General features: G+C 32.7%; 4 protein-coding genes and 1 pseudogene across 19 annotated transcripts; 1 reads left to right on the top strand and 4 right to left on the bottom strand.

The window, feature by feature from the left end:
* Positions 1-15104: 15104 nt before the first annotated feature.
* On the bottom strand, positions 15105-16566 carry LOC112769506 (two-pore potassium channel 1-like; annotated as a pseudogene).
* Positions 16567-18593: 2027 nt separating this feature from the next.
* LOC112769505 (uncharacterized) lies at positions 18594-19796 on the bottom strand. The gene has a single exon (XM_025814014.2). The coding sequence runs from the start codon at positions 19767-19769 to the stop codon at positions 18594-18596; it is 1176 nt and encodes a 391-aa protein (XP_025669799.1). The 5' UTR covers positions 19770-19796.
* Positions 19797-24816: 5020 nt separating this feature from the next.
* Positions 24817-28150, top strand: LOC112769504 (uncharacterized). The gene is made up of 4 exons (XM_025814013.1): positions 24817-25325; positions 25406-25419; positions 26218-27234; positions 27330-28150. The coding sequence occupies exons 1-4, from the start codon at positions 24817-24819 to the stop codon at positions 28148-28150; spliced, it is 2361 nt and encodes a 786-aa protein (XP_025669798.1).
* Positions 28151-35830: 7680 nt separating this feature from the next.
* LOC112771896 (protein-tyrosine sulfotransferase) lies at positions 35831-40192 on the bottom strand. 4 transcript variants are annotated; one of them, XM_072225358.1, is made up of 13 exons: positions 39721-40192; positions 39489-39554; positions 39162-39324; positions 38997-39068; positions 38534-38822; positions 38040-38180; positions 37653-37757; positions 37407-37548; positions 37069-37115; positions 36882-36950; positions 36665-36784; positions 36351-36495; positions 35831-36178 (listed from the first exon to the last, which is right to left on the bottom strand). In XM_072225358.1, exons 2-13 carry the CDS (start codon positions 39535-39537, stop codon positions 36144-36146), a joined length of 1377 nt encoding a protein of 458 aa, XP_072081459.1. In that variant the 5' UTR covers positions 39538-39554; positions 39721-40192; the 3' UTR covers positions 35831-36143. The 4 variants fall into 4 exon arrangements, with proteins under 4 accessions (XP_072081459.1, XP_072081460.1, XP_072081457.1 ...); XM_072225359.1 differs by having other exon boundaries at positions 35831-36175; XM_072225356.1 differs by having other exon boundaries at positions 36364-36495.
* Positions 40193-42003: 1811 nt separating this feature from the next.
* On the bottom strand, positions 42004-45821 carry LOC112771818 (protein ENHANCED DISEASE RESISTANCE 2). 13 transcript variants are annotated; one of them, XM_072225467.1, is made up of 10 exons: positions 45202-45821; positions 44623-45102; positions 44440-44504; positions 43887-44054; positions 43563-43664; positions 43402-43452; positions 43224-43307; positions 42930-43025; positions 42589-42690; positions 42004-42366 (listed from the first exon to the last, which is right to left on the bottom strand). In XM_072225467.1, the coding sequence occupies exons 3-7, from the start codon at positions 44467-44469 to the stop codon at positions 43287-43289; spliced, it is 372 nt and encodes a 123-aa protein (XP_072081568.1). In that variant the 5' UTR covers positions 44470-44504; positions 44623-45102; positions 45202-45821; the 3' UTR covers positions 42004-42366; positions 42589-42690; positions 42930-43025; positions 43224-43286. The 13 variants fall into 13 exon arrangements, with proteins under 13 accessions (XP_072081568.1, XP_072081562.1, XP_072081565.1 ...); XM_072225461.1 differs by lacking the exon at positions 45202-45821 and adding an exon at positions 42800-42825 and having other exon boundaries at positions 44627-44901; XM_072225464.1 differs by lacking the exon at positions 45202-45821 and adding an exon at positions 42800-42825 and having other exon boundaries at positions 43402-43442; positions 44627-44901.
* Between the last annotated feature and the right edge of the window lie 26268 nt (positions 45822-72089).

Genomic DNA, 72089 nt, shown 5'->3' with positions numbered 1-72089 from the left:
AACAATCCATGGCCCGCAGAAAGACGAAGACTGAGTAACAAGATAATCCCATAGCAAAACTCTGGTATTAAATTGAGGACTACCATAGATACCACTGCACCTCCAAATCACATTATTTACCTGAACCTCAACTGTAACACACTGATCGAAAGCATCAACCCATTTGCAGTGAACACCCTGTATTGCAGAAAGGAACCAAATACCCCCCTTGTGTCCTGACGCCTCCACTATACCAATAGGGTGATAACCAAGTCTTTCCCAGAACATTTTCAAGTGTTGAAAAGGACAATGAGTTTCAACCACAATAAAAATTACAGGTTTAAATTTTCTAACCAGCTCTTTACAATTCACCCGGGCTAACTTATTAGAAGCACCCCTAATATTCCAAGCTATTATATTTAAACTATCCATAATATAAAATATAAAAATATAAAACAAGGAAATCAAAGTGCTTCACCAACCTCAAACCGAGGCTTGCCCAGCGGAAGTGACTCCCGTGACCTTCAGGTTTGCCGGATCTCCCTGGAATATCTCCTTAATCCCGCCTACCGACGCAGTAACAGCCGGCAATGCGCCTTCCTTCTCCAATGGAACCGCCACGGTAACACCCTCCTTCACGGTTGCAGGAAGACATGACGATGCTTCCACCACCGTGCCTCCATTCTTCTCAATTGGCGAGCTCTGTAGGGACCCCGGCCTTGGTCGTTTCCGGAGAGAGGACCCGCAAGGCACTGGGGTGTGTCGGGTTGAGGAGATCGACGTCTCACCAACACGGGAAGCGCTGTGTCCGACCTTGACTCATGACCCGACCCTAGCACGATAGGAGCTTGATCCATTCGTGTGAGAGAAGTGAATGGTGGGCCTGATTACTCTACCCGAATCGATTCTGGATTGAATGCCTTTTTGGACCTTGTTAGATTGCTTCTGACCCAGCTTGGTTTTACCTTTCCTCACAACTTGCTCCCAGCCTGGTTCATCATGCATGCAAGCCTCCTCAACATTATTTCTTTCCAAATTATTAGCCTCCAAATCTTCTTGCAAATTCGATGCAGGATTCTCGCCAGTAACGCCACCTACCACATTAGGTTCTACTTCATTTGAATTGTGACTTTTGGTCTCAGGATGTGGCACTCCCTTTGTACCGTCCCGTGGCTTGGTGGCATCGGAATCAACACTCTTTCCTTCCCTAGAGTCTCTACCCAAGCACTGTGCCATATCGTGACCATAACGTGCACAAGAGTTACAAATTAAATTTAAACTTTCATACTCCACTACATGAGTTACGCCTTCCACAATGATATGCTTGATCACTGGCAGTCCTAAATTTATTTGAACACATACTCGGGCATATCGTCCTCTCTCAGCCAATTTAGTGGCTAAGTCCACTTTGATGGGAACTCCTATTACAGAAGCAATACGCATCATGGCCTGTTCCTGATAGCACCAGATTGGGAGTCCCGAAATCCGAACCCATACAAGCGTAGACCCGAAGGATTGCTCACATGGCCGAAAATCTATATCCCACGGTTTTACAGCAACATAGTGCCCCTCAATCAACCATGGACCACCAAGCATGACCTTCTCACGATCTTCACATGCATCGAATTTTACCATGAAGTACCCAAACCCCACATCAAGTAGATCAAAGCCACCTTTGATGCGCCAAACCATCCGAAGCTTGTGTGAAAGAGCTGTGTAACTATAATTTTTATCAAGAACCTTAATCACTAAAGCTTCTCGATAAGGCTCTGCCAAACAAAGCTTGGCTTCTTCAGTGAAGTTTACACATGGAGGTTGGGAATCGCCCTGCTTGCCCACCACCGTGGCTATACTATCCCCAGATAGAGATCCTGCAAGTGCAAACGCCTTCGATTTCTCTGGACCAATGACTTTATCTCTAAAGGAGATCTTTGTAGGATTTGAAAAACCCCCTCGTGAAAAACCCTCCTTGACACCGGATGCACCCCCACCCACACTCTCCCCCTTATCTCTTCCGACGGCATGGCCGCCATGCTCACTGTGTTTCGCCCTCAAACACTCGTTCCCGCTCTCTCCTTCTCTCATTCTCTCTGAGTACGGAGTACGTACTCTTTCTCTGCTAGGGTTTCGTTTTATGTAAGACTGAACGTTTAAGCTAGTATCCCATCTATGATAAATTAATTATGAGTATGATACTTACATTATGCTATTTCTTATCTCCTTAGAAAATAAGTTTGGTATTGATAAAAATTTAGGTATCAATAACTTATTATAATATTATTTTAATATTTTCTTATATCTATATCAATATATAAAGTCAATACCAGAGTTTGGTATTCAAATTTATAGACACCATTTGTCTTCGAATAATTCATTTTATGAATCAAATTTATGGACAAAATAGTAATAATACAATTTTATTTTTTTATAAAAAAAAGCTATTAATCCATGAATGAGTTAAATAACTACTGCAATCGTGAGATAATTAAATAACTGCTTCACTTACAAACATCCATCACTGTTGTCATTCTTTTTATACACGTCTTTCTACCATTTATTAAGAAATAGAGAATTCAATAAATTAATAATCACGATGATGTCACCGAAAGAACAAATGTAACATCACCTAGCTAGAAGGCGTGCAAATTATCAGGAGATGATTCGACAAGGGAGCTGGTACAATTCCTATGCCAATTTCATTACCAAACACAAGCACTCCTATGCCAACCCCATTGTCAAGAACAAGTATCTATATTTTTGAAATAGAAACACACCATAATGACATTGGTCCAAATAACAGATGTCATGGTAATATAAGTGGTTGGTACTTTATATACATGGTTTATTTTATTTTTGAGTACTAATTTTTTATGTTTAAAGACCATTCAAAAGACAATGTACTCCTTATTTTATTCTATTTTTATATCTAAAGTTTGTATTTTTTTTATATCTGTAGATCGAATACCACTGCTCAATATCTCAACAAGTTTCTTATATTAACGGCTTCAAACAATATATAAAGTCAATACTATAATTTGACATCCAACTTTCAAAGAAATCATTTGCCTTCAAATAATTCATTTTATAAAATAAATTTAATGGATAAAATAGTAACCATAATTCTTTTAATATTTTATCTTCATAATATAATATATAATATTTATTCAAAGTATTTTTTTGTAAGAGTTATGCTACACATACATGTTTTTTTGGCTTACAAGTCTTACAAGTTGGGCCAAATCTAACAAAAACTACATTCACCCACTGGAGCGTGATAACACGCGTCACTCAACCATTTCTAAAGCGCGTTCTCACTCACCATTATGAAAAACACTTCTTCTTCATGTTCCTCCTTCTCCTTCTCCTCCTCCTCTTCCTTCTTCTTCTCCTTTTTCTTTGTATTTCTCTTCCTTTTTCTTCACGTGTTTCATCTTCATCGTTGTTTTTTATTACCGTTGTTGTTGCTGCATTTTTTTCCTTCTCCTCTTTCTATTGATTTTGCAATATTATATTTTTTTTCTCTTTGTTTGATTTTTTCTCCCAAAAAAATTATAAGAAAACGAAATAAGAAGATGAGAAAGAAGAAGCAGTAGAAGATGAAGAGGCAATAGAAGATGAAGAGGAGGAAGAGGAAGAGTTTTGAATTATGCAAAATTTATCAGAATAAAAATACACCCAAATATCTTCGTATTACACCCAAATATCTTCGTGTTACACTCAAATTTGCTGCAAATACAGAAAAATATTTTCTCTAATGCTGCGTTTTTTTTTTCTTCTTCTTTTTTCCCTTATTTCTTTCTTTCTTTTAGTTAAATGAATGTAAGTTCATCCTCTTTCAAGTAATTTTGCAGCATTATGTGTTTCTTCTTCTTTGTTTGATTTTTTTGTTTTTATTCTTGTTAAGAGAGTAAAACAAGAAGAAACTTGAGAAGGTAAAATAAAAAAAATATGAATTAGAAAAAAAAAGAAGAAAAAGATTGTGATGATGATAAAAAAAGAAGAAGAAATAGTAGAAGATGAGAAGGAGGAAGAGGAAGAGTGTTGAATTATGCAGAACTTATCAGAATAAAAATACACCAAAAATTCTTAAAATACACTTAAATATCTTCGTATTACACCCAAATATCTTCGTACTGCACCCAAATTTGCTACAAATACAGAAAAATATTTTCTCTAATGCTGCGTTTTTTTCGTCTTTTTTTTCTTATTTCTTTCTTTCTTTTAGTTAAATGAATGTAAGTTCATCATCTTTCAAGTAATTTTACAGCATTATGTGTTTTTTCTTCTTCTTTGTTTGATTTTTTTATTTTTATTCTTGTTAAGAGAGTAAAATAAGAAGAAACTTGAGAATATAAAATAAAAAAGAAAAGATGAATTAGAAAAAAAAAAGAAGAAAAAGATTGTGATGATGATAAAAAAAAGAAAAAACAGTAGAAGATGAGAAGGAGGAAGAGGAAGAGTGTTGAATTATGGAACTTATCAGAATAAAAATACACCCAAAAATTCTTAAAATAAACTCAAATATCTTCATATTACACCCAAATATCTTCGTGCTACACCCAAATTTGCTGCAAATACAGAAAAATATTTTCTCTAATGCTGCATTTTTTTCTTCTTCTTTTTTTCCTTATTTCTTTCTTTCTTTTAGTTAAATAAATGTAAGTTCATCATTTTTCAAGTAATTTTGCAGCATTATGTGTTTCTTCTTCTTCTTTGTTTGATTTTTTTGTTTTTATTCTTGTTAAGAGAATAAAACAAGAAGAAACTTGAGAAGGTAATATAAAAAAAAGATGAATAAGAAAAAAAAAAGAAGATGGTGATGATGATAAAAAAAAAAAAAGAAATTGTAGAAGATGAGAAGGAGGAAGAGGAAGAATTTTGAACTATCTAGAACTTATCAGAATAAAAATACACCCAAAAATTCTTAAGATACACCCAAATATCTTCGTACTACATCCAAATTTGTGGCAGAAAAATCTTTCCTCTAATGCTATATTTTTTCTTTTAAATTGAACCACACCTTAGCCTTGGATTCAAAATAATAATAAATTTCGTTATGGTTCAATTGACAATCTGAACCTAAATTATTTATTATTTTCAACAAACGAGATAACTGATGATGAAGGAGAAAGAGAAAACTAAAAGAGGAGAAAAAATTTCAATGAAAAATGAAAGAGGAAGAGAAGGAGGAGGAAGAGGTGGTGTTGATGACGACGATAACGAGAGAGAAAAATTACGAAGAAGAAGAAGAAGAGGAGGCACAGAGAAAAACGTAAAAAACGCGTGAATATAAATGACTTGTATGACTTGTATGGAAAAACGCTTGTATGTGGAGAATAACTCTTTTTGTAATGAATAAATTTAAAGATATGTTATTGTACACTACTATATAAAACGCCTACTATCGAATTTGCAAGAAGATTTGGAGGCTAATAATTTGGAAGGAAATAATGTTGAGGAGGCTTGCATGCATGATGAACCAGGTTGGGAGCAAGTTGTGAGGAAAGGTAAAACCAAGCTGGGTCAGAAGCAATCTAACAAGGTCCAAAGAGGCATTCAATCCAGAATCGATTCGGGTAGAGTAATCAGGCCCACCATTCACTTCTCTCACACGAATGGATCGAGCTCCTATCGTGCTAGGGTCGGGTCACGAGTCAAGGTCGGACACAGCGCTTCCCGTGTTGGTGAGACATCGATCTCCTCAACCCGACACACCCCAGTGCCTTGCGGGTCCTCTCTCCGAAAACGACCAAGGCCGGGGTCCCTACAGAGCTCGCCAATTGAGAAGAATGGAGGCACGGTGGTGGAAGCATCGTCATGTCTTCCTGCAACCGTGAAGGAGGGTGTTACCGTGGCGGTTCCATTGGAGAAGGAAGGCGCATTGCCGGCTGTTACTGCGTCGGTAGGCAGGATTAAGGAGATATTCCAGGGAGATCCGGCAAACCTGAAGGTCACGGGAGTCACTTCCGCTGGGCAAGCCTCGGTTTGAGGTTGGTGAAGCACTTTGATTTCCTTGTTTTATATTTTTATATTTTATATTATGGATAGTTTAAATATAATAGCTTGGAATATTAGGGGTGCTTCTAATAAGTTAGCCCGGGTGAATTGTAAAGAGCTGGTTAGGAAATTTAAACCTGTAATTTTTATTGTGGTTGAAACTCACTGTCCTTTTCAACACTTGAAAATGTTCTGGGAAAGACTTGGTTATCACCCTATTGGTATAGTGGAGGCGTCAGGACACAAGGGGGTATTTGGTTCCTTTCTGCAATACAGGGTGTTCACTGCAAATGGGTTGATGCTTTCGATCAGTGTGTTACAGTTGAGGTTCAGGTAAATAATGTGATTTGGAGGTGCAGTGGTATCTATGGTAGTCCTCAATTTAATACCAGAGTTTTGCTATGGGATTATCTTGTTACTCAGTCTTCGTCTTTCTGCGGGCCATGGATTGTTCTTGGTGATTTTAATGAAGTACTATTCTCTCATGAATCTAAGGGTTGCCTCTTCTCGAGTCATCATGCAGATCGGCTTGCTGCCTCTCTAGGGGATAGTAATCTGTTTGACTTGAAGACTATTGGAAGACAATTTTCTTGGTACAGAAGGGTTAAAAATGGTGTTGAGGTGGCGAAAAAACTTGACCGGGTTTGTATCAATAGTGGCTGGCTATCTCTATTTCCAGAGGCTTACGCAGAAATTTTAAATAGGCTTCAATCTGATCATTGTCCTATCCTAGTACGCTGTACAAGTCGTCCCCAACCGAAAAAGAATAGACCTTTTCGGTTTATTGCAGCTTGGGCAACTCATCCGGGGTACAGAAATATTGTGAACCAGTCATGGCAGGCTGGCTACAGAGAGATGCACGGCAAGCTTTCAGAAGTGCAGAAGAACTCTTTGGAGTTTAATTCTAAAGTGTTCGGCAATATTTGCGTTAGGAAATGCAAATTGGAGAGACAGATTAATTTCCTTCAGAAGCGACTTGAAGTAATGGAAGATTTGTCTATGCGGCAAAAAGAAAAACAGCTGATTGAGGAATTTAATAACACGCTTGTGCAGGAGGAACTTCTATGGTTTCAAAAATCCAGAGAGCAGTGGGTAAAATTTGGGGATAGAAATACCAAGTTCTTTCATGTCCAGACTCTTGTGCGGAGAAAGCATAATAAGATTCATGGTCTCTTTCTTCAAGATGGGGTGTGGGAAACGGACCCGGATGTCCTTAGAAGGGAAGCTGAATCCTTCTATAAACGCCTATTCTACCAGTCGGAGGATGTAGACTTAGGTTGTCTTGGTGATGTGCCACTGCCTTCCCTGAATGATGAAGCCTGTTGTAGCCTCACAGCGCCAGTTACTCTGGAAGAAGTTAAGTCGGCTGTTTTCAGTATGCATTCTTTTAAGGCGCCGGGCCCTGATGGGTTTCAGGCTTTCTTCTTTAAAGAATACTGGAAGATTGTTGGTTTTGATGTTTGGACTATGGTTCGTCATGCGTTCTCTGGTTTGGATATGGATCCAAAGATGATGGAAACTCTTGTGGTTCTTATTCCGAAGGTAGAAAACCCGGTTTCCATGAAGGATTTCCGACCAATTAGTCTCTGTAATGTGGTTTACAAAGTTATAACGAAGGTCCTGGTCAATAGACTTCGTCCCCATCTCAAAGAGATTATTGGGCCCCTTCAAGGAGGGTTTATCCCGGGGAGAGGAACCCCTGACAACATCATTGTAGCACAAGAGGTTCTCCATTTCATGAAGAAGACAAAGTCAAAGAAAGGCACCCTGGCCTTTAAGATTGATTTGGAGAAAGCGTACGATAGAGTGGATTGGGGATTTCTGAAACAAACCCTGGTGAGTTTTGGCTTTCCTCCTCCGACAGTCAATCTGATTATGCGTTGTGTCACTGCTTCCTCACTGTCTATCCTCTGGAATGGGGATAGATTAAATAGCTTTACTCCGAGCAGGGGTCTTAGGCAAGGAGATCCTATATCACCGTATCTGTTTGTGTTGTGTATGGAGAGATTGTCCTGTTCTATTAATCAGCAAGTTGATAAGGGCGTGTGGAAGCCAGTTGCGGTTTCTAGAGGGGGTCCAAGAATTTCTCATTTGATGTTTGCCGATGATTTGCTTCTTTTCTGTAAAGCTGAAAAACAGCAAGTTCAAACTGTAATGGTAGCTTTGGAAAATTTCTGCAGAGCCTCTGGGATGAAGGTTAATGTGGAAAAATCTAAAGCGCTATGCTCCAAGAATGTTTCAGCGACAAGAAAAGAGATTTTCACTGGAGTCTCCTCCATCAGATTCGTTCAGAACTTGGGCAAGTATTTAGGGGTGAACCTTAATCACTCTCGGGTGACACGCGCAACTTTCAACGATGTTTTGGACAAGATTCGGGGAAGGCTAGCCAGCTGGAAAGGAAGATTGCTTAATAAGGCAGGCAGACTCTGTTTGCTCAACTCGGTAGTGACTGCGATTCCTACTTATCGCATGCAAGTATCTCTCTTCCCTAAAGGGGTAACTAATAAGATAGAATCCATGATGCGAAACTTTCTATGGAAGGGTCAAGCTGATGGTAGAGGCCTGAATCTAGTTAACTGGAAAGTGTTGGTCACTCCTAAGAAGTTTGGAGGTCTGGGAATTAGAGATCCCTTTTGTGCCAATATTGCTCTTCTTGGAAAACTAGTTTGGCAACTTTTTCACCACCCCAACAAGCTATGGGTTCAACTGTTGACGGAGAAATACCATTCTTCTAAGGATGATTGTTTTAGTCGGTCTCGAGGAAGTGGATCTTATGTTTGGAAGAGTATATGTCGAGCTTAGGATATCCTAAAGGAAGGTTTTAGTTGGTGCATTGGGGATTTGGAACAGAACTTTTGGTTTTCTAAATGGAGAAGAGAGGGGCGACTGTGTCAAGAGATGGATTATGTTCACATTTCTGATTCGGATCTCAGGATCTTGGACCTTTGGTCATCTGGACAGTGGAACCTTGAGAATATCTATTCTCCTTTGAATCAGTCTCTGCAGAGCAACATTAATTCTTACAACCCAGATGTTCAAACTGGTTCAGAGGTCGGTTGGTGTTGGACTGGTGCGGCCTCAAAGGTTTATGATGCTCATAGTGGTTATTTATGGCTCAGTAAGAAGATGTTTAGTTGGGAGGATAGGGGTAATTGGCTTTGGCTTTGGCGTCAACATGTTCCGGAAAAGCACAAATTTTTGGCCTGGCTATGTCTTCGGGAGGCTCTTCCTACTGCTGCATTTCGTTTTAGAAGGGGCATTTCGCACACGGATAGCTGTCCACGATGTTTCTCAAGTCAGGAGTCGGTTTTACATTGTATTCGGGATTGTCCAAAAGCCCAACTTGTTTGGCAAGCATTAGGGATCTCCGATCAACCAGTGGATTTGATGAGTTGGTTCTTACATAATAGCAAACAGCGCCCCTTTAGATTCTTTTCTGGTCTCTGGTGGATTTGGTGTTCGAGAAACAACGAGATCTTTCATCCTCACGAGCATTGGACCACAGACAAGGTGATTGGTATGGCTTTGTCCTTAGAAAAGGAGCTCCGAAATATTTTTGAGTTGCAACGACTATCTATCCCCTCAACCATTAGTGGCTCTTGGATTCCCTCCTCAGTGGGTACCTTTAAGATTAATTGTGATGCTAGCTATCCTGGCAGTGGTGCTCGAGTTGGTTTTGCTTGTGTTAGCAGAGATTGGAAGGGAAGGTGGCAACGAGGCTGTCTGGGAACAATTGAGAGTCGTAGCATTTTGCAAGGAGAGTTGTTTGTTATTTGGAGAGGCTTTCTTTTAGCATGGGACTCGGGACAAAGAGACATTATATGTGAGACAGACTGTGTGGAGGCTTTTACTATTGTCAATAATTTACAAGATTGCTCTGGGTTTACTGATCCTTTTGTGTTAAAAATCCGAGATATCATGTCTTAGAAATGGCGTGCTGATCTTCGGTTGATCTTGAGAGATGCAAATACAGTAGCAGACATCATGGCAAAGACTGCAACGAGGACTATTTCTCCCCAAGTGGAGCTTTCATTGCCTTGGAAGGAGTTTGAGAGTAGTATTCAGCGGGACTGTCTTTCTTAAGCAGTTTCTTGTTTTTTTTTTTCTTTCTTAGTTTTTGTTTATTTTTCTTTTAAGTCACCAAAAATATAAAACGCCTACTAACAAACAAGATTATGAATTTTATTTTAACAACTAAAAAAATTAAAATAGATAATATATTCATACGAGATAAGATTAATAATAATAACTTTGTAATAAAATTAATTCTTTTATATTTTATATTTTTAATTAAAAATAACATTTTAATATAAAATTTTTCTAATATTGTAAAAAATTAATGACATAATAATTGATAATAAATAAAAAATATTTATATTTTTTATACTGTTATACAAGTTATATTTATTTATTTAAAAATAAAAGAGATTATATTTGTCCTTCTAAGTTATATATAAAATAATTATTTATTTATTTATTTATAAATATATTCTATATTTATTAAAATCTATCCATATCTTTTTATTATATTGTTTAATATGTATTATTAAAGTCTATGTTTATTAAAGTCGATTAATATTTTTATTCAGATATTAATACATATTAATCTAGAAAGACTTTAAAAAACACAGCACACAAGAATGATTGGTATGGAACAATAATAATTGTTGAAAACAATGAGATTGGCAAAAACTAATGAAAAAATAAAATGTTAGACCACAGTTTATAATGGACGAGCAAGTAATAAATAATATGGGACATATATAAAAGGTTTAGCCACAAAAATTGTATAAATAGGTAGATACATTTGGTGACATGAAATCAACGTACCAACAAATACTAACATGAAACTAATATTATCCTCATAAAAGAAGTACTAATTTATTATGCAATGGTGTTTTGAATGAAAATAAATTTATTGCTGTAAATTATAAAAGAAGTACGGAGTACTCTTAAACTAAAATTTTTATTATAAATTTATTACAAAAAATATATTTATGTTTTAAATTTACGTAAATATTTGGGACAAAATATTAAAAATCAAAGAATATGTCTTTGCATTCTTATATTAAAAAATAAATGAAGTCATTTTATATACAAAAATACTATTTTATAAGATAATTACAAAAATTTGTTAAACACTCCTAATTCAATGGATTGATCTAACATAACACACAATACTTGATAAAATATTAAATAGTATTCCTATATTAAAGTTTATCATAATAATTTTATTATTAAAATAGTATTTATATATTGTGTTAAATTAATGCAATATAGTGATTTTTAATATATTTTAATTTATTTTTTTTTTGTAAAATTAATGCAACATAATGATTTTTAATATATTTTAATTTAATTTATATTTTCATATTTTAAAATTTTGGTAATAGTATATATTTTTTATAATTTTAAAATAAAATTAGGAGAAATTTGACTTAAATACAAACACAATGATAGAAGAATAGTATAAAAATATTGATATTTCATCTCATGTATTTAAAATATATGGCTTAAATAAAAATTAATTCTTTCTATTATAAAATTATTGTCTAATTAAAAATTTAACAAATGTCAAAATTTGATAACGATAAAATGTGTCATAATTTTTTAAAAAGTCTAAATACTATATTAAATGTTATAAATAGTGAATGGATAAATAATTTGAAAAATTTAGAATTAAAAACATAGATAATGTTTTATGTATTTATATGAGTTAATGAATAAATTTTTATTGAATAGCTCTTTTAAATACCAATTATAAAAAAACTAGCGGCTCAATAGGCACTATCGTGCCTATTCAGCCACTTTTCTATTGTTTTAAAGAGATTAATTTTTATAATTTTATTTTTTATTTATAAATTGTTAAATAATTAAAAAGTTAAAAATTTAAAAATTTAAAAAAAAAAGAAAACTTTATACGTTATTTAACTTTTAAAATGTATAAAATTTATAAATTTAAATTAAATAAAATGTTAAATTTATTACGTTGTTATTATATATAACAAAATCAAGATAAATATTTACAAACATTATTTATAATTTTATTATTTATAAACTTTATTAAATTTATTTATTTATTTTTTCAACAATATTTAATTTTAAGTAGAAATAAATTTTTTTATGCAATGTTGTCTTTATCTTTATATATATTTTTAATAAATAAAAAATATATATTTTAATTTTATATTCAATTTCCTAAATTATATTTAGTTTTATTATTTTTTTAATTATTAATTTACATTTTTATTATATTCTCTCACGGTGCTACATACTGTTCTTTTCTCTTACTATTATTCTTTATACACATATTTAGTATTGTCTTATCGCCACTGTTATATTACCTTATTCTCTTCTTATTTTTTATTTTCTTCTTCTTCTCTTTTCATTTTCTCGACCTTCACTCTATCATAATTAATTATCACCCAATACTATTATTATAACTCTCAATCTTATCTATCATTTTGATCTATAATCACCTATTGTGATAGCTTTTATGTGTTGTTGAAATTTTGATAAAATAATTTTTTTTGTCTCTCTTAAATATCTAGATGTATAAAAATTATAGTTATTTTCTTAATTTGCCTGATAAGTTATCTTATTAATTTATTAAAAGAAATTTATGACATAAATTATTCAAAATTTTTGTTTAAATGATCAAATTTTGTTGTCAATAATCCTAAAAATTAATATAAAAATATTTATTTTTAATTAATGTAATAAATAACAGTACATCATTATAAGTTTTGTAACTAATAATTATAAATTTTAGTTGCATTTTAATATAATACATCATTGCTTTTCATATTGGATTACCGCTATATATGTTTTATATTTATTTTATTATGCACAATAATTAAATTATACTTTATTATTTTATTTCATAAGTTTTAAAATAATATGATTATACTATAATAAGAATGACATTAGTTTTCATAATCTAATATGAATCTTCTTACTATTTTGTTTGTCATATGAATACTATTTATAAAAAATAGTTATTTAAGGTAAAACACTACTTTAATTAAGAGAAATAAAAAATTTTTAGACTCATCGTCTTGTTTTGATTCTTAATCCTCACTTGATATTACTCAAATTTAATAAGTTAATAGTAGTAATTCCTTGTGATTAGTTAAAAAAATTCAATTTTTTTCTCATTTCTTTTTTTTTTTTTACAATTTTAAACAAACTCAACTTTGTTATTAAATAGTTTTTGTGGGTGATAATATTTTTAACTTTTTCTATAATTGTATTTTTTTTACAATAAATACTTTTAAATTATCTAATGCTTAAAAATTCATATTTTTTATTTTTTCAAAAGGTGAAAATTAAAATTAAATGATATTAGTTATTTTTTAACAAAATTATATATTTATTTTTTGTTACTTATTTTACTTTTTTATAGTCTAAATTAGTCTATATATTATCTAATTATTTCTATTATTTATGCAATATTTTTTCTTCTGGTAATTATTTATTAATAAATATTGAATTAACGGTTCTTTTTATTGTATTTTAATAAGTTTATTTTTGTTACATTCAATAAATTGCTCAAATTCAAACTTATTTTCTCGATCCACTTTTTGATCATCTGATTAAAATTATTTAAATTGAGATCTTTAGACCCTAAAGTTTTTAAAGTAAAAGAAAAATACAATAAAATAAATTAGAAAAACTAATAAAATAAAATAATTTTATTTTATTGGGTTGTCAAATTAGTTAAAAAATCAATTCAACAAATATTCTTATCTTATCATATCTTTAATATTATCTTAATCTAATAATCAGGAAAAAATAATATTATCCAATGTAAAATTGATTAAAAAAAAAAAAGAAGTTAATAAAATATGCGTGAGACTTTTTACTCTATCATTAGTATGTACAGACTTTCTTGAGTTCTTTATAAGCTAATCAAATAATTTGCGCCATATGTTAAACAAATAATATTAAATTAATTAATTTTTTTTTAAATATAATTTATTTATTTAATTTAAGTATAAATAAATTTTCATGTATTTAGATGTCATGTGCAATACTCAACAGAATTAATAGTTTAGAAAATTAATCTATTAATGTGCTAACAAATTATTGATAAGTGTAGACTGCATCATTCACATGTCAATCAAATAACCAGTATTGTATGCTAGATAAATGATATTATAGAAGATAAAACTAATAATTTTTTGCAAAAAGTTATGCGTGAACTTTCTTGCAAAAATTCTTGTGTCTAAACCTTTTATATATGTTCCATGGTATCTATTACTTGCTCTCCATGCATCCAAAGTCCATTATAAACTGTTGTTTAATATTCTATTATTTTTTCATTCATTCTTGCCACTCTCATTATTTTCAACAACTACTCTTGTTTCGTTCATACCAACCATTCTCATGTTGAGTCCTATAAAATCATTCTAGATTAATACTTATTTATTGTTAATATTTTTTGTGAATTTTTTTGTCAACAATATAAATTTTCGAATACCATTTTAGTAGTTTATTCTAGATAGTTATAAAACTCGACCTAATTAATGAAATTTAAAAGTTATAATAAGAAGGATTATTTGTTGTTAAAATTTATTGTGAATTTTTTTTGTCAATGATATAAACTTTGGGGTACCATTTTACTAATTTATTCTAGATAGTTATAAAATTTGACTTAATTAATGAATTTTAAAAGTTATAAGGATTAAATTGATTAGCTATAAATTTTTAGTGTAAATTTAATTTTTATTTGATTTTAAAATTTTGTTTTTGAAAAAAATATAAAAAAAGATTATTTAATGGTTGTGCAAAAGAAAATATATGAATGAAGATTTTTTTTTTAATTGTTGTTAATAAAATTCAATTGTAATAAAAAAAATATGAAAGGCCCACTAGGCCATGTGGGTTGAGAGTGTGACCTGTTATCCCTTTCTATTGTCATGAGTCGAGCATGGTAGAATTCCACCTATACTTAGAGCGAGCGGGTCAACATTTTTGACCCTCATTCAAGCCCAATTTCAACACAATAATGCTCTAGTGTTGCCAAGCTCAACAAATATTATTACTTCTCATTAACCATATAAACTCGTATTTTTCAACATATATCACCTAGGTAAGACTTACAAACTTAAGAATTTTGCAAAATGGTAAACACACACAGCAGTCCTCTCAGCTTCCAGAAGTGCTGCTTCTTTAGATTTGTTAAATCTATCATGTAATATATAACAAATGTTGATATTTTGTGTTCTCTCTTTCTCCTCTCTCTATACAGTCTTGATCACAGAACATTTAGAGGGACCTGATTTAAAAATGTTTATGTGTCATCATTAGGACTTAATAAGCTGGCAAAAACAAGGCTTTGAAAGAATGCAGAAATAACCCAACAGTGCCGACATCATCAATATCTGCTGCCTCCAAGTCCAAATTGGTCATCTTCGAAAGAACCCACTTCACAATTTTCTTTTGTCGGCTTTCAGTGTTAAGCTCAACAATGTAGAGGAACACCTGAGCCAAAGAAATTGTACCTGTCAATATCCAAAACACAGCAAATATTCTTCCTGCTTCAGTCGAGAAACTCTTATCACCATATCCCAGGGTTGTAAGAATAGAACAAACGCAGTAAAACGGATCGACGAATTTCAATTTCTCAACCATGATCAAGAAAACTGTCCCTGCTATGATCATAATCAAGAGAAGGAAAAAGGCCAAAAGGAATTTGTATCTTGTTTTTTTACCTCAACCTCCTTTAGAATTTCTCTTTGACCAACATTTTGGTTCATGTGCAAAGCTTTAACTAGCAAGAATTCTTGCTTCTCAACCAAGTAATCTGCTGGTTTGCCTAGGATTAGTCCAACCAATGCCATTCCGGTGAAAACAAAAGCGCATGCAAGTAGCTTTGTAAGGTTGCTATTCGGAACAATATCTCCATAACCAACTTGGTCATTGTTACAATTGTGAAGTATACAGGTGATGATAACCCTCTTTTATTTATTTATTTATTGTTTTGAAGAATTTATTTACTTTTTCAATTTTTCTTCTTAGAACAAAGGTCAAGTGTTGATGTAACACTGTGGCATCATCTGATTCAACTAGTGTTATGTTAAGTAATTCAATTGATTGTTGAGTTGGTTTTTCATTATTTTTTCCCCCTATAGTATTCACCTTGCTTTGAACTAACTTTTTTAGAAAGAATTAGTTTGATATTAAATATTGACTATTGGGTATGGACCATAGTATAATATTATTGATTATGGTCCTTTTTGGAATAAACCTAAAACATTGATGATTGTTATATTGACCTTGCTTTGAACTAATTTATGCTTCATAGATTGAGGCATAAGGATAAAGGACCTTGTTCTGGTTCCAGTTATTCTTGAGCTTTGTGAGTAGTGTTATTTTTTCTGATGGAGTTTTCAATGAACTTGAAGGTGGATATGGTGTTTGCCACAACTTTTTTTTTCCAACTTGGAACTTCATATTTTGAAATGGTTGTGTTTTACAGGTGGTTGTGGAGCTTGTGTGGTTTTGATCTCCAAGTATGATCCTATACTTGATAGAATTGAAGACTTAATGGCGAGTTCTTGCCTTACACTACTTTGCAGCATACATGGCTGTTCAATTACAACAAGTGAAGGCATTGGAAACAGTAAAGATGGACTCCACCCAATTCACAAAAGAGTTGCAGGATTCCATGCTTCACAATGTGGCTTTTGCACTCCCGGAATGTGTGTGTCGCTCTTCGGTACTCTTGTCAATGCTGAAAAGACCAATCGTTTGGAGTCACTATTATTTGTAAAATTTTTAAGTTTGCAAGTTTCACATCGGTAATATATGTTGGAAAATAGGTGTTTATATTGTTAATGAGAAGTAATGATGTTTGCCACTATGGCATTATAGTGTTGAAATTGGGTTTGAATGAGAGTTAAAATGTTGACCTGTCCGCTCTAAGTATAGAATTGGGCCTCGGTGCTTGGGCGAGGGCCCAAATATCTAAGATTCTAGACATAAAGGGCAACGCGTGAGATTGAATTCACATAGCACCGGGCATGCTCGATTCATGACAATAGAGAGAGATAAGGTCACACTCTCAACCCACCCGGCCTAGTGGGCCTTCCAAAATTTTTTTAATTATACTTGAATTTTTTTTTAACAACAATTAAAAAAAAAAAACTCAGTTCCTATATTTTTCTTTTGTACAACCATTAAATAATCTTTTTTATTCATATTTTTTTGGAAAACAATTTTAAAATCAAATAAAAATTAAATTTCACAATAATAAAATTTATACCTAATCAATTTAATCCTTATAAGCTTTAAAATTCATTAATTAAGTCAAATTTTATAACTATTTAGAATAAACTAGTAAAATAGTTCCCAAAGTTTATATTGTTGACAAAAAAATTCACAAAAAATTTTAACAACAAATAATCCTTCTTATAACTTTTAAATTTCATTAATTAGGTCGAGTTTTATAACTATCTAAAATAAACTACTAAAATAATACTCAAAAATTTATATTGTTTTAGCAACCAAAATAGAAATAATGTCTTTGTAACTGTTGGTCACAAAAACGGTTGCTATTTTTTATTGTCGGACCAATTTTTTTAAAAAAGAAGAGTGATTAATATTATGTAAATATATACAAAATTTAATAATTATATAATTTATTAAATTTTTAATATATTTATTTTACTTTTTTAAATATATTTTAAAAAATAGAAATAGAATAAATATTTTTTATATTATCTATATGAATCATATTCAAAAAATTAATGTGATTACTAATTTGACCACTACGTAAATATTTTACATTCAAAATTCGGTTGCTTTTTTTATATGAAAATTATTATTATATTATTTTTTGTTATAAAAAAGTGATATATTTTAATTTAGTACGAAGGTAATAATAAATTGGAAGATTTAAGTTGCACATTTAAAAATTTTTTAATACTAAAATATAAATCAGATGATAGGTTTTGCGTTTTAAAAATTTTTAAAAATTGAAATTTACAATTTGAAAGTAGTTCACAAGTGTAGATTTTGTATGAATTCACAAATTCGAAAATAAGTTTTGACATTTTGTATCATTCCACAAATCGAAAGATAGATTTTATGTTTCAAAAAAAAATAAACTTTACAAATAAGATTAGATTTGTGATCTCTATATGAAAAAACACACCAAATCTTATACATTATTAAAAAATACTACTATATACTCAATATTAAAATTAAAAAGGTTTAATTACTCTGTTGGTCCTTATAGTTTTGCGAAATTTTCAATTAGGTCCCTATACTTTTTTTCCTTTTAATTGGGTCCCTGCACCAATTTTTTTTTTTTCAATTAGGTCCTTACCGTAACAAAACCGTTTGATTTAATGGAATATTCCATTCCTAAATTGAATATTCCCTCAATTTTTCTAAATTCATAAATTGTGTCTCCTTTTTTATTTTGAGAAAGACAAAATTAACCCTTTATCTTCTTCCACCTTTCCGTCTTCCTCCTCTGCTCCTGCTTCTCTCTCTCACCTTCATTTCTCCCACCTCCACCGCATCCCCTCCTTCCACTCCAATTCCACCTCTGACCACCTTTCCTTCTACCTCCCAAACTCGATTCAACACCGTCACATTCAGCTTCTTTACCTTCCCAGATCTGTTGCGTTGATCGAACAGGAGCATCGTTGAATCCTTGTTCCACCACCCTTCACCTGCAGCTCATACTTGATCACATACTTCTCCAAGAAACTGTCCTCATCAGGCAACAGCAAAGTGGACAAGCTCAACTTCCTCTTAATCAATCCCTTCATCAACAAAACCTTAGCAACAGAACACCTAGGTTTAATCCTCTTCTCCAAGCTGAAAAACAACACAACTGGGCACCTAACAATCATCCCTGAAGGCCAACTCATCTTATTCACCAAGTAATCCATTGTCTTCATTATCTTATCCTCTGAAAGTATCATACAAAGTGGGTGCTTCTTGAATGCCATAAGGATGTCATCATCTGACCAACCCCACCTCTTATAAACCTCGCAACAGCGGTTATATATGGATTTGTTACCCTCACCTGAGAGCACATGAATGGCCAACACAAATGTTGTCTTTTTTGGATTAAACCCCATTTCTTTAATCTCCTTAGAAAGCTTTGCAAAGTTTTCCTTTTTCTGCATCAATGCCTCCGGGAAATGAGTAAGCAACAGCATAACACATGATTCAGGAACATCCATCTCTTTTAGGAGATTGAGGTTTGGTACGAGGTTCTTCTTGTGATCCTCGAGGAAGACCCAAGATGTGCGCTTCAATGAAGCTGCAACCTTTTCATCAGAAATCAACACACTCTTGAGGAAATTGTAAGAGGGTATGATCTGTTTCTCCAAGCTCCAGGTCAAAAGGGTTGGGTCAGCGGTTAGGGTTCTTGCGAGGTTGGTATTGGAAATCCCAATGGAGAGGAAAAATTGAAACTTTGGCAAGAGGATATCTGGGTTTACTAAGAGGAGCAATGGACATTTTCTGATGAGGTTTGAAATCTGGGTATCTGTGAAACCATGCTCCCTGAGAAGGGTGAGAATTGAGTTTGGTCTTTCAGCAGAAGGAAGGTGAAGCTTTTGGGAAGTAAGAGCAGCAGTGTCTGGAGAGAGACCACATGAGTCAATCAGGTATGAGATTGTGAAATTGGGGTGGTGAGATTGGACTATGCTGCAGCGGGAGATCATTGGTTTAGGGAGTGATAATGATGATGATGGTATCTGGAAGTGGATTGTGGGATGAAATGCGTCATAGTACAACCTAGGCACACGGAATTGGATTGCTTTCATGATATTCACTAGTCAGTGGATAAGAGTCTTAGAATGGAAGTGGAAAGTGTGAAGTGATAGCAAATTATGTTGTATGACCATTTCTGCCATGAAAGAAGAGAGCTTGTTGGTAGAAGAAGGGTGGAGACAGAAAAAGAGGGCGAGAAGATGATGGAGGTGAGGGTGAAAGAAAGAAGAGAAGGGGTGAGGGTAAATTAGTAAATTTATATTTTATAAACGTTTTTTTAACTTTTACCGTTAATAAGGACTTAATTAAAAAATTTAATATGGTATAGGGACTCAATTAAAAGGAAAAAAAGTATAGGGACCTAATTGAAAATTTCGCAAAACTATAGGGACCAACAGAGTAATTAAACTAATTAAACAAAATTCATCGGTAAAAACATATTCTTAATCTATAAAAGTAAATGAATAAGTTTACCCACGTTACTTTTAAGAAATCTTTCTACTCCTACTCATATCAGCAATTATATGGCTCCTGTTACTAAGTCATCAAGCCAAGCAGAGTTTCTTGTCATATCTACAAACATACTCAGAGCTTGCTCTGCATTCCCATTTCTGGTATACCCTGCAAGCATAGAAGTCTAAGAAAACCCTAAAAAATCCTAAAAAATCCTAGAAAACCTTAGAAAACCCTAGATAACCCTAGAAAACCCTAAACACCCTAGAAAATCCTAAAAACCCTAAAAAACCTTAGAAAATCATAAAATTCCAAGAAAACCCTAAAAAAATTCTAAAAAATAAGTTTGGTATTGATAAAAATTTAGGTATCAATAACTTATTATAATATTATTTTAATATTTTCTTATATCTATACCAATATATAAAGCCAATACCAGAGTTTGGTGTTTAAATTTTATAGACACCATTTGTCCTCGAATAATTCATTTTATGAATCAAATTTATGGACAAAATAGTAATAATATAATTTTATTTTTTAATTAAAAAAAAAGCTATTAACCTAGGAATGAGTTAATAAGTACTGCAGTCGTGAGATAATTAAATAACTACTCCACTTACAAACATCCATCACTGTTGTCATTCTTTTTATACGCGTCTTGCTACCATTTATTAAGAAATATAAAATTCAATAAATTAATAATTACGATGTCACCGAAAGAACAAATGCAAAATTACCTAACTAGAAGGCGTACAAATTATCCAGAGATGATTCGACAAGGGAGCTGGTACAATTCTTATGTCAATTTCATTGCCAAACACAAGTACTCCTATGCCAACCCATTGTCAAGAACATGTATCTATATTTTGCTTTTTAAAAAATACAGAAATAGAAACACAAGATAATGAAATTGTCCAAATACGAGATGTCATGATAATATAAGTGGTTGGTACTTTATATACACGGTTGATTTTATTTTTAAGTACTAATTTTTTATGTTTAAAGAACATTCAAAAGACAATGTACTTCTTATCTTATTTTATTTTTATATCTAAAGTTTGTATTTTTTTTTATATCTGTAGATCTAGTACCACTAAATATCTCAACAAGTTTCTTAAAATAAATAATTAACAACTAAAAAAATTAAAATAGATAATATATTCATACGAGATAAAATTAATAATAACTTTGTAATAAAATTAATTTTTTTATATTTTATATTTTTAATTAAAAATAACATTTTAATATAAAATTTTTCTAATATTGTAAAAATTGATAACATAATAATTGATAATAAATAATAAATATTTATATTTTTTATACAGTTCTACAAGTTATATTTATTTATTTAAAAATAAAAGAGATTATATTTGTCCTTCTAAGCTATATACAAAAAAATTATTTATTTATTTACTTATAAATATATTCTATATTTATCAAAATCTATCAATATTTTTTTATTATATTATTTAATATGTATTATTAAAGTCTATGTTTATTAAAGTCGATTAATATTTTTATTTAAATATTAATACGTATTAATCTAGAATGACTTTAAAAAATGCAGCACACAAAAATGATTGATATGAAGCAATAATAATTGTTGAAAACAATTAGACCACTTTATAATGGACTTTGGATGCATGAAAAGCAAGTAATAAATAATATTGGACATATATAAAAGATTTAGCCACAAGAGTTGTAAGAGCAGGTAGGTACATTGGATGACATAAATCAACGTGCCAGCAAATATGACATGAAGCTAATATTATCCTCATACTCTTAAACTAAAATTTTTATTATAAATTTATTACAAAAAAATGTATTTGTTTCCAATTTATGTAAATGTTTGGGATAAAATATTAAAAATTAAAGAACATGTCTTTGCATTCTTATATTAAAAAAACAAATGAAGTCATTTTATATACAAAATACTATTTTATAAGATAATTACAAAAATTTGTCAAACACTCCTAATTCAATTTGTTGATCTAGCATAACACACAATACTTGATAAAATATTAAATAGTATTCTTATATTAAAATTTATCATAATAATTTTATTATTGAAATAGTATTTATATATTGTGTTAAATTAATGCAATATAGTAATTTTTAATATATTTTAATTTATTTTTTTTTGTTAAATTAATGCAACATAATAATTTTTAATATATTTTGATTTAATTTTTTAATTTTTATTTTAATTTATATTTTCATATTTTAAAATTTTGGTAATAGTATATATTTTTTATAATTTTAAAATAAAATCATAAAAAATTTGACTTAAATACAAACACAATGATAGAAGAATAGTATAAAAATATTGATATTTCATCTCATGTATTTAAAAATAAATAGCATAAATAAAGATTAATCCTTTCTGTTATAAAATTATTATCCAATTAAAAATTTAACAAATGCTAAAATTTGATAACGGTAAAATGTGTCATAATTTTTTAAAAAGTCTAAATACTATATTAAATGTTATAAATAGTGAATGGATAAATAATTTGCAAATTCTAGAATTAAAAACATAGATAATATTTTATGTATTTATACGAGTTAATGAACTAATTTTTATTGAATAGCTCCTTTAAATACCAATTATAAAAAAAATGCTACTATATAAGCCAATGATAATAATCATGAAAGACGTAACATTATTTATTATTAAAAAATATATATTAATTTAATAATATTAAATATGTAATAAATTTCTGATAAGAAATGTTAACATAAACATAAAAAATAAAGACAAATTAGAGTACAACAAATAAATTATTTTTTAAAAATATTTTTGCAATTTTAATTGACAAAATACTCATTATATTATTAATTTATCATAATAAATTGAAAAAATAAAGGTTTAATTACTCTGTTGGTACCTATAATTTCGCGAAATTTTCAATTAGGTCCCTATACTTTTTTCCTTTTAATTGAGTCATTGCACCAAATTTTTCTTTTACTTGGGTTCCTACACTTTTTTTTTTCTTTTATTTAGGTCCCTATACCAATTCTTTTTTTTTAGTTGGGTCCTTATAAAATTAAGCCAATTACTACTAAGAGGGACTTAATTGAAAAAAAATTAGTGCAGGGACCCAATTAAAAAGAAAAAAAGTATAGGACCTAATTAAAAATTTCATGAAACTATAGGGACCAACAGAGTAATTAAACCAAAAATAAATTTAAAAATATCACAAATTAATGGATGATATTCAAATTTTGAAAAAAATTAATAGAAAAAATACCATAAAAGCATATTATTTTAAAAATACTTTTCGTTTCAGAAAAAAATCTACTCTATTGAACACATTAAAATTAAGCAAATTTAAAATAATTAAAATCACTTTTACGCAACATAAAAGTTATTATGATAACTAATTTTACTCTTATAAATTTAAATTATGCTTATTATCTATATTGTTCTTTAAAAATATAGGTTTGGAAACACATGATAACCAAGTTGGTTCAAGTAATAGATGTGGTGATGATTTAACTGGTTAATATCCTATATATTTAAAACATGAAATAATGTCGATTTAACTTATTTTGCCTATATATTAAATTTTAATATAGAAGATTAACAAAATTAATTAACTTAATTTACACGATTTGATTTTATTTCTGAGGACCAATTTTTAATTCTTTTAAGATAATCTACAAAAATATAAAGTTTGTATTTTTTTTTTGTATAAATGTAGATCAAGAAGACACCACTGCTACTAATTTAATGCCTCAATCAATCTCTTATAATGAACCAGCTACAAATAATGCTAGAAGCCATGGAAACATGAATAGTTAGTACTTTATTTTTATTTTTAATATTTTATCTTCATCGCATAATATTCATTTAAACTATTTTTTGTATTAAATAAATTAAAAGGTTTAATATTGTACACTACTATATAAAATGTCTAATGACAAATAAATTATGAATTCTATAATAAAAAATAAAACAAATAATTAATAAATACTACAAAAACAACAATTAAAATAGTACAAAAATATACCTTATTTTACTTCATGTATTAATTAATATATTGTACAAATTATATAGATCCTTTTTATTGTAGAATCTTTATCCAATTAAAAATTTAATAAATGGTAAAATTTAGTCATGGTAAAATGGGGGCTCAATTTTATTGATATGGAGACTTTGTGTGTGTTATATCCGGATATGGAGCCATGGAAGTGCAATACAGATATGTGGGGCAGCTTTTTTGTTAATGTCAGGTTGAACAACTCGAATGGTGCGAGTTGTTTGAGCATCTTTTTTAAAGTGCAAATCGGTTGGTCCGATTTGAGGAGGAAGCGTTGGTGAAATTATGCATGATGCAAATCGTACCATCCGATTTGCTAGAAGTGTGGTTTTTTTTTTGTGATGTGTTATGGAAATCGGAGGGTCCGACATGCAATTGTTTATTATTATTTTGAATCCATGAAACGTAATCGCATGGTCCGATTTGGTTGGTATTTTATATAAAAGTTGCTGAAAAATGGATCAGAGCAATAACTCTCTCATCTTCTTCGTCTCCTTCTCCAACGGTCCCCCTGGTTTTAGTTTCTCTGTTTATTCACTTGTTTAGTAAAGGAGCCAAAAAATCAGAACTCAAGTTTATGAGTTTGTTAATGTGATTGTGAGAAATGAGTGATAGAGTGTTATTGAAGGTGTATTATTTTGGTCAGATTTTGTTACAAATATCTGAAGGAGTAACATTTGTTTATGAAAATCTGTTAGATTTGGTGATTCCTTTTTCAATCTCATTTGAAGAGCTCAAATGTGTGATCTGTGAAAAAATTCAGTCTGAGAGGGCAAGAAGGATATCATGTATTCTATACAGAAATCCTATACAAGTGTTTGGTGGATTCGTCCAGTTTCAAACCAAATATGTAACGGACGAAGCGAGCATGCAAGACATGTTTTCCATGTATATTGAAAATCGGAGTCAACTCTCGTTCATCGAGTTGTATGTTGAGTTTGAGCAATCTGAGGCCAATCGGAATATTCTACGGGAGGATTACAATAGTGACAATGAAGAAGAGTTCGAAAGCAACTACGAAGTTGTTGGTCCAGATGGAGATGAGGTTCAAGGTGACGGAGCTATGGCTCCGGATGTGTTTGATGTGGCAACTGCACTGGCAAACGATGTCCCGTTTGAGGAGCCATCATTCATGCGAGTATTGGATTTGGAAGCCATGCATGTTCCGGAGTTTTTGGATTATAACAATGCAGGTACGTAATTCTCCGTATTTATACGAAAGATTAGAATTTTTTATTAATTTATGTTGATAGCTGGACCAAGTAGCTAAGTTAGGTTTGAAAATATACTCGATCAGTTAATATTTATTAGTTACATTAGTAGATTAAATAATTATAGCTTGAAATTTATTAGTAGATCAATAAAATTGAAATTGGTTAAATTGGATTTTATTAAGTAAATATACGTAAATTAGTTAACTTAAAAATCGTTAAGTTGGTTAAATGTAGTTAAATTATAATTAAGTCAGTATAAGGAGGAATTTATTGGTACATTGAGTAAATATATAAGTAGCAAATTAGTGTAATTAAAATTTGTTAAGTTAGAAGTCATTAAGTTAAGTCAATATAAGTAAGTTACTTAGATTAAAAATTGTTAAATTGGTTAAATATAAATAAATTAAAATTAAGTCAATTTAAATAGGAATTTATTGGTAGATTAAGTGAATATAACGAGTAAATTAGTTTAGTTAAAATTGGTTACGTTGGAAGTTATTAACTCAATATGAGTAAGTGAGTTAAATTAAAATTTGTTTAATTGGTTAAATACAGTTAAATTAAAATTAAGTCAGGATAAATAGGAATTTATTAGTAAATTAAGTAAATATAACTAGTAAATTAGTTAAATTAAAATTACTATCTGTTAGTAGACTAGTTGAATACAAATAAGTTTTTGTTAGGGAATTATATAAATATAAATAGTTTGTAGGGTTTTATTATAATTGATGCAGTAAAAATTCGTGTTACCTATATATTCGAATGTTTAAATATTTGTGTTTTCTAATTAGATTGCATGGCTGTCCGGGTGGTAGAAATTCCTTTTCTTGCAGATGGTGAATTTGCCGTTGGAATGGAATTCAGTTTCAGGAAAGCTGTTATTAAAGCGATAAAAGAGTATACTATACGAAGAAGCGTAGATTACCGGGTGTATGAGTCTGAGTCGTTGACATTTTATGCGAAGTGTACACAGTATGGGTCAGGGTGTGATTGGCTTATCCGGATTAGCATGATCAGCCAGAAGTACTGTTGGGTTATAAGGAGGTATAATGGCAGTCACACATGTACCAGAGCCACAATTTCTCAGGATCATTCAAAGCTGGATTCGACCATGATTGCAAAAGCAATTAAGCTGTTGGTTGAGGCTGACCCCGCCTTAAAGGTAAAATCAGTTATAGCAGAGGCGCAATCGAAGTTCAACTACACTGTTAGTTATCGGAAAGCATGGTTGGCTAAGCAAAAGGCGGTTGAAAAAATATTCGAAGGTTGGGAGGCATCGTACGAAGCGTTGCCTATATGGTTTGAAGCCATGTGTCATAAGGAGCCGTCAGCTGTTGTTCATTTTGAGACTATGCCTGCATACCAAGGTGACGACTTGGTGACTGATATTCGGGTATTGCATCGTGTCTTTTGGAGTTACTACCCCTGCATTAGAGCTTTCAGACATTGTAAGCCAGTTGTCCAGGTGAATGGGACTCACTTATACGGAAAGTACAAGGGTTGTCTACTAGTGGCGGTGTCACAGGATGGTAACAACAACATCGTCCCAATTGCGTTTGCAATTGTGGAGGGAGAGACTTCAGATGCGTGGCACTTTTTTCTGAGTAACCTTCGTCAGCATGTTGTCACTCGGGATGGTGTGGGACTGATATCTGACCGTCACGAATCCATAAATGCGGCTGTGGAAAGGAGTAACGGGGCTTGGTCACCTCCGAGAGCCTTTCATATGTTTTGCATCAGGCATATAGAGTCGAATTTTCTGAGAAAATTCAAGGCGCCGTACTTACAGAAACTGGTCGTCAACATAGGTAACACTCATAATAGTTAACTAATTTAGTATCAGATTTCCATTCAATTCGTGTCTTCACCTCTATTGTTTTAAATATTTCTTTATATCCCGCAGGATATTCGAGGACGGTGCGGGAGTACGAGGTGCGTTACCAACGTTTACGAGAACGGGGAGAGGCATACACTGACTGGTTAAACCGAATCCCCCGGGAACAGTACGCGTTGGCATTTGATGGTGGATATCGATGGGGTCATATGACGACAAATCTAGTGGAATGCATCAATTCAGTTTTAAAGGGCGCACGCAATCTCCCCGTGACTGCCCTTGTGAAGGCAACATTCTACAGGCTGAACGAGTTGTTTACCCGAAAAAGAGCGGAGGCGGAAGCCCGGATTAATGCTGGCCATGTGTTTTCTGATGTCGTGACTTCGAAGTTGCATGCAAACCAACTTGCATCAGGAAACATTCAGGTTAGTTGCTTTGATCGGCAGAATGAGGTCTTTGAGGTGCGTGAGATGCCGAGTGGACTGGAGTTTGCGGTGGACCTACGTGGCCTTCGATGTGACTGTGGTGAGTTTCAGGTGGACCGGATCCCCTGTCGACATGTCTTTGCATGTTGTGCCAACCAGCGACTGGATTGGCAAGTGTATGTTCATGATGTGTATAAGATGGACCAAGTTCGGCGGGTGTACCGAGCAAGGTTTAGGCCACTTGGTAACCCCACTACATGGCCTGTTTATAACGGACCTCGGTTCATCCCAAACCCGTACCTGAGACGCGTCGGGAAAGGTCGGCCAAAAATGACGCGCTTCTTGAATGAGATGGACACGCGAATGCTACGTCGGCCTAGGCGATGTACGATATGTGGAGCTGAGGGACACAGTCGTGGCAGATGCCGTCAGCAGCGTGGTGCAAATGCCAACAGAGATCAGTAGTAGACTCTTACTCTGAGATGATATTATATATGTGGCAATATTTGGTTTGTCATTAGTTGTCCATTTGAGTTAAGCAAGTATGATATATGTAACCTGTTGCTGTAGCATTACTCTCCATCTGTAGCATTTTATAATATTTTATGAAGTACTACATAATCCACATATTTAATCGCTGCAATAAGTTCACATATACATAAATTCTCTAAACAAACCATCTACTAATAGATAGTCCATAGTCCAAATTATTAATACATAAATTCTCTAAACAAACCATCTACTAATACATAGTCCATAGTCCAAATTAATAATACATAAATACTCTATACAAACCATTGTCCAGATCATTATTAATACATAATAACCCTAAACCCTAAATAGAACAAGTCCTGCATACGTTATGAACAACACATGCAACGAACTGTAAACATCATCCACATTTTCTAAAGCATCAATAAGAGTATACACCACAACTACTTTCTCATTGTCCACTTTACGTCATTCACGAAGTTCTTACATTTTTTTGCGGCCTTTTTGAACACAGATGGCGTGTAGCGGTTAGCGCTACGACGTGGTGGATCAATCCTCAGATTGTAACCTTTGCCTTTGTCATCCGGAGTTTGTGCCCGGCCTGTATACAAAATAACAACAACAATTAAGTATGATGACATTAGGTAGTCAAACCAACATGGATACCGCTAATGAACACAAAATGAATACCAATTCAAACATGTAAAGCAAAATATGAAGCATAATACCATCATTGCGGGATTCCTCATCCTCATCAAATTCCTCTATTTCGTCCTCATCATCATGGTCCTCGTCATTCGGGTCATCTACTAGATACGCATTAGTCTCTTGCTCTAGTGGGTTAGCATCTTCTTGTAGTGGTCCCATGTCAACACGGTTAGGATTTTGACTATTAAGAACTCCGCGTCCACCTACACTTCTACTAGAGTCAATAGAAACGAACCCTCCGGAAGTGACCGATGAGGTATGGCACGGGAGCCTGGCGTCCAATGAATACCTACCTGCCAAGAACTCAGGCTGGTTGCCATATTGTGGTGGTGCTGCATCTCCAGCCATGAACTCAAGCAATTGGCTAAAGGAACCTCCTTCTCCGGGTTCAAGCTGTGACATACCCCAATATGGTTGAGGCATTGGAAATGACGGGGAGAACTGTGTCTGAGGTACATACTGGCTTGAGAACTGAGGTTGTTCTTGTGGAAGTGGATTCGAAGTAGGAGGTGGCACCGACTGTGGTTCCAGTTCCTCATTGTCATTATCCACATCCTGACTATCCTCATCCATACCCTCACCACTTTCATCCACATCCTGATTACCCTCACCACTTTCATCCACATCCTGATTACCCTCACCCATTTCCTGATTATCCTCATCACTTTCTTGACCCACAAGATTCGACAAGTTCAAATGGTCTCCATATTTTGACCGGTACCAGAACATATAAGTTTCCAATGGATGTTGTGAAGGCATGGGAAGCTCAGAAAGAACGTAGTGATACCTGTTTGTCCAATGCATAACCCAATTTGAATGACTCGGTATTGTGGCCCAGTTAAGATTCTTAGGACCAGTCAAGACTTCTCCATGCGCCTTGCCAAGAGTCTGCTCCTGCTGAGGTACTCCCTGAACTAAACCGAACTGTCGCCTATACCTATCGGTAGCATGCCACTCGATACATTCAAATGACACCAACGGAACAGTAGCGGACCACACAACCGACTCCATATAGATCTCAGGAGGAATTATGTTTGGATCCACGCGATCCACAGCATATGCAACCCACAGAAACTGTGAAAATAAAAGAAACTCATGAATACAACCCAGAATATCAAATTCAATAAAAAAGTCTCATAAAAATGCCGAATCTCATAAATCTTTAATTAAAACACACTTGGCCTTCCTGCAATTCATCAAACTATATTTTCGGTCACCACGCTCCCAATTACGCCACCTAATGTCATATATTCAATTAGCTAAACTGAATTTTAAATATGAAGCTACGGGTAGATTGTAACGTAACATTACCTGTTAGCTAGTGGAAAACTGTGGGGTTCTCTGGGGAGCGGCGATAGATATGGCAGTCGGATCCAAGCTCAACCGAGCAGAAGTGTTATTGGCCCATCTATTTCCTTACAGTTATAACGAGATGCCCTGCACAACTCCCTGTAGAGGTGAGCTAGGCATGCCGAACCCCAACTATAATGTCCAATACCGGCAAAATCACGAAGCAAGGGAAGAAACTTCCAGTGCACACCTGCCCCAGATTTATTCCCAAACAAGATCGTCCCGATGAGCAACATAATATGGCACTTCACATACCTCTGTATACTTAATTCATCAGTCAACTACATGTTTTCTTTTAGTTCCTGAAGCCAAGTCAGTTTTATGCAGCATCCTCGACACTTCGACTTACGCGGTGCCACGCCAAATTGAAGCAAATATTCTGCCTCCAACGCTGAGAAACTACTCATTGTCATCCCAGTAACTAGAAGACCATCCGTCGGGAGACCAAGAATTAGAGCCACATCTTCAAGAGTTACGGCACACTCACCAATTGGAAGGTGAAACGTATGTGTATTTGGGTGCCACCGTTCAATTAGAGCATTGACGAGTGCTTTCTGATTTTGTACGACACCAATTTGAGATGCATGATAGAATCCAGTGACTCGTAAATGGTCCTCCACCCGATCGTTGTACCGATCCGGCGGAAGTGGATGGTCACAGGTCAACATTCTTAGTTTCTACAAAAAAAAAAAAAAACAAGTTATTAGTCAAGTAACAAACTATTGCTAATTTACTACTACAAAGCAATAATTTTTAAACTACAGACACTTGTTAACAAAATCTTCACAACTAAGTCAACAACAAATATTACTTGAAACCAAACATCTGTTATAAATTATTTGACTTACTTTGACTAAAACAAATAATTACTACTTCCAAAATGAATTATTAATAACATTAACTAATAGATACAAATACAAACCTAATATATACATATACATAGTTTCCAGATCAATTCTCAATAAAATTAGTAAATTAGAGATACTGGTGGTTTTTTAATTTATGATATATCAATAATTTCCCTAAATAACAACATTATTAATAATTACCTATTACATATTACTTAAATAAATTTAAACACATATTCCAAAATTTTTAAAAATATTAATAATAATCCTCAATATCTTCATGAATTCATTTTCTAATAACAATAATAATTAACTTTTCTAACAATGATAATTACAATTAACTACAATACTTTTCTAAATTAATACTAATAACCATTCAGCTCTTATTTATTACTATGTCCAACTATTCATTTTACTCACAGTAACATTTGATAATATCGTAACAATTACAAATAATTATAAATTTATAAAATATTTCAAAAAACAAATTATATCCAAATATTAATAACAATTCGGTTTTAATTGTATAATTTATTTTCTAAATATTTTAATATTTCACTTCTTCTTCCGAAATTCTAAAGAATATAAAAAAAATATTAAACAAATAAAAAAAATTGCGTTTCCTTTTTTTAAACTGCAAGAACAACAATACTAACAATAATAATATTTAACCCACTAACAAAAACAATTTTAATACAAAAATAGTGAAAAAATTAAAAAAAAATATAAAATGAATCCTACTCATTCCATAGCCGTATATTTCTAAGCTTACATACTAACAATAACATTAACAACTTAATTTCTAACATCATTAATAACTATAATTATAAAAATTAAAAAAATTTTAAACAAACTTACATAATCTGGCAAACTGAGATAATGCATAATGTAAAGCTCAGGACGATCCACATCTTTAGTTTTATTTTTTTTTTGACATTTTTCTGCACTCTCCACCATGCACCAACAGCAGAGAAATGAGGATGGCAATGGAGTTTTGGTGTTCAAAGTGAAGGCTGAATGGGTTAAACTCGGATGGTGGGGTTTTTGTTGCATTCAGCAACTCGGTATGTGGGGCACCGTCTGGGGAGCAAGGGCTGAGCGCCACCTGTCCACCATGCATCAACTCGGACTCTACGAGTTGGTTGCTACATATCGGACCCTGCGTTTTGCGCTATGTATGTTGCACTCTACATATCGGACCCTCCGTTTTGCGCTATGTTTGTCGCACGGTCCGATTTCCATTAGGGGCTGACACCACATCCATGTTCAGCACCCCCCACCCCATATCTCCGTTTAACACATTCCAGGGTCCAATATGAAAATTAAAAAGTGTAAAATGGGTTCAAATTTCTTAAAAAATATCTAAATACTATATTAAATATTACAAGTCAATAAGTAATTAAATTAAAAATCCTCAAATTAAAAACATAGATAACGTTGTATATATTTTTTTGAGTTATCGGACAAATTTTTATTGAATAACTAATTTACGTACGAACTAAAAAATTGCTACTATAAATATTATCCAATGACAATAACCATAATACACATAACATCATTTAGTGATGAGAAACAAATCTTAATTAAATTACGGTAACTAGATAATAAACCCTTGATGATAAAAAAATTATCAAATTAAAATTTAATAATATATAAAATATAACATAAATTTTCAAAAAAAATAATAATAAAATAAAGTACAATGAATAAACTAATTTTTAAAAATATTTTCTCAATTTTAATGGACAAAATCCTCATAATATCGTTAATTTGTCATAATAAATTTAAAAAATTAAATAAAAAAGATTATAAATTAGTAGATGAGATTTAAAGCTTTTAAAGAAATATAATAGAAGTATTATCATTCTGAAAATACTCTTTGTATATTTTAGCCTAATTGAGAATAAAAATCTACTTTATAAAAAATTTCACCTCATATATTACCTAGAGCTTTAAATTATGACAATTTTATATTATCTTTTTATTGTATATTTTTATAATTTAACATTTTAAAGATTTTTTATAATAATTTTAATTTTAACAAAATATGATATAAATCAAATTAAATTAATATTAAAATAAAAAATATTTATTTAATAAATTTAAAAAGTAAATAATATATTAATAAAAAATAAAATTAATTTTTTAAAAACAATAGAAAAGCGGCCAAATCAAAAAACGTGCCTGTCGCTAGTATTAATAAATGTGATGGTGTTTGTATATTTTACATGACAGTTTTTTAGGGCATAAATAATTATTTGAAAGAATAATTATAAATGACGAATACTTGAATTATTGTATCTTGCCCTGATTTGATTTCTGAATTCGTAGAAAAATAATAATAATCAATCGGGCAACAATTGTAAATTGAGGTCACAGATGTTTGATGAGGGTTGATATTACCACGACTAAAAAGGGTAATGTTAGATAGACAAAAAAAAAAAAGTCAGAACTTGTCTTATTTAGCATTAATTAATTATCGCAACAATTAATGAATACTAAATAAAGTAATTTATGGCTGTTTTTGGCTGATTTTCTTTGGTTATCAAATATTTTCGACTAAAAAATGATCAATTTTATTATTACTTTACCAAAATTTTAATTACCATTTTAAATTATTACAAATTTATAGCTAATTTTATTAGATATTATACATTATTTGTTTGGTACAACGCAGATATAAGGCATGGATGCGCAAAATCAGTATACAATTAATACATAATAAATTGTTTCATAATGTATTGGATAAATTGAATTGAAATTCCTTTATAACTTAATATTAATATGATCAATTTTATAAAAATATATCAATATCATTTTCGTTTTCCATTGAAATCCTTTCCCTTTATTATTGTTGTTGTTGCTGCTGATGCTTGACACAAGAAACTTCAAGTTTATTTTTTGGGCACATCTTCTTGAGTTTTGGAATCTTCTTTCATCTCTATTACTTGTTGAACACCTTCTTGGTAACCTACCATGAAGCTTTTAAGAGCGTCTCTGTATGCAGAAGCTCTGGTCATGTACACGCGCTGCAAGCTACAGCTGTATGTTTTCCAGTAGAAGATCCATGGGTTTTGTCAAAATCACCATCTCAAACTCATTGTTCAAATCAATGGCAGAAAGCTACCGAAAACAGCAATTTCAAATTTGCATGAATAGCAAGAGCAGAGAGTTCTAATGCTGAACGAATAAGCAAGGGATGGCTCATAGTGTATACAAACGACGTCGTTTTTTCTGTTTTAGTTTTTTCTTCTGTTTATAACTTAATATTAGCATGATCATTTATTTTAATATATCAATTTTATTTTAGTTTTTTCATTGAGATCCTTTCTCCTTATTGTTGAGGATAAAGATTAATCCATTTTAAGTGTAGTTAGATTTTCTTTATAAAGCTAGAATATTAAATATAAATTAAAAAAGAAAAGTCTTTTCCAGTTTTTAACCATTTACTCAATAGACATTGCACTCCCTAACAATTGTATAAATACATATCGGTATAATTATTAGAGAATGCAAAACACAATGTCCATCAGATAAATGGTTAAGAACAGAAAAAGACTTTTACTCAAATTAAAATTAATTTCTTATAAATTCATATAATTCTTAAAATTTTACACTATTGTCCAATTACATATTGTTTTTATATGATTTTTGATAGAGTGAATAATCAAAATACTAATGTAATAATACATCTATAAAACAAACCTCATAGTGTATACAATTGATAGCAAAGTTCATTAAAGACATATATGATGGGGCCACCCACAACTAATGTGAAGACTCAAGGTAGTGTGACAGAGGAATTCTCTATTGGTATAGGATTACACCAGGGATCATCCTTAAGTCCATACCTTTTCACATTAGTCTTGGAAGTACTCACAGAGCACATTCAAGAGTCTGTGCCATGGTGCATGCTTTTTGCCGATGATATCGTCCTTATGGGAGAGTCAAGAGAAGACCTAAATAAGAAGTTAGAGTTATGGAGAGAAGCTCTAGAAGTGTATGGTCTGCGCATAAGCCGTAGTAAGACGGAATATATGGAATGTAAGTTCAGTCTAAGAAGGGAAAACTCCAATATAGAGGTGAAGATTGGAGAAAACATCTTACGAAAAGTTAAAAGTTTTAAGTATCTTGGGTGCATCATACAGGATAATGGAGAGATTGAACAGGATGTAAATCATAGGATCCAAACAGGTTGGTCAAAATGGCGGAGTGCATCTGGTTTTATATGCGACAAAAAAGTGCCTTTAAAACTTAAAGGTAAATTCTATCGTATCGCTATAAGACCGGCTATGCTGTATGGTACGGAGTGTTGGGCGGTTAAAGGGGAGCACGGACATAAGCTGAGTGTGGCAGAGATGAAGATGTTGAGATGGATGAGTGGTCATACGCAATTGGATAAAATAAGTAATGAAGATATAAGGGAGAGAGTTGGAGTAGTATCCATTGTGGAAAAGATAGTTGAATCGCGTCTCAGATAGTTTGGACATGTGAGAAGAACACCGATAGAACATTCAGTCAGGAGGGTGGATGAGATGGAAGATGGACAAAGGGCGAAAGGCAGAAGAAGACCATCCATGAGGTGGTCAAACGAGATCTACATGTAAACGGTCTCTCTGTAGACATGATACATGACAGAGCACAATGGCGTCGTTTGATTCATGTAGCCGACCCCACTTAGTGGGATAAGGCTTTGTTGTTGTTGTTGTTGTTGATAGGAGTGCAGAATATGAAGAGTTCCAGTCTATTGCTCTGAATTTCCTTTATAATCATATACTTGTATGTGTAGAAATGGTTGGTACAAAAATACCATCATGATCATAACAGTTCATAGTTGCACTAGAATGTCTAACTGGTTAAAACAGAGAGAGAACCCCCAACCAAGACTTAAGAATTGAGCTTTCTATATGAAGGGACAAAACTAGGAACAAAATAATGGCACTCAGTACAGTTCTTACTTAATCTTCAACGTTCTTCTTCTCACATTTACAATTAGTAGCAATACCAAAATGAGGAAGGCAAAAGTAATTGCCAATGGAAGGAACTTCCAGAAAGTGATTTCAGAGGCAGTGCTTGATATGTTGTCCCATCTCTGCTGCATTTAGCAAAGATAAAAAGCAATCAAAATTCAGAAACACGGAAACATGCTCGTCGCAGGAAACAGGCCAACTCATAGTTAGGCCAACTTCATAGCCTAATAAATATATCTTTTGTTACTTATCCTAACTATTTTAATACCTGTAGAGGAAATAGAAGAAAGATCAGACCTTCAACACATACCTCAGTGAACGTCCGCATTGTAGCTTTATGTTGTTTATCGAAAATGGCTCTTGCATACTCGTAAAGCTCTAAGTCCAGGTCATTAAGAGACCGTATCTCTTGGAGAACCTCTTCACTAACTAGAAGACGTGCCTGTAAAATCATAAAAGTCATCGGCAAGGGATAGCACAACACTGCAAGTTAACGGTAGGCTTTTAAATTATCCAACACCCAAGTCAAACAAACAAGAAGACTAGGTTTCATGCTTCATTGAAGCAGAATGGTGGAATGATATTCTTTTAGCATTAGATCTATTTTTTACCTCCTTAGTAAAGTTCACCGGAGAAATCCTCTTCAAAGAAGCGATACGCCGGCTTGACTGGGCCTTGCGTAAATTAGAGATGCAACCTTCATAAGCACCCATGAGCTCTTTAGCAGACATCTGAAATCAATGAAAAATAAGCATGCAATCAAAGATTGGAAATAAACTATTTGATAAATCTACAAAACCGGCATAATTGTTGTGGAAACATCTTTACCTTCAACTTTGTTGCTTCACCACTGTCACTTGAAGTAACCTCACTTGCTACTGTCTCTGAGGTACTATTCTGTCTTGCAGGGAGAAATGCTATAAGAGTGCTTCCCTTTATATTTTTTAATGAAAAAGGATTTACCCTCACCCAAACTTTAATAACCAAGTTACATCAAGAAAGAGATGCTTCTTACCTGATGTTCACTGCTATCAGGATCAGAATCTGAAACTGAACTCTGTTCTGCAGTACATGTACAGCATTAGTTGTCATTGTATTTTGTTTTTATTTTATTTTTAAAGAAAAAATAAAAAATATGGCCAAGACTAAACATAAGATGACAACATCAATATTCTACCAAAGTTCAGTGTAAAACACAATATTAGAATATTAGACAAGCTCACCGATATCATCTGAAAGCATTACATGTACAGGTACATAGCCTTAGCTCTAAATTCTGTACAAATTTTACAGCCCCTTTGTAACCTACGTCAAAGTTTGATCGAAACTGAAGATTGCTTATAATACACTAACCTGTTTTATCAACAAGCTCCAGGCTAGTGTTTGGAGCATTAAGCTGTGATATAACCTGAGCACCAACCACATTTGCAAACATAGTTGCAGATTCTCTGTGCTCTTCAGTAAGACCAACATATAACATATTATCCAATCTCTTCTGCAAGATGTACAAGCACAAGAAACAAATATTGAGAGAAGGAAGAGGGAGAAGCTGAGAACTACATGTTGAAATTATCACAACTTACAAAGCTTATTTATTACCTTTGCAACTTGTAGCACATATTTGCCAAGAATCTTGTACTTCTGCACACAATGGCGCACTTCGTGTGCTTCTGCCATATAAGAATTGTTTGTCAAACCTGCAACCTGATAGTCGGAGTCAAATGTTTGATATTAATTATAGTCATCACTACCAAGATGTTAGTTAATACAATGTGATATTAATTATAGTCAAATGAAAATATATCCATCCATATTTTCTTGTGGCAATGATCAACAACATAAGATTTGACGAAAAAAAGAAAGAAATTCTTGCCAACAAATTCTAGTTGAATCATTATCTGAGAAATCAGCATAACATATCATGGAAATTGCATAAAGTGATGACTTAGAATCCCTATACTCGTAAAGAAATGCAAGCTGAATTACCTGGAATGTGGCTCCGTTATGTACAATATCCCTGGCCGCAGGATGATTGATGTATTCATGTAATGGCATTGCAAAATCTTCCATGTCATAATAATCATTCTTCTCTATTGTATGCTGTCCATTTCTGCGCCTTGCATCTCTCTGTCAATTTAAGGTCCACATAAATCATACATGCAACGCATTGAAATAGAGAACATCACGCAGTAAATAATTTACTTTCTCCTTGGCAACTTTGGTGATTTACGTTTCCATCTTCAAAAATAAGCAATTGGTTTAAACACATCTATGTCATAATCATGCCATAAAAAACAAGTTATCCACCTAAACATAGACTACCTAGCAAGTCCAAGATTACTTTTCACACAAGAACCAGGCTAGATGCATATGCTCTTCAATGCTACTATATCAGCAATATCCATCCTCCTCTAATAAATGCTACTATAGATGGTCAGACACAACTTATTAGTAAGCTTTCCAAATGAAACATGATATACCCTTTCAAAAAGATCTTGCCGCATCCATGGAACTAGATACTTCCATGGCCAGATATCCAGTGTACTAACTGCTTTGGTCTTAGACCGCAAGCGTAAAGTCATCTGTGTTGCAGATGTCAAGTTGGGATGCACCAAAAATCTAGCTGCAACCTCTATCGAAAATTCATACGTACTAAAGACACGATCTACTGGATCCCTAAGTATGGTCACAACTGAAGTTCTTGCCTTCGGAAGTTTGGATGTTATGCTATAGTCATCATGTGTAACTAATAGCCTGCATTTTGGTTTGCTGCAAATTGACAAACATAAAGAAAACACTAAATAAGTAATCTGTTTTCAGTTTACAGTAAACTTTTGCATGTATAATATGGCTATTCAAGAACAAACTACAACAGTAAGAATATTGTGAACTTAGGGAGCTGCTACGCTTTACATCTGCATGATAGTAAGAACAAGATAGCACCTTGGATCAAAGCGCAACTTATCATAAGAACGAGGGCATTCCAGAGAGTTAGGATACAATTTTTTCAAGAAACTGCAAAAACACAAAGGTCAACAAACTTGTCAACAGCACAGCTCAAAGTCATTCAGCTGCCTCAATAACTACATCATACAAAACAAAATTTACCAGTGAAAATACGTCCGCCCTCCCGTCCTAGGGACATGGAGGAAGAACAGCAAATCCCCCAGCGTGTGTTTATCCTCCCTGATTTCATTATCAAGTGAAGTGTATGCCCAACTCTTAACAACTCTCTCACAGTGCCCAAAATCACTTGCAAAAGCATCATTCACTAGCACCAAGACAATAAACATAGGAAAAACAATCAAAGTACTATAAGAAGAACCATTCACTAGTACCATAAGAAATGCTCTCATGAATAGTTCTAAGTTCTACCACCTAAGTACTAAAAAAGAATAATTTAACCACATTTTTTAAATCGTCCACCGTTGATACCTAATAGAAGAATAACCAGCAAAGCACAGAGCTTGAGAGCAGGATCCATGCACGAAATCCCTAATCCTGTAGCCGGCAATAGAAATCAGCCAGCAGAGTAAATATCAGGAAAGAAAAATGACCAAAAAAACACATAAAACCTAATAATATTAAGAAAAAAACGCAGCATCAATTTCAAGGGATTCGAAACTATGGAAAGGGAAAATGGAGCAGTAGTAGGTGATGGAGTTACCAGTATCGGATTCCGGGATCTCGTGTTCATAAATTCTGCGTTTTTGGGGGGGGAAGTCCACAAGATCGAGGAGGACCCACTGGAAAACAAAACCTTGTTGTTGGTCGAGAAAAAAGGAGGCTTTCTTTTCCCGGGAAAAGGAAATTGCAAAAAAAAAAAAAATTATTGGCAGTGAAGTAATGAACAACACAACACAAAACAAAAGAGAATGGAAGGTTCTGTTTTTGTGATGGGTTGAATAGTTAGTTGAGTTGCTGGTTTCTGAGGAGTGTTGTTTTCACTGTTTCAGGCTTGCAGCTACTGCAAGCTACTGTGCAATCTTTCGGGGAATGAAGGGCAAAATGGTAATATTGTTAGGTTGGATTTGGTTTCGGTTTATGTAGCATGTAGGTCCAACGGTCCAACCGATTTTGCATTGGGATTTGAAAACTTATTAATGAGCATTACTACAAAATCACAAAATTAATGGGGTGATTGGTATGGTGTCCAAGTTTGCCTAATTTATTAAAAAGGTTAAAAGTTAATATTTAATTTTAAAATATAAAAATAAATAATTATTAAATATTTAAAATTTATTATGAAAAATAAATTAAGTAAAAATTAGATATCAAATTATAAGCATTATAAAACTTACTAATTAATAGTGTCTGATAGTTTTGTTAAGAATCTTAACAAGATTTTTTCTTATCATTAAAATCAATTATGTAAATCAATCTCGTCTAATAGTTAATTCATTTGTCCGTTTAAGTAAATATTAAGATTCGAATCTCGTATTATATATGTAATAACTTATTGATAATAATAAATTTTTAAATGAAGTTTAGATTCACAATAGATTAATCTTTGTCGTGACAAGATAGAAATACCATAAAAAATTAAATATAAAATAAATATAAAAAATATAGAAAATAATATATATAAATATATAATTATATACAAATACATAGTGATTAATTTGATAATTGATTTTTGATGGTTACAGAGTATTTTGGTTTCTAATACTACTATTGGAGCATTAATTATTTTTGTTGTTTCAATTAAATACAATAATTAAAATTTCTGCAGAAAAAAATGAGAAACAAATTGTTTAACCAAAAATTACACATGAATTTACCACTTGATATAGCTTGAGCACATTATATGTATCTTTTGAGAAAAATGGAAGATAAACAATTCAATTTAACAACTACTTAAAAAGAAAAAAAAAAAAAAGAAGCATATTTTACAGCATGTGTATATGTTGGAATACACACATCTCTCACTCTTTTGAGTTGTTACAATTGTTAAATGGTAGATACTACCATGAAGATTTTATTATTGTCTTCATATGAAGATGCTTCTTTTGTACTATTAGATGATAAAATGTATGGTTTGATTTTGATATGTTATAAAAGTGTTATTTTTTTTAAAATGTGGCTAAACAAACAAAGTACACTTTTAACACAAAAATCTTCATAAAAAGATGTTTTTACCATCTTTATTTGAGTAGTTGCCTTGTTAAATTGGGTTGTCTATCTAAACATTTTCATATTTTCCTATTAACCCTAAATAGCAATGTCTTGACTCTTGACTTCAACCAACTTGCAAAACATATGATTCTTGGTAAGAATATTTAAAGTAGTTGAAACTAATGGAGTATTTTAAAAAGGGAAAAGAAAACTTAGAAAGAAGGTGCCACATAGCTTTTGCCTTTTGATATGCTCATATGGCTTGCATTATCTTGGAATCATGGAATAGACATTGTATTGCAAACTATAGACTATAATAATCACAAAAATAAATGTTGTGAACAAATAAGTAATAATTTGTTTGATAGATAATAGATAAATTAAAATAAAATAAATATAGATAACACAAATTTTTATTCTATTTGTTTATGAACTTTTTTACAACATGATTGTAAGCTATTATTTTTACACAAACCTGTTAACGAAGTTAGTTTTATTCCTATAAAAGATAAAAAAAAACAGTGTACCGAAATGTGAATAGCATGTATGTAAAAAATTATATTCTCAGATAGGATAGTTTATGGGAATAATATTTAAAGTTATGTCGGCCTCGAAAATTAGGAATTTCATATAGTTTTGCTTGCCAAACGAAACAATGTGGGGGCATTTGTATTATTCAAGGAGCAAGCCCCTACATACATTATATATATATATACATATTGTGCATAATTGGAATATGGATTCATGTGTCATGGTGTTGAAATCCCTCTACCTTGTACCACCTTTAAGTAGTTTATGACTATGAATTGGATACATTCTTCTTAAGACAACTTAGGGGGTAAAAATGGAATAATATTTTTATGTATGAGCTTCATGTGTGATTTACATTACTAACAAAAACTAAGGAAGATATGCAATTGTTTTGAAAGATTAGTACCAAACATCATCACAAACTGCTTTGATTGAATAAAATAATGGCTTTTGGAATTCAATTAAAGGAATTGGAGCCACCAAAGAACTCTCCTTGTTTCAATTTATATACAAGATGGCAACCTCCTTCATAAGACCAAAGGTACTTAAATATCTCATTGAAAATCAAGGCTTCAAAGAAACTGATTTGGAAGCATCTAGAATTCTAGATGGTTAAGGCGGCGTGTCCCTGAAAGGAACTCTTCCGGAAGCTCTTCCTGCGTATTCCCTTTAACAACACATAAAACACAGCAGTAAATATCAACACGGCAGTTAATATCGTATTCTGAGCCGACATATCATCCATCCATTATTGGCCAGGTGTAGGTCCTACCCCAGTCATGAACGAATGGTATGTTGACATGGTACATAAATACGTTAAATAACACTCTTCTAAAGGAAATGGTGACAATTACTTCAAAATAAAAAGGAACATGATTGTTATTTTTACCTGTATTAGAAAGGCCATTTCAATAACTAGATGATTGAGGTATCCAAGGACAAGACTTACAACACCTCTTGCAACAGTTAATGATCCAACATCAACCCCAAGCTGAAAATAGATGTCATCATTTCAACATCAGCATTCATTCAAATCATTGCAAGATGATTGAGAGTTTAACATGTGATGCATGCATCCCACAAAAGTTCCGATCATTCACCTCCTTTCAACTTATTTTAAGGTCGTCTTCAAGGACCACATAAATGCAAAGAAAGAAAAAAAGAAAAACTTTTTAATACCCTAAATATTTATCTTCATTCTCTTGGTCTAATTATTAGTTCAAAATTTACCTCCAAATAGTTCTTCCCTTGGAAATAGTTAATTTTCAATGCTTGACCAATTAAGCATGCCTTCTTTCGCACACTTTATTTTACTATCCATGAACCCTGAAACATGATTTGTGACATTCAACATTTCAAATAACGCGCAAAGGAGAGAAAACATAAGTTTGGCTGTGGATGAAAATTATAATCACTGGGGATCAGAGATTCTAATATATATATAGAACCAGTGATGATGACTTCAACCAGCCTCGGATATGTATGCTATGAGTTTAAATCTTGAATTTCGGTAGGTATCATCACCCTTGATAAAACTCTCAAGCAAAGGGGTATCTTCCACAGGTGTAGTCATCATGTAATATAGTGCTAGGTTATATGTAGTTGCACCTGGAACATGGTCCATATAAACATCAAATTAGTGTTAATTATGTCAAGTTTTAAGTAAGAACTACATAAACAGATGAATATTAACCAACCCAACCTGAATGTTTAAAATGAAGAAGAACTCGGGCCCACCCTTTGCTGCATTTTTCTTTATCATCAGTTGATTTTTCTCAGTCAATATGTTAATCATAAATTGAAAATGCATTGCCTGAAAATTATCAACATTTGGAACCGAAAATCATTAGAAAAATAACGAACCTGCACAATGCTCTCTGGTCGGCCACCAAGATCATCTTCTCTTTTATCAGATCTCAGCCAGTCTGCAGCAACCATTTGCATCAAGGTTCCCTTTGCCTTAACCTAGTCATTGATTACCCCGATAAAGGAATAAATTTGTACAAACAAATTAAGGCATAACTGATTGGCACATGAAATGATACAAATGCACTAAAAGAATGGAATAAAACAGAACATTCACAAGCAGCAGTGGATCCATTGTGAATGATATAATTAAAGTACTTTTTTTTCCTTTTTGTCCCTAGAATTATTTATCCAAGTGAAATGAACATTTTTCACTTATACCTTCTGGCGATCTTCGAGGTAATTTGCCCCACGAATCAGGAAAGTGGAAGGATCTGGTTCTGCCCAGCTGCAAGGTAATGTACAAGAGAAATCTTTTGGAAGAGTTGATCCATAAGGTACTGTCTTCTCTGACCATTTTGTGTAAGTCCACATAACCCTTCTTCTAAACTGCATTGTATGGTGCCTAACATTGTTAGCTATAGAAGAATAAAATCATGGATAATCTTGATATGACATACATATTATATTAATCACCTGCAAGATCATGCAATTTTTTCACAAAATTAGCAGCTGTGGACAACTTACTTGACGGAAGTCTTGAAACGATCAAATCCATAGGAGGAAAATGCCAAGTTTAGTGTAGTTCTCCAATTAAAAGTACAAGAAGACAAGTGCACTACATGAATTATAAGGGTTATAGACTTATAACTAAAATATGCCAGAGGACAGCATGACTTGAGAGTGTTGGTGAATATACTTATTGTAAGCATTTGATGAGTCATAAAAAGGAACATGCTAAATTTCTAGACTATAATATCAAACAGCTTTTTACCAGAGACTTCTTGTGACTACAATCAGGCATCCATCCATTTTCCAACTCATCACTGTCTGATGGTTCTGGAACATAAAAAAACTCATCATCAGCATCATTTAGGCTAACAAGGGTTGCATGCTCAGATTGTGTTTGATGTACTACTACTCCATCTGAGCTATGTCGGGCATTCTCATCTACTACCTGCCTTTGACTATCAGAGTTGACATCTCCTTCCTTCAGACTAAGCCCGATGCTTCTTGTCAACTCTCCAGATGAACTCAGATGAACGACAATAGTGATGTGAGTATGTCTATGGTTATACACATTTTCTTATAAAAAAAATCCATCATACTAATTATAGCTAATTGGATTGAACAATGTCATTGTAACTGATCATAACTAAATTTAGACAAAAATGCTTTTCAGTGGATGAGGTTCACTCTACTTACTGGACTAATCCCCAATTTAACTTTTTGGTTTTGCATTCTTTAGACCCTATGCTGCCTAACATCGAAGATTTTGGCATCCACTCAACCAACCCAATGCTGGTGGATCCACTTGGTCTAGATAGCTTTTAAAAAAATGAATGGAAAAAAAGATGAAAATGTGAAGAAGTTATCTTTAATTGATTGTTGTGATTGGAAGTGCTGACTTGCTGTAAAGGGTGAACATGAAAAACACCTGAAGGAAGAAAAATAAAAATTGGTGAAAACAATGAAGGATGGTGAAAAATGAGATCAGAGTAAAAAAATTATGATGATGATAAGAAAAGGAAGTTACTTTTCTATTTTAATGGTTTCTCTGCCTTTATCAAGGACCCGAATGGTGGAGTCAAGAACAGCACTTCTGAGAGGAAGAAGCTGATGGTTGTTGTTGTTGCGAGAAAGTGCAAGAAGGTACTTGTAACTTCGAAGATGGTGACCCTTTAGCACGAAGTAATGCTTTCTCAAGAACTGAAGCCCCACACAGTTGGATTGTATGAGGTATAACCACCCTTCCATCATCATTGGTTTTGTTCCACCATCATCAACACTTGCACTTGCAGTTTCTCTGCTACCCATTTTGTCGAACACCTTGAGTTCAAGAAGCGAAAACGATTGCACCAACACCAACCTCCACCTTAAAATTTCGTAGGTGGTTGTGTTTTGTGTTGAAGATGGAAGGATTTAACGGTGTATTTGCGAAATAAATATTTTTCAGGATAAAAAGAAATTAAAGAAACACTAAATGAATCAATAACTAAATTCTACCTTTATTTTCGATCTGTCTTCAATTTTAACTCGCACATATATTCTAAGGATATGTTCGAAATTAAAAAAAAAAAGAAACAACAACAAAAAAGAAAAGAAGAATATGAAAGGGAATTGTTAATGATGGAGGGAAATAGAAAAGTGTGAAATGAAATGTCTAATTAAGAGTTAGGAAAACTTTCACATGTGCCAGACAATTTTATTGGCATATTCTATGCCATAATGCAGAGCCGTTGAGATATATATTAAAAAATTATAAGGGTGGAGATGGATTGGTAGAGTTATGCGGTAGAGTAAGGAGACAGAAGGTGTTGGCTAGTCTTCTAACAAGTTGAAGCGGGAACCAAATTAAAATTGGTGGGCAGTTGAATGCATTTTTTTGTCTTTTTGTGAAGCCATTGTTTGGAACCAAGCCGCTGGAATGTTATGGGAGCCGATGCAAAGATTGGATCAATGAGTAACACTATATAACAGTAAGAATGTGAGATGGACCATTAAACGTATGTGGCAATAATAATATAATGTGACTATTTTAATAAATAAAATTTATATTCCAGCCAAAAAACAAATAAAATTTATATTAGGATATTTTTTTATTGCAACAAATAAAATATAAAATAAATAAATTTTATATTAATTCGCGATATATAATAGATTATTTCATATAACTATTAAAAATATGTTAAATAACTATATTTGTTAAAAATATTATTAAAATAGATTTTTATTTAAAATATTACATGTATAATTATATACGGAAATTGATCCTTTTTATGAAAAAAAAAACAGTAAAACTTTTTAGTTGTTTCATTTATATCTAAGATTAGTAATAGAAATAAAAAATAAATAATATTATTATTTTTAAAAATTTTTAAATATCTAAAAAAATTAGGTATGTCAAAATTATATGTATCTAACGGTATAACATATATATCTCATAATGAATTTATAATTATGTTATTTTTTATTTGTTTATAAGAGCAGGTTAAAAAAAAGTGAATTTGACTTCATCAAGATGAATACGAATTATTTTTAATATATATAAATAAAATAATTATTTTTTACTATTATTTTATATGTTACTTATTTATTTATATTTATTAAAATTCAATGATTTATAAAATGTGCTACCTTTAATGTGCACAAGTTATTTTAGCTCATTTAGACACTGTTGTTTGTAATTTGTCTTAATCGAATCAATTGATTATCAACTTAATTTTTTTAAGTATTTGAATTTGGTAGAAATCATACACTCTAAGTAGCTTATTCTAAAGAATTGTTCATAAGATTAAACGCTAAGTCGATACTAAAATGAATCGAATTTGAAAACTTTTGTTTACGTCAACAAAGACTTGCAAAAACATATCTGCCACACGAAGTTAATATGTTTTGTGTTGCTTATAAGTGAGTATTCAAGTCGAAATAAATGTGGTGTTAATTGTATAATATTATTGAATTTGTAGAAGTTTATAATTTGATCAGAAACAATATTAGGATAGTTCTTTTTCATAACCCAAAACATAAGTTAAACCCAATAAAGAAGAGTGGCCTTGGGTCGGATCAGACTGAAGCAGGCAGCTCATACTTATCTAAGTGAGTAACTGTTTCCGTAAATCTCTCCCCCACTTCTAGAAGGGAGACCTCGACAACCCCTAGATAAAAGGGACGGTTATCCACTAATAGTGGATCCACTTCAACGATAGTTATTGGCACATCACCTATAAATACACTGACACCACAGATATCTCTAAGTTCGAATACTCTAAAAATATGATTACCCCCTTACTAACTTAGGCATCGAAGTGTCTTTGCAGGTACCACCCCTATTCTTTCACATACATAACTTGGACGGAGGCTCCCAGACGTAAAACAAGTCGGAGGCCACCATCCTTTAGCGCTTGGCCTTACAAACAAGTCCAACCACCATCCGGTTCTAGGTAAGCTCCGGAACAGTTCTCCATTTGATGATGAACATACAGATTTTTATATATTCTTAATTCAAAAATGTTATTTATACATTTACGTGAGCTATTATGTATTTTTTATATTTTTATACGTATAAAGATCGAATACAAATCAACCTCTCGTATTTGGATTTGGATCCTCTAAATTTTGAATTTTATTTTAGAGTATAAAATATGATCTATCACCATTTATTTCATAGGTGGGACCAAGAAAAAAATAAGAGAAAAAATATTCATTAATAAAAGATCTCACTTTATTTTAGAATATCCAAATTCTTCTTATTCGATCTCTCTCTTCATCGAACACCAGTGGCAGAACCAAGGAACCCAGCGTGGACCATGGTCTCCCTTCTAAAAAAAACTTTTAATTACATATGTGTGTTAAATTATTAATTATTTACTTCTAAATTTTTTTAATTTATTAATCAGTTTTAGTACAAATGTATATAGTAATTTTATCGATTATACTAATTTTTTAATGAGTGATTGAATAATTATTATATAAAATATAGAGTAAAGTATCGGTTTTTTTCTCAACGTTTGGGGTAAGTTTTAAAGTTGTCTCTAACGTTTCAATCGCGTCCTATTTAAGTCCCTAACGTTTCAAAATTGACTCAATGTTGCTCTGTCGTGGGACAAAATTGAAACGATTTTGAAACATTAGGGACTTAAATAGGACGAAAACGTTGGGGACAAAAGCGATACATAAAAATAAATTTTAGTTTTATCCTTCAATAATATCAATTTTTTACTATACATAGTATTCAATTATTTTTTAATCACATCTAAGTAAATTACACTTAATCATATTACTTTCATTCTAAATAAATTTATTTTTTTTATAATTTTATACTTAAAGTTATAAGTTAATATAAAAATATAAAAAAAATATTTGGAATGAAAGTAGTGTGATTAAGTATAATTTACTTAAATGTGATTAAAAATAATTAAATATTATATACAGTAAAAAATTGAAATTATTGAAGGATAAAATTAAAATTTATTTCTATCTATCGTTTTTTTCCCCAACATTTTCGTTCTATTTAAGTATCTAACGTTTCAAAATCGTCTCAATTTTGTCCCGCCGTCAATTCTGTTAACGGATCTCTAACGGCAGGATAATATTGAGCCAATTTTAAAATGTTAGGGACTTAAATACGACAATCGAAAATAACTTTAGGACTTACCCTAGAGACAAAAATAATACCTTACTCTAAAATATATTATTTTATTTTTGTCAATTTTTAAAATAGGATTAAGTACTCTTCTTTGTTTTATGTATGCAAAAAACATTTTAATTAAAATTGGACAAAAAATATATTTCATTAAAAATTATCGAAAATATAATTTATTTTGTATTTTTAATGTGTTAAATACATAAAAAAATTTAATATTTTTATTATTATACGAATATAAAGTGCTCTTAGAATAAGTTCATTATAATAAAAAATTAAAACTAAAAATATTGTAGATTTAATATTAATTATAAGTAGTACCAAAGTTTTAACTTTTTGTCATTTACTGCACCCTGGCTCTATGAAGGCGCAGTCCAGTAGCTTCGATCCTCCCCACCTTAGCTACCTATCCAAGCGGCTACTATTAAGTATTTTCGTCTTTTCATCCACCGTTTCAAGGGTTCTTTTGTAATTCTCACATAAATTATAAACCTGCTACTTAGCCTTACATGACATAGCAATGTGACAATAAAATTGTCTGGCACATGTGAAAGCTTTCCTAAGAGTTATTCTCTTCTTTGAGAATTTATAATATTAGAAAGCACAATGCTTATAAATTTTAGGGAGGTTTTCACATGTACCAGTGTACTTGACTGGAACACTGGTACTCATGGATTTTAGAACGTTGGATATTGTATAAAATCTGTTGAAGGCTGAGATTTTGTAGAATAATTTGCGTGTGTTATTGGGAATATGAAGAGCATGGGGAGGGGATGACTGGATGTCCCCTTAATCGAAGAATGATTTTGGAAGGTATGGGATCATATTTTTAGGTAGCGTTTGTTTGCGAGACAGAGATTAAGAGATAGAGACAAAAATAAGTATTAGTATTGTGTTTAGTGTGAAAGTGTACAAGACTGATTTATGTCTCAGTATCCTATTTGGTTTGAAATAAAAATAGAGACTAAATATTTAAAATTATAAAAATGCCATTAATTTTAATTAACAACCCTAACCTCCAAATCCAATTTCATTTTCCTCAGCATGCAACCTTAACCCCCTTTCTTCTCTCCTCTATACTTTCTCCTCTCCTCTCCCGTGAATGAATCCTAGAGTTTGATCCGCCGCTGGTAGCACCTCCAAGGGTCCGAACGACGACGGCACCTCTCCAATTCTCCATTGGTTCATCTTCGTGGCGCCAGTTGCTCCCCTAGGTTTGTGACGTTGCTGCCGTTTGCGCGTTCGTGGGTTTGCGTCGCCACCATCTCGGAGCTGTTCCTCTGGTCTCCGTTATTTCTCTGTCAACGGGCCTGGTATCTTCTGTCAATTTACCTTATTTGCTTGTTAATTTTGTGAAGTTCAAAGTTGATAATTTCGTCGAGAGATTTTTTATTCCCTCATTTTCTGATTTGTCCTCATATGGATGAGAATGTGTAAATCCCTCATTACCTGATTTGAGATTTGCCCTGATTTGTTTAAAATTGCTGATTTGTGCTTCATCAATTGTTGAAGATTTCTGAAGTTGTTATATCCGAGTTCTTATTTGCCCTCATTTGCTTTATGTTTCTGATTTCTGTGTCATCTTTTTTTAAGATTTGGAAATTTGTGATTGTTGAGTGTTGATTCCATAGTTTGCGCATGATAAATTTTTTTTACCTTACTTGTGCTTGTTAATTGCTTATTTGTGAATTTGTGATTGTTATATTTATAAATTTATTTATGATGATTATTGTATAGAAAAACAAATAAGGTAATTTGAGAACTATTTATCATAATTATGTTCCTAATCACTCTTTTTCCTTATCAAAATTAGTACACACTGGTGTGTTATTTTGAATTGGAAATGTATTTTTACTACTGTTTGACATACTAAGAATGTAAAAATTTATTGAAAAAGTTAGAAGCACCAACATTTGATTTTAAATATGACAAAGATATCTCTTCCTTGGAAAGCGAATGATCCCTCTCGTGGCCATTGAATTGTACCAAATCACCACATGCCTTAATTGGTGTAGTTTCATCTTCAAACATGTAGGAAATATCTTGATTAGCTTCATTAAGTAATTTTATTTGGACTTGTTGATTCATTTTTGTGTTGTGTTACTATTTCTTGATAATTTAGTAAATGATTTTTGCTTACTGTTAAATGTATAGTAGCCTGGTTAACAATGGCTTCCACAAGTAGAAGATCTACAAGTGGTTCGTACGGCAACAACAATGTAACGGGGGAACATTTTTGTGAGTGTGGTTTAAGAGCTCCGTTACCATTTTTACCTACCAAAATTAAGATAATCAACCTTGTGCAAAATTAAATTTTGTGAACATAAATTAACTAAATTAAATAAAATTAACATAAAGTAACAAAAAATAATAAAACAGCAAACATTAACATAAATAACCACAATTAATCCACAGCCTACAATTCACACCATAAGCAAGTACAAATATGAAAAATTGAACCATAAACAGTTAGTTGCTATTACAAATTAAGAGGTGCTATTACAATGTTTCTCATCTCAACAAGTTATACAAATTAAAATGCAGCCACTACAACACTACTCAATCGATTACAATGTTCATTACGCTGCTCTTACAACACTACTCCATACGACTTGTTCGCCACTCTTCATACATCTCAGTTGCTACGTTGTCACGCCAGTGAGCCCACTCGTTCGTGTTTTCAACCACATCAATGATTCCATCCTGTGCTTCATCTCCATCAGGCATAAATTCATCCAATATGCTACCTTGCTCCTCCGGATCCATATTCATACTCTTTCGAATGAAATTTTGCAGCAAACAACAAGCAATAATAATTTGAGATTGTATCTTTAGAGGGTAAAAGTTAGGGATTCTTAAAATGGACCACCTCTTCTTCAGCAAACCAAAGCATCGCTCAATGATATTCCTGGCGGAAGAATGAACCCTATTAAAATATTCTTGGTAATTGCACGGTGCATTTGCTCCTTGGGCCCACTCTCTAACATGATATCGAGTGTCTCTATACAGTGCTAGAAACTCCGGACCATTGGTGTAACCAGCATCAACTAAATAGTAATACCTGATTGCAAATAAGTAATGCAAACAATATAAGCTTAACTATCGTGAACTCAAGCTATATGTATAGACTTAACTCCAAAGATGGCATAATTACCGTGGGGTATCTTAAGACTATTACGACGAGTTATTGCATCTTGAAGTACCCGTGAATCAGATGCCGATCCCTCCTATCCACTGAGTACATAAACAAAACTCATCTCCTGGTTACACACTCCTAAGACGTTGGTGCAGATTTTACCCTTTCTTGTTTGGTATCTTACATTCTCATACTCGGGGACTGTCACCTCTATATAAGTGCCATCTAATGCTCCCAAGCAACCTTATCATCCATAGAAAGTTATGATACTTAGATATAGAATTCTTCAGGCAAATATGAATCATACACAACATCGAGTAAGCTCTACCTTAAACCTTATCCATGTGGGGTCAAGACAATCCTCTTCAACTGGTGTAGCCTTAGCAAACAAAATGCTTTGAATACGTATTACAGCATTCAAAACTTTATTAAAATACTTACTCACTATCTCTCTGGACCTACAAAATCTAACCTGTAGACTACGATTTTTTTTTGTGATGTGCTAAGATAATTAAGAAAGTCGCAACCTGCTCCGGCAGGCTTACATGATCATCCTCTTTAAGTCGTCCGTGAACTTGGAGCAACTCACACAAATTAGCAAAGGCATTTGTGTTTATTCTCAACTCCCAAATACAATTCCTATCACCCTCACCAACAATACGCTCTAAAGCCTCACGTCTAATTCTACTATTCATTCTTCCGCCTAACGACAGTTGGCCACTAGTTCTATCCCTAAAGTAAACAAATAGCGTAAGCACAAAGAACAACATCAAATCTTCATGCTTGGATCTCATCTCTTCATAAAAACACATGCGTTGCTTAATAATTTTTTACCACTCCATTTCTTCCTAGCAAAGTCATTACATTAAAAAACGCATAAACATTCAAATAAATCTAATACTTCTTGATGCAAAATCTGCTATATCTTCTTAGAACCGAAAACAAAATCAAGAAACTGGAACCAATAGACAGTTAACACTATTTACTTCTCAATTTTAATTTAGTTTCAATTGGAAATCAAAACAGGAAATACAATAGAAACACACATTAAATGAAAATATCAATTTTCCTCTCTCATTTTATATACTGAAAGTGACTTTTTCATGTATTTTAAGCAAATCAAAGTCTTCCAAAAGCTATTGTGGTTTAGATTAAAAGAGTTGTGTTAAGAGTTATTACTTCGAATCATCCATGATTATCATACAAACTATATTAATGTCGTTGAGATTATTCATCCTAAGGAGTTAACCAAGAAAACATGAAAAGGCTATTAGACTTGTGCAGATTCTGAAAAAAGTAGTTGGAGTTATACTAACTAACAACATCTTAACAAGTCACGCAACTAAAAAGAGAAAAGTTAATTAGACTTGTGCAGATTAAATAATTCAAATGAACTTAATAATCATTAATTTTGAAGATTCAATAGACTCAAGACTATCTTACCTTTTACAGCTAAAATAAAAATTCTACTTCATTTGATAAGAGAGGGGTTTAGTAAAGATAATAGCAATTTAGTCAACTCCTGAAATATGTTAAATTTGCAAAACTGATGCTGATTAATACGTTCTCCTAACAAAGTGCAACCCAATTTCAAATAAAGTGCTTGGTGCAATTGTATAAAATTTTATTAGCTATAAATTAGTCCTAGAGTGCCACTACTCTTTAAACTACAACTAAGCTAACAAATTTTTCATCCGTAGCAATTTCAGAAATCAGTGTGAGTGAGTTGGTTATAGCCACAACAATCATACATTTACAAAATAATTTACATAATTTCACATTAAACAGACGTAAATTATGCAAAAAGAGCATCAAAAGTTCAAAATCAAAAGCTGCATAAACATGAATTCCAAAAAAACTAAACATGACCAAAACCAATTCATAAGAAGCACAACACAAACGAAATTAATGAAACAAGACATAAGAACATAGAACCAAATCCACAAAAGCTATCTACGCATCTATACATTAGAACAAAGAACCAAATCGCATTGAAGAGAGAAAAAGAAAGATTCTTTCTATGCATCTAGTAGAACAAAGAACCAAATCCACAGAACGTAAGTCGCGACATAAAAAAATGAACAAAATCAATAAAGAAATTTGGCCACAACTAACCTAGGTTACACAAGCTATGACGATGACAAGGAAGCTGTTGAACTCGACAGCAACAGGGGAGACTTTTTCAACTGGGTTCCTCGAATGTTGTCCTGTGAAGAAGAAAATGAAGACATGAAAACTTGCGGCCTAGGAAGATGAACTTCGATGGCGACTCACTTACCTTGCGATGGTTATGACGGCGGCGACAAGGTGGCTGTCCTGACACTGGCGATGCACAAGGTGCACTTCGAAGAACAAATGAGAAGATTGAGTGAGGGGGCTGCTCATACTGAAGTCCTAATCTGATTTGAAGAAAGGGTAAAGTTAACATTAGTTAATTAGGATAGGGATATTTTAGGTACAAAATATTATTAAAGTTTCTATCTCTATCTTTAAAAATCTCAGTCTCCAGTGTCCCTACTTTTTGGAGGTACTAAAATATTAAAATTTTTTAGATAGAGACACAAATTTAAGTACCAATCTCTAACTCAACAAATATAATACTGAGTTCTTGTCTTCCAGTCTCAGTTTCAGTTTTTGCAAACAAACCCTACCTTAATGTATGAACCTATAGACCGCGGCTAAATAGCTCTATCTAGGCAGCTTCGGTGTGGAATGTAGAGCCTATCCCGTGAGGCTTAGGTGGGTCCATGGGTGTTTAACAGGCCAGGGGTGGTTTGGGCCAGAGTGCCAAATTGATTAGGTTGAAGTGGAAACTGTGAGGGATTACGTAGGAAAGTTATAGAGCCAAATGGACCAAAAAAAAAAAAAAAAAAAGAATGGCGTAGCTTATACAGGCGGGGCCAACACGTGCTGGAAATTTATAATTACCTGAGGATTACATGACCAAAAACAAGAGAAAGGACACGGCTATTTTGGTTTAATTATTGGGGTGTGGATACCTTGTGCATCAATTTATCGTGTAAATAGTCACACACAAAAAAAATTATCGTGTAAATTGTGATAGGATTAATTAATTTAGATTGGTTGAGTGATCAGTTTATTAATCTGCTTAAATAAGTGTTGGGATTCGAATATCGTCTTGTGTATGCAATAACTTATTAGCCAATAACAAACACTTAAATGGAGTTCAAATCAACAACAGATTAATTTTTAGTCTATTAGAATGGAAGATACCATAAACAACAACAAAAAATTGTAAATGAGTGTTTATAGTAAGAGTAATTTATGTTAATAAATTGATTGGAAACTAATATTATATCTATATCTTGAATAGAAATTGATCATACATTTGTCCTAAATAAATTTATATAAATTAAATCAAATAAACTCAATTTACGCATATAAATCGATTCACTAATTCAATTTATGCACAAATATTCAGTGTTTTTGATTTACTAATAGAGAGATAGAGAATGATAAATCGAAAGAATATGTTCTGATTTACTTAAAATGACTAGTATACTTATTGCAATACCCAATTCATTCTTAAAATGATGGCTAAAAAGATCAAAAGAATAGTGACCAAGAAAAAGCTATCTATATTAGTATGTGAATATGATGAAAATAGTAGGATAAAAAAATAAAATTAAATAAAAAAATTTTATACATAAAAAAATTGAGTTAAATAAAAATAATTTATTAATAATTTTTAATTTTTTATGTAAAAAATTAATAAGAACTTATGTTATTGTTAAAAGAATTTGATATCAAAATTAAAAAATTTTTTGTGTTACAATTAAAAAATTTGTGTCACGGTTAAAAAATTTTAGTATTATTTTTTGATAAATTATGCATAACTGAAAATTTCTCTTCTTCGTGATCATTATCTTTTCCTTTTTTTATTCATCTTCTCTTTTTTATTTCATCTTCTCATCATTTTTTTTGTTTTACCCTTTTATAAAAATAAAAAAAAGAAAAAATTAAACAAAAAAGAAAAAAAATACATAATGCTGTAAAATCACCACGAAGAGGAAGAGAACAAGAAAAAAATGCAGCAACATACAACGGCATCAATAAAAGAACGACGATGAGGAGGAAACATGCGAGGAGGAAGAAGAGGAAAAAAAAGAAGAATCACAGATACAAATATTCACATTAGTGGAGAATTAGAGTGTGTAGACATGCTCTCACTAATAAAATTGATTTTTGTTAAAAAAAATATTATTTTTATATTTTATTTAATTATTTTAGCCTTATGTATAATAATTGTTTTGTTAAAAAATTTTCTATCATAAATATTATAGTGTTTCAAGTTTACAATTAAATGATAAAAAATGTTGAATAATTACTTAATAGAGAGAGAGACATTATCTATACCTATAAATATAAAGAGAATTATTGTTGTTTGATTTTAACTTTTGTCTTTTTTATAACTTTTTGTCTCTCACTCAATTATAATGAAGAATCAAAGTTAGTCAATTCTGAATTATATTTTTATAGATTCTTTAATTATACGAAGTTATAATTCTTCTTGTATTCTATAAAAAACAAATAAAAATGTGATCGATGTATACCAAGTGTGTGACAAGACTCGAATATTAATAATAAATATATTATGTAATAGGGTTTAGTTAGCATATATTTTAAGTGCACATGTTATCTAAGAGCACACATTAAAATGATAAATTAAAAAAAAAGTTTTTTTTTTAAAATACAAAAGATTTAAGTTTTTAATGTATTTATTTTATATTTATTAAATAAAAATATTTAAAATTTTTTACTAATGATAAATTTATCATGTGCCCTCATGATACATATTAACTAAACCCTATGTAATATCACCAACACATTGAAATAGAAAGAAAATATTTTACATTAATATATTTTTTCATGTTTAGTTAAATTAGTAAAAACTTGATTAATATATTTTAAATTTTTAATATTTAAATATATTCATTTTGATTTTCTTATTATTTTTTATGTATTATTTTTATCTCACTACTAAAATTTGTTGGATTTGTCACTTCATGAAGAGGACGAGTTGAAAAAAATTGGTTGCACTATTTGTAACAAGTTATAATTAGTGCGGAAGTTATGGAAATAGTGTACTCTAAATGTGTGGAAGAAGATGGGTTTTAGTGTCGATAAGAACAAGGATTGAAGCTTTGGTTCGCACATGAAGATAACAATGCAAAATTTGGATGATTTGTATGAAATGTCGAATGTTACTAATCCAATTAGCATTAGATCATGAATATCAAATGTTCTTATAGAGGTTGGGCGGTGTATAACTCGTTCGTTGATGAGTATTTGCAAACTTTCTATCGGGATGAGTTATACGTCAGTAAGGAGAGAACAAGAGGCTAGATACCTGCAAAAGAAACTCCGATGCTCAAGTCAGTAAGTGAGTAATAAGCTTTGTAGAAAATGTAATGAATCAAATAAACATTTTACCTCCGTTTTATATTTTGGGATGAAGCATCGGGCAGTTATACTCTCAATAATTCGCATTAATGGAGAGTAATAGCATATCAGGGTGTTATAATATTTCTTTTGGTGCCCGTTATTAATAACTGATCTATAACGTCGAGTTATAGTATTAAGGACGAGTTATAACGACCATATAACGTATACTGTCGAGTTATAGTATTAAGGACGAGTTAAAGCGGCCATATCATAGCCCCCAAGCTTAGCCTAGCTATATTTTGGTAAAGCAAGTTGAGCTTTTTTAGTTATAACTCGGCGGTTTGAGTTATAGGTATGGAGCCTCATATCAACTTACTTTATTAAAATAAGGAATAAAATAATTTGAATTTCAAACGTGATTTGAAGTTAACGTGTATTGGAAAGTGTAGCAGTCTTGTCATTGATTGTGCCTTTGGTTTTTCCAATGTAATTTTGAACCGTTGATTTAATAGATGCAACGATTAGGATTTTTCATGGAACTAAATAGTTTTATTAAATGTAGCATTGCTTTCCTATTGAAGCATTTTGGAGTCTTAAAGGCATGAGTAAAAGAGGTTAATTTGTGTTATTGCCGCTGTTTCTTCTTCTTTTTGCTTTTCTGAAAGAATTGTAGGTAAGGAAAAATATAAAGTTGAGGATCACGACTCTTATAACCGGGTAAGGGAGGATGTGAAGATTCGAGATTCACTGTTTGTTGATGAGGGTAGTGTTGTGAGATTAATTTGGTTTGGACTGATTGAATTTGACTTGATAGATATTTGAGTAATTGATAGATTGATATTTGGTTTAGGCAATAGTTGCCGTTGGTATGTTGGTCCCTTATGTTTGTTAGGGATGTGATAGTAGAGCGATAATATCTTGTCTTTGTTTGATAAATGAGTTAGACAATGGCTTGTTTTAGATTGCCATTGATGTATTGGTCCCCGTTGGTGAGACGGGTTTGATATAGAAGTGAATTGGTTGGGCGAGAATATCACGTTAGTTCACCTTTGTTTGGTGATTTGATTGATGATTGAGTTTGTTTGTGCATATGTAAATGATGCGACTTTGAATTGAACAGTTATCGCGAATGGATAAGTGTTTGTGCTTGTTTGATATTTGATTGAATTTTTTGACTGTTGAATAACGTCTATTCTTTTCGATGTTCATTTTAACAAATGCAAGTAAAATATATTTTTTTAATTCCAAAAGTTAAAAAATAGATAAACTAAATATTTTCACACAAAAATGAATATATATTTCGTAATGTGGGGAAAAACATAAATATTCAACGGAATCACAAATGTTTTTAAAAATATACTCTCTTCAATTTTTTTAAAATTTTAACCTCCCAACCTACAGCAAACATCCGTCCCTACATTTTTCAGCTCCTTCAAATATTACAGCCCCGCCCTACTTAACAAAAAAACACCAATCGTTCTTTCCTTCTACATATTAGATCCGGGCCATTATCCTCAACACAAAAAATAACAGCTCTCGCAACGTAATCCTCATACCTACTACTAATACTACCAACTCCATTATCAGTTCGCCCAAACTCATTTAACAAATTCCAAACACGACATGCTTAACAATCCCTAATAACTGCAACAACAAATGTAACCGCACATACCCATCTACTTTAAATCAACTCGCACCCTAGACATAAGAATCGCAAGGTATACGCATCGTACCTGTTGATTCAAAACACGAACATTGCCATCCATCCAGTAATCCCCAAGCGGCTCATTCCACATACACGGCTCCTCGCCAAACTTGCTAGTCGATGTTGTTATTCACGGCAAGACTCTCAAATGTAATTATAGGAAACCATGAATTACGGACATAACAAATTTTAACGTACACAGTGACATCACTCACATTTTTGGTATCAAAACTATATCTGCTGAAGCATTATATACATCTATATCTTTTGTTAAAATATGCCATATTTAAATTTATAGAACTTAAAATTATAAGAGCACTTTTATTCATAATTTTTTTAAAATTGATACGAGTACATTGATCTTTCAGGTTATAATTATTGAACTCGCAACTTCTTAAGTAACTATGAAGAGACTATGCCAGTTAAACTATAACTCCTTGGCAACACAATCAATCATATGAATACAATAACACGACTACGTTTACTGATATCAAATTTAATTCAAATTTAATTTAAATTATATCTATTTAAATTTTAACTTAAAAATTAAAGATACATCTTTTTATTTCAATTTCTGATTTCATTAGGAAAACTAAATTAAATAAAAAAACAGTACTTACAAATTATATCTTTTGAATTGTTTAAAAAATAATTTAAATTTATGTATTAAAATTTAGTACTCTTTTTTTATTTAAGTTGTTCTTCCTAATGAAATTAATAATTCAAATTATAGAAAGATATATTTTTATTTTTTAAGTTAAAATTTAAATAGATATAATATAAATTAAAATTTTAATTAATTTTGATAACAATAAACATAGTCGTATTATTGTATTCATATGATTATTTTTGTTTATTCAGTTTCAAGAAAATTAACGGTTTAAAATCAATCATTTTAAATTTAAAAATCAATATACTCGTACTTTTAAAAAAAATGATCAATGAAAGCGCTTTTATAATTTTAAATTTTTTAAATCTAAAAATGGCCTATCTCAACAATGTGTTATAGATGTATATAATACTTCAAATTACACCTCTCTCAAATCTCTTTCAAACTCAATAAATTTTACGTATTTTACGTTTGAGTCAAGTACACCATTCTCTTGTATTTATAGACTCATACTCTTGATCGATCGTTTTGGCTCTTAAGCTTTATTAACTTGAGAGTAAATGGTGGTTGGGTACCGATGGGGTGTGCCAAATTGAGCATAAATCGTGACACCTTGTTAAGGGTTAGGAGATAAAAGTAAATCGTGCCAGGCGGTTGTGGTTTAGTCTTGACATACGTAAAACAAACTATCCTGTAACGATTTACTAACAAACTACTCAAGTTGGCCACCCTCGAACGATTTACGTGTTACTGTTCACAAGTCATTCATTCATAAATCGTCCTAGGGTGCAGTGGTTAACGTATTATATAAACCACAAGACCCTGAGACGATTTATATATTTCTAGAAAAAAGGGTATTCACGTTTCGAACATGACTTTAGGGGAATTAGGCAAACTTAGAATGGGGTTATTTTCCTTAGGTGAAAATGCCTAAATCAGACTTACAGGATTATCTGAAAGCACAAGCCTATGCCATCATATGACAAATTCCGAACTTTACCAAATTCTAACGAAATAACAAACAAAGCATTTACAGCATTAAAGGATTTGGCTAACGGATTATTTACAGCAACAATCTCAACGTTTAGTGATCACATTAAGCAACAAACTCAATGCGGTCAAGTTTTCCAGCAACAAAACATTTGCTCAGTCATATGTTTGGCTAGAAATTGAAGTCAAACCAACAATCACACATCATTATAATTTTCAACAACAATATTAAATTATGATAATTTTCAACCACAACAGCATTATCAAATTCTACTACGAAAAATAATTATTTCAGCAACAAATTAAACTTTCAAAAACAAAATCAACATGCAGCAAAGAAAATAAATAAATAAATAAAAACTTGGCCGAATGAAGCTCACCTGACTAGTGACCTACACACGGCAAACGTAGATGACCACCTGAACTGACGCTTGAAGCAATGAGACCTCAACGACCACCAACGACTGACTGCGACGACTTTCACGTGTTATTAACGTGACTGACGAGCTTCAGTGCCAAAAGGTGCATTCCTGCTAGCAGCGATGAACAAGTTCTCTGATACGATGCTGGTTGCCTGCGATCCCGGCCACCGCCGTTATAGAAGTGACAGATCTTGAAGGAAACAGTAACACGAAAAACACACACAGAACAAACACGATGAGGGATGAGGACAGCACCCAAACCTGGACGGGTGGGTGCTCACCATCACATTAGGGCACCGAGGGTTTACAAAACGCCTGCGTGTTCAATTTTTAACGAACAAATCTTTTCCTTGCACTAATCTTCTTCCATGGAACATTTTGATAACGGGCTTCATTTTCTTTTCCTAATTGCATCACCAATACCATCATTATTCCAATAATGCCAACAGTGACAAAAAAGCCCATAATAAAAAAAATCCTTCAAAAATTTAATACATGCTCAAATTCAGTCAATTTTGCTCTTCGTAGTCCAATGGATATAAGTCTTCATCCAGCTGACTGAGCTGCAACTTGGCTTCATTTATGCTTTAAGCTGATCACGGATCACTGTCTCTATAGTCAATTTTCACTTTATTTTAGGAACATTCGAAATATTTCACAACATGCTACAGGATAAAAATAAAACCTGTAATCTAACCGTAAGTGGATCATCGGAGTTCCAAAAAAGTGATCTGAATCATTAAAAAACTTTCTTAAAATATTTTAGATAGTTTCTTGTACTAATCAATAATATATATTATTTTTAAATTCATTCCAATAAAATAAGTCGAAAAGAAAGGCTTTTTGGGCAAGGTCCATTAAGGGCCGAGGGCAAAGTCCAGCAGAACAGACCTAAGGATACCCTCAGGAACCAGACATAGAAGTTTCTTTTGTTTTGGGCTTCCCCCATTTCAAGATGAAGTTTCTTAATGAAAAATCCTTAGTTCTTAGTTCTTACTAAAAAGTTGATGTAAAGTTGTAGTATGTATGATAAATTTGTTTTGCAATGAGTTTCAAGTAAATAATAAGGCAGTGATTAGCGTGGCCCCTAAAGCAAAGCAGCCTCACATGGAGCACATGAACACACATTGATAAAAGCAGAAACCACGAGTCAATTGCCAAGTGAAATTTTCCTTTTCTTTTTTTCTAATCACTTGCATGCATGTGGAAGAACATGTACGGTGCATGCATGTCATGCACTCCAAGGTCCAATAACATTATGATTATAGCAGTATGGATGCCTTACCCTTAAAGTATGTCATATCTTAACATCGTGAATCTGTTAAGTCCTTCTTCTGCATCCACAAAACATGATTGTCATGAAACACCTCCCAAGAATTCTCCATAAAGAAAACAACCGCTATAAATACACTTGGACCACACACAAGTAATTCGAGATATTTGTGACTGATTAATAAGCTTAATACAATATGAACTAGTACATTTTATTCACTTTAATACACTTGGACTACACACACAATTAAATGTCTTTACTGCGTAAATCTTTTACACAGTTATCTAATCATATCTATTTTTTTATAATTATTTATTATAATAAATATAAAAAATAATTATTTTTATTGATATAATATTATGTAATTGAATACATGTATAAATCTATTTTATATTTAACGTGCATTAAAATTTTAATTTTTTTTATTATAATTTTTTTTTGGGTTACATTTTATTACAAAATTTAACCTATTATATTTTGCATTTATTTTGGGCCTTAGCCCAATGTTACTGGTACTCCAACCTAGGCTTACTAGGTAACTGCTTGTTCGGGTGAAACTGTGAAAATGTAGTTAAGCAACTAGAATGAGGGGTTATTTGCAATTGATTATTCTAAGATTGTGAGAAACTAATTTCTCCTTTTGATGGAAAAAGAAATTGCTTCGATCTGTAATGAAATGAGACCAACTGAAACAGAAATAGAAGAGATGGAACCGATTGCTTTATTTGACACAAACAAAGCAATTGAATTAGAACCCAAAGTTGGTCATGGAAATCAAAGTCTGATGATTACTCTAAAGGCAAAGTTGCACAATATGAAGAGGGCTTGCGAGGGTCAACTGATTCAATTTGGTGTCATTGAAAAATCCGACACAATTAGAGTCTACCAAGTTTGGCCAGGGAAAAATGTAACTAAACTTTGTTATTATTATAATATTACTATATAGTCTATGATATGATGTATCAATTAGTGTGTCACTAAAATTGTGCATTACATGTTGTGATCATGCAGGTCTTTTTCTTGCATGGGAGATTAATATGTGGTCCAAATCCAAGAGGGTTAATGTTCACCGCTACTTCTATAGTCCTTTCAAGTTGGATTTTTGCCAGATATGTTGTTAAGGACATGCCTCATCATCACTCTGCCCTCATTGTTACATTCTCTTTGGTTTTCACATTCGTTGTTGGTCCCGGCCTCTACCCCCATTATTATTTATTTCAAGTTTAATTTGAATATTGGTTGTCACATTAATTAATTAGTGATTGCAACTATATGTGTTGTTTAATTAAATGTAGGTTCTTGTCAATTTGATTCAAGTAAGCACAACTGACCCGGGAATTATTCCTCGAAATAATAATGATCAAGAAACTTTGGAATTGGAAAAGGCTGGTACTAGTGATGGAACAAGAAGTAAAAAGGCAACCATCAATGGGGTGGAAGTGAAACTGAAGTACTGTCGAGTTTGTAAGATTTTCCGACCACCTAGAAGTAGCCATTGTGCAATATGTGACAATTGTGTTGAGAGATATGATCATCACTGCCCTTGGGTTGGTCAATGCATTGGATTGGTACGCTTAATTATTATTACAACTTCAATTAATTACCAATAACTATCTTAGTGAACAAAAATTTTACATTGTACCCTAATTAGATCTATGCTGTTGTTATTTGTATAGCTCTTCAGATAATAGTTAATTGAGTTAAAAACATGTTTGTTTGTATAATAATAGTTTAATTTTAATGAATCGGTAGAATTTTACACAGTAATGCAATTAGATTCATGACTTTAGATGATTTTTGAAGTAATAAATTTAAAAATTAGTTATTTTTATTGATGTGATAATACACGATTAATTATCTTTGTAAAACTCTTTTTCACAGACAGTGCGCGAATATTAAATTTATATAATAATATATAATAGTTAAGTTTTTTTTTTAAATAAAAGACATAGTTATGCTGAAAATGCACACAAATGAAATTTATATTAGAATATATACAATGTAACCTTAACATGATGTCCTAGATAGTGTATTTTCTTTGATATTTTCTCATGTAACTTGAGTTTTGATGATTGTAAATGCAGAGGAACTGTAGATCTTACATGGCACTAGTGATATCAGGCTTAATTTTCTTTGTGTACATTTTTGCCTTCTCTTGTTGGATACTACATAGAAAGAATGTGCATGGATTTATTGGAATGGTAAAGACATGCCCAGAAACATTAGCATTGACTGCACTTGCCTTCAATGCTATTGGATTTTTAGGAGCCCTTGCTATCTACCATGTCTATTTGATAGCAATAAACCAGGTAATTAATACTTTAAAAATGCACAAATAAAGTAGTAACTAATAATTATGGAAACAAAATAATCACAAAATCTAATAGCAAATAGAATATAAGTATGTACAATTATACATGTATAAGGAACTAACTTTTAATTAGAATCAACGTGAGCTTTTTTTTATTGTAAAATTATTTTTTTAATTTTTATTTTTTTAAAAATTTAAAATTTAGAATTTAGAATTTAAAATAAAAAATAATTTAAAAATTGACTAATATTATTAAAATATAGTTAATTTTCTAATTGAACTCCGATAAATACATATACTTATTATTCATAAAACGAGTTAGTTAACAATTATGCCACATTAATTCAGTGTAAAAAATTTCTAACATGCTCACATCTCATTGCAGACAGCTTATGAGAATTTTCGGCAACGTTATGTGGGTTCTAAAAACCCGTATGATAGAGGAATATTAAACAATTTCAAGGACGCATTTTTTGCGGCGGTTCCTCTTCCTAGGGTAGATTTTCGAGCAGAGGTAGTTAACTGTGACACATAGGTGGTGGCCAAATTACATTTGGTGGAGTTTGAGTGAGACCTCTCACTCAACTGAGAAATGATTATAATGATGTCAATTGTGGATTATAAAATATGTTACTTGATTAGTGGTTGCATATGTTTGTTCCAAAAATAATAAATAAAAAAAAAGTTAGATGTTGATTTCTTCTATCTTCTAAGAATGATGCTTCTTGTGTTAGGAAACTTTTAATAGATTGGTCAAAGAAAACACTTTATTATTAGTGTAGTTTGTCGGCACATACCTTGCATTACCTACTTCATCTTAAGATTAATATAATGAGGTGTATATAAGAAAGTAAAAGCATCGAGCCGAGGTAAAATAATGTAAGAAAATGATATAAAACCTTCAATGTCCAATTTTTCTTGTTTGGTTCATGGTTTTTTTTTTTACGGTATTTTTTATCTTAATAAATCAAAGATTAATCCATCACAAATAAGAGTTTTATTTAAAAATTTGTCATTAAGCGAGATTTGAACCAGCGACACTTACTTCAATAGATTAGTGAACTAACTACTAGACTAACCCAATTTAATTTGGTTCATGCCCCCTGACACAAGGAATGGTGATGAAGACACGTGAAAGTTCATGAGCTTCAATTAGAACTTCAATCAGCAAGTTGGTGAAGTTTGTTATGCAGCACGTTTTCCTTTCTCCTTCTGTTGCTTTTTGTTATGCTGAGCTGTAAATTCTATTAGCTAGCTAACCACATTCCCCTGCACTTCCTTGTATATAAACCAACCCCTGTGTATCAGATTCATTAATCAAATATACAACAATCACAGTTTTTTCTTGCTCTTCTTCTCTCTGATTTTACTCACACTTGCAGTTGCTTCACAAGCTTATGATACCTTTCATGGTATCAGAGCTTGGCTCCTTCACAAACTATGGCTGCGCCACAGAATCCCTTCACTGATTCACACTCAGCTCCAACGGCGAGTGTACCTAGTTTCAAAGCAAATCCGATATACATGAAGCTTGATAATGATAACTTTCTCCAATGGAAAGATTAGGTAGAAGCCACAATAGAAGGAAATGATTTACTCGATCATATCACAGGAGCAAACCTTTCACTGAAATTTCTCGAAACTAGAAAAGCCAATCCAGAATTTCAAAGATGGAAGAAGCAAGATGCATTGCTGAAATCGTGGTTGCTAGCTTCAATGACAAAACCATACACAACTCGAATGGTTGGCTGTGTCTTCATCTATCAGATCTGGAATACGCTGGAGAGTCACTTTGCATCGCAGGTCAAAGCAAAAATAATTCAGTTGAGAAACAAGCTAAGCAGCACAAAAATTGGTGCATCAGTGAGTGACTATGTGCTAACAATCAAGAGCACAATTGATGCACTAATCTCGGTAGGAGAAAAGGTAAGTGAAAGTGAGCATGTAAATGCAATTCTTCACGGTCTCACTGAAGAGTATGCACCAGTCCTCACCTCAATTCTTACAAGATCTCAAGGAATCACAGTTGGAGAGCTAGAAGCAGTTCTTTTGGCACATGAAAGCATGTTAGAGAGGTTCAGAAAGCCTGAATTAGATCACCTGGTACAAGTGAACATGGCTCAATCAAGTTACTCAAGTCAGTATCCTCAAGAAAGCTATTAGGCAAATTTCATTCAAAGAGGTGGATCAAGAAGCAATTTCAAAGGTAGAGGCAGATCCCAAAGCTTCAGGGGAGGACGGCAATCACACTCAGACAGGTCCAGAAATCAAAATTACTCAGATAAATACCAAGGCTATTGAATATCACCACAAGGTCAAGAAAGGATTCATGAGCAAGCCAGGCCCCAATGTCAATTGTGTAACAAGCTTGGCCACACTGCAAGAACCTGCTGGTATAGGTATGAAGATGATGATGCGCAAATCAACTACTCTCAGCCTCAGCGCAGAGAAAGGTATGACAACAGGCAACAGAAGAATGAGCAACCAAAAGCAAACATGAGCAGTGTTCTAGCAAACCCTGCAACATTCAAGATGCAGTTTGGTATCCAAACTCTGGGGCTACTCACCATCTAACTGCTGATCCAGAGAATGTGGCAGAGAAACAAAGCTATGAGGGGCCAGATCAAGTTGTAGTTGGGAACAGTACAGGTTTGGCCATTCAATGTGTTGGAAAAGTATATTTCAAAACTAACTTGAGCTCAAAGAAACTAATAATGCAAAAACTGTTACTAGTACCAGATATTACAAAGAATCTACTCAGTGTCTATCAATTTTATTGTGATAATGATGTATTCTTTGAATTTCACTCTTATGGTTGTTATGTCAAATCTCAGGATACTAAAGAAGTAATCCTGCAAGGGGATGTTACAAGAGACATGTACAGGCTTCTCAATTTTCGTCCTGAACACTCACCCTCTGCACTCACCAGCTCACTCAATACAGACACAAACCAGTACATGCTCTGGCATGCCAGACTTGGACATGCCTCAGCTGCTGTTGTTTCCAAAGTCCTAAAGTCTTGTAATCTTTCTTTTTCACCTAATAAGTCTCCTTGTAGCTCCTGTTGCATTGGAAAGTCCCATGTCTTACCTTTTCCTAATTCTGAATCTGTTTACAATAAGCCATTAGAACTAGTGTACTCTGACATTTGGGGTCCTGCTCCATTTCCTGATTCAAATGGCAACAACTACTTTATCAATTTTATTGATGCTTACTCTAAATTTACCTGGATTTATCTTATTAGAAGTAGAGCTCAGTTAAAATCTATATTTTTACATTTCCAGCACATGGTTGAATTGCAACTAAATGCTAAATTGAAAATGTTTCAAAGTGACAATGCAGCAGAATACACCAGTCTCTCGAAGTTACTACAAGAACAAGGTATCATTCATCGATTTTCCTGTCCACATGTTCATCAACAAAACGGCACGACTGAGAGAAAGCATAGACATGTCATGGAAATGGGACTCACATTGCTTGCTGCATCATCAATGCCCATCAAGTTTTGGGGGGATGCCTTCACAACAGTCGCACAAATCATAAATATCTTGCCTACACCAGTGTTGAATGGTGTGTCACCCACTGAGAGATTGCTCAACAAGAAACCACAATATGATAGCCTAAAAGTGTTTGGATGTAAGTGCTTTCCACATCTCAGGCCCTATAACAAGAACAAGCTCCAGTTCAGGTCCTCAACTTGTGTGTTCCTTGGATACAGTACTAGACACAAAGGCTACAAGTGTCTCACAAACTCCGGCAAGACAGTCATTACCAGAAATGTAGTATTTGATGAAACTAACTTCCCTTTCAAGGACCCTCACTCAGAATTTAGCAAAGCAATACAGCAGCCTCAAGAACAATCACTCAATCCTAGCCTACCACCACTACAAGTCATACCCAAACCTCCTACAGCACCTTCCAACAACACATCTCCACCCCGAAGTAGCCCTGCTAGTCAGCACCAACAAAACACCTCTCCTACTATTCCCTCCAGCTTCAATGTTCCCTCTCTAGTTTCTAGTCAAAATTCTTGCCAACCTACCACCACCTCTAGCCTTCACACAGCTCCATCTGACACACCTGTCCCTGTCCCTATATCAGACTTTGAAACTATGCTTCCCTGGGATTCAACCTCAACCTCTCTTGAACCCTGTGATACAGTCACAAACTCTCACCTATGATAACAAGAAGTAAAACTGGTTCACTAAAACCAAAGGTCTTTCATGCAAGTTTGGAGCCCAAAAGTGTACAACAGGCACTAAATGATCCAAAGTGGAAAGAAGCAATGGATGCAGAGTTTGAGACTTTGCAAAGGAACAACACCTGGGAACTGGTGTCACTACCAATTGGTAGGAAAGCCATAAGCAGCAAGTGGGTCTATAGAGTCAAATATAACGCAGATGGGAGCTTACAAAAATACAAAGCAAGACTTGCGGCTCAGGGATTCGCCCAGAGATCAGGCTGTGACTTCACTGAGACATATAGTCCAGTAGTCAAGCCGACATCCATTCGAATAATACTCTCCATTGCTTTGGCAAGGGGCTGGTCAATAAGGCAAGTGGATGTTAACAATGCATTCTTACATGGTGAACTCACAGAGGACGTTTATATGAGACAGCCACCAGGTTATGTCTCAAGCGATAGCAACTTGGTGTGCAAGCTCACTAAAGCACTCTATGGCCTGAAACAGGCACCAGGGCCTGGTACCACAAACTCTCCTCAGCCCTTCAGAAATTTGGCTTCTCTCCAACCAAATCTGATGTCTCAGTGTTCGTCCAACAAACAAACTCCTCAATTACCTATGTGCTAATCTATGTTGATGACATCATTGTAACCGGGATTTCGAATGAGGCAATCACAGTTGTTACTCAAAGGCTAAACTCAGCCTTTGCTCTCAAGGACATGGGAGAGCTCCATTATTTCCTGGGAATTCAGGTGATCAGGACTAGTGATGGAGGACTGCTAATGACTCAAAGCAAGTATGTAAAAGATCTCCTTGCAAAAGCAGGCATGAGTGGCTGCAAGTCATGTTCAACACCACTCCCATCATCCTTGAAAATTCAAGCCACTGGAGGAGCAGAATTTGAAAATCCTCACCTATATCGATCAGTGGTAGGAAGCTTACAGTACTTGACAGTAACAAGGCCTGACCTTGCATTCAGTGTAAACAAGTTGGCCCAGTTCATGCAAACTCCACTGGAATCACACTGGAAATTGGTGAAAAAGATACTGCGTTATGTAAGTGGATTTGCAACTTTTGGTCTCAAACTTCACAAAGATCCCTCCATGAAGCTAACAGCCTACTGTGACTCAGACTGGGCTGGTGACCCCAGTGACAGAAAATCAATTGGAGGCTTCTGTGTGTATATGGGAAGAAACCTGGTCTCCTGGCAATCAAAGAAACAAGGAGTAGTAGCCAGATCAAGTACAGAGGTAGAGTATAGAGCTTTGGCTGATCTAGTAGCAGAGCTGGTTTGGATCAAAAGTCTACTAGGAGAGTTGAAATGGCCTGTTCATGAAGCCCCATGGCCTATTGCGACAACCAGAGTGTTGTCCTTCTAGCAGCAAATCCCATCTTGCACTCAAAGACAAAGCACTTCGAAATCGATCTGCATTTTGTCAGGGATCATGTTACAAGCAAAACAGTGCAGGTGAGCCATGTTCCCAGCACAGTCCAAATCGCAGATACCCTCACAAAAGCCCTTCCCTCATTAGCCTTCCTTGATCTCAGGAACAAACTCAAGGTGCAGAATTTGCCAAATTCTACATCTCTGAGTTTGAGGGGGCATGACACAAGGAATGATGATGAAGACACGTGAAAGTTCAGGAGCTTCAGTTAGAACTTCAATCAATAAGTTGGTGAAGTTTGTTATGCAACACGTTTCTCTTTCTCCTTCTGTTGTTTTCTGTTATGCTGAACTATAAATTCTGTTAGCCAGCTAACCACATTCCCCTACACTTTCCTGTATATAAACCAACCCCTGTATATCAGATTCATTAATCAAATATACAATAATTACAGTTTTTCCTTACTCTTCTTTTTTCTGATTTTACTCACACTTGCAGTTGCTTCACAAGCTTAAGCTTATGATACCTTTCACCCCCTTAACCCCTTTAATTTGCATGCTTTTCTAAGGTGAATATGTTACTAAATGTTGAATGAGTAAATCATCATTGGATTAATTTGTAAGTATCATGATATGCCAAAAGTTAATTTAGATTATTTAGCTATGCATCAATAATCATAGTATATATTGTAAATAAACGAACATATATAGGGCCATATATCTTATAGAGAAGCGAGTCAAATCACAACTTTTCACATTGCATTGACACATTATATATGCTAAAATTAAAATAGATATTTGCAACATGTGTGAAGTTCTGAAAATTGTAGTCCAACACGTTGATGGTATAGTGACTGACAATAACACTACTTTAATAACTCATCATTTAATTTCATCATAGAGTTTCTCACCCTCTCAATTAAACTTCACTAATGTAACTAGTGCAAACAATGCACTAGGACTCAAATATATATGGTAGGGTGAATGAATGCACGGCAGGACCATAATATATATCGATCCCATTCTTACTATTTAAACTTGAACTTGATAAGGTTTCATTATGTCATTTTTGATAAGGTCCAACTACATAACGAATGGTGGGTCATAGTGACCTCAATTCACGGGTTAATCTTATTGATCATGTAATATAACTTGACCAAAAAATTAAAAGCATGCGATGCATGTAGAAGAGACTCTAATTTAATGCTGAAAGTAATGGGTTTCTGACTTTCTTCCCTTGTCTCTAATCTTAGGGAAAGTATATATATATATATATATATATATATATATATATATATATATATATATATATATACGGGGAGTATTAGGTAAATAATAACCATCTTAAACAACATAAACAACCACCAATCAAATAAAAATACACTATATTCTAATTTAATGATATTAATTAATTTTAAGATTAATTTACTTTTTTAATCTTATTAATTCACATTATTTACACATTATTCAAAAATGTTATTGACTTATTGGTTACCTATATATATATATATATATACACTTTAATTTCTTTGATTTTTTAAAATTAAAAATATGTGGGGATTTTTCTTTTTGTCAATACATTGGTGATATTGGCTTTAATTTGGTTATGGGTAGTTGAACTAATTTATTATGCAGTGCATAAAGCATATAAAGGAAGGACCTAGATCTTAAAGACTTGTATTTGGACTTTAATTCGGACCATGAATTTAATGAATGTGAATATGTTAAAGCAGTCCATTTAGGCAACTTTATTTCTTTAGAATAATTATTGGCATATCTGAAAAAGGATATGGGGGTGGTGATAATTTTGGTGGGTCCTAGAGAACCCCTATTTCAGTGCTCTATGATACCTGTTTATG

The sequence above is a fragment of the Arachis hypogaea genome, chromosome 18, assembly GCF_003086295.3.
Source record: "Arachis hypogaea cultivar Tifrunner chromosome 18, arahy.Tifrunner.gnm2.J5K5, whole genome shotgun sequence".
Taxonomy (NCBI): Eukaryota; Viridiplantae; Streptophyta; class Magnoliopsida; order Fabales; family Fabaceae; genus Arachis; species Arachis hypogaea.
This window is presented reverse-complemented; position numbering and strand designations above follow the sequence as displayed.

Bases quoted from the DNA above. Each gene is read 5' to 3' on its own strand.
- LOC112771896 (XM_072225356.1), bottom strand. From the start codon at position 39,537: ATGGATCCTGCTCTCAAGCTCTGTGCTTTGCTGGTTATTCTTCTATTA. The intron at 39,325-39,488 runs GTATCAACGGTG...TCTTGGTGCTAG, and splicing joins GCTGGTTATTCTTCTATTAG to TGAATGATGCTTTTGCAAGT. The intron at 37,549-37,652 runs GTAATAAATAAG...TACATCTTGCAG, and splicing joins ATGTGCTACAAGTTGCAAAG to AAGAGATTGGATAATATGTT.
- LOC112771818 (XM_072225461.1), bottom strand. From the start codon at position 44,648: ATGTCAACTCTGATAGTCAAAG. The intron at 44,505-44,626 runs GCAGGTAGTAGA...TTTATGTTCCAG, and splicing joins GTCAACTCTGATAGTCAAAG to AACCATCAGACAGTGATGAG. The intron at 43,453-43,562 runs GTTCGTTATTTT...CTGATGATAAAG, and splicing joins GACCAGAGAGCATTGTGCAG to AAAAATGCAGCAAAGGGTGG.
- LOC112769505 (XM_025814014.2), bottom strand. From the start codon at position 19,769: ATGAAAGCAATCCAATTCCGTGTGCCTAGGTTGTACTATGACGCATTT.
- LOC112769504 (XM_025814013.1), top strand. From the start codon at position 24,817: ATGAGTGATAGAGTGTTATTGAAGGTGTATTATTTTGGTCAGATTTTG. The intron at 27,235-27,329 runs GTAACACTCATA...TATATCCCGCAG, and splicing joins GAAACTGGTCGTCAACATAG to GATATTCGAGGACGGTGCGG.